Source organism: Amblyomma mixtum, chromosome 10 (assembly GCF_055824585.1).
Source record: "Amblyomma mixtum isolate Tamu chromosome 10, ASM5582458v1, whole genome shotgun sequence".
In the NCBI taxonomy this organism is placed as follows: Eukaryota; Metazoa; Arthropoda; class Arachnida; order Ixodida; family Ixodidae; genus Amblyomma; species Amblyomma mixtum.
The window spans coordinates 138,112,533-138,184,621 of NC_143021.1; the positions used below are offsets into that span (position 1 = coordinate 138,112,533).

The 72,089-nt window shown below is 45.6% G+C and overlaps 1 protein-coding gene and 1 pseudogene across 1 annotated transcript; one reads left to right on the top strand and one right to left on the bottom strand.

The window, feature by feature from the left end:
* Positions 1–17,564: 17,564 nt before the first annotated feature.
* On the bottom strand, positions 17,565–48,612 carry LOC149327070 (uncharacterized). Its single transcript, XM_089565027.1, has 3 exons — positions 48,449–48,612; positions 31,908–32,228; positions 17,565–20,908 (listed from the first exon to the last, which is right to left on the bottom strand). Exons 1-3 carry the CDS (start codon positions 48,522–48,524, stop codon positions 20,613–20,615), a joined length of 693 nt encoding a protein of 230 aa, XP_089421153.1. The 5' UTR covers positions 48,525–48,612; the 3' UTR covers positions 17,565–20,612.
* A 15,344-nt stretch (positions 48,613–63,956) lies between these two features.
* The window catches only part of LOC149327071 (uncharacterized), a 16,640-nt pseudogene continuing 8,507 nt past the window's right edge, over positions 63,957–72,089 (top strand).

The following is a 72,089-nucleotide window of genomic DNA, read 5'->3' on the forward strand; positions in this document are numbered from 1 at the left end:
CCACCAGAAGCTGGCCACTATTCGGACAAATGCCCACTCTCTGTTGCGCTTCACTTACCATGCTGGCCTGCAGAGCGTAGCGATAACTGGCTGCGTGATATCTCGGTGCTGCACGATGCAAAGGCTTTGCGCGAAGCGCCAGAAGCAGTGGCGACGTCGCTTCCAAAAACCGGGCTGGGACCACGCGATTGAGGTGTATTGATTATTTCTCCTTGCTTTCATTCATCCTTGGTCAACCCTCTTCTTTTATTCTTTCTTTCTCTTTTTTTTCTTCTGTTTTTTCTCTTTTTTTCCTTTTTTTCCTCAGTTTTGTGTCTGAAGCTGTTGTGACTTATATCCTGAAAGAGGCCAGACGACTGGGAGCCAATTATCATGCCGTTTGCTGCCTAGCCAGACCTCCGCTGTAATCTGAACGTGCAGATAGAAAAGCACAATCGAAAGTTTTGTATTTGCATGAATTTGTAATGGTCAGCCCTGTAAAATACTTTCTTTGAGTACAAATGTTTGCACGTCCCTGTCACTCGATCAGTTACCATAATAAGTGAAGGACGACCAATCTCTAAGGGGAAGTTGAAATGCTCATCTTGCGGTTTAAATTTATTGTTTATTAAGATGTCTGTACGTTTTTAAGATGTCTGCATGTGGCTCTGTACTGCTGCGGGGCAAGTACGGGCCTAATGACATAATGTGACCGTTGGCTTCGCTTGAGTGACGTCGAATGTGTGTAGAACTCATTGACAGATTACTTCCTTAAGCGACGCCACCTGAGGCTACACTGGCGATTGCAGGTGTCGGCGCCGTTCTTGGCGGGCCACTTTATCTATAACCTCCCTCAAGTTGCCGCTGCTTGCAAGTGTCGTTTCCGGATAAATCACTCAGACTTGGGCTGAGCGGTTATATTGGCGGGCTCGGGCGCGGGTGTCTTTTGTAGGGTGGACGCTTCAGAAATGAAGTCTTCAATAAATTTCGGAGGGGTGTTATTGAGGGCAACCAGCATTTGCTTCTTGATTCCCTGCATTATTATCCTTACTTTCCTGTCCCCCGTCATTTCAGGGTCCGCGCACTGGAAGAGGCGTTTCATTGCCTGGGCGTACATTGTGAAAAAGTCATTGGGCTGTTGGATGCGCGAGTCTAACAACTGCTCGGCCCTCCCCTTGCGTATGGCACTCATGAAATACTTCAGTATCTCGCTCTTGAATATATGCCAGACGGTCACGGATGTCTCGTGTTTTTCGTACGATGGTTTAGCAGAGCCGTCGAAGGCAAATCAAACATACTGGAGCTCCATGTAATCCTCCCACATAATGAATGTTGCCGTGCACTCGAATCTTTCGAGCCATTCTTCAGGCTCTTCACAAAGGGTTCCATTGCAGGTTAACAAAACCCGGGCCTGCTGCAAGATTACTAGTCAGCGCCGTTGGCGGGCTGATGCCGACGTCGCTGCTTCTTTGCACTGCAAAGTACGCTCCGGCAGAGTGGAGAACTCAGGTAGCTCCCCTTGCTGACGTCGCCTGGCTCTGTGAACTTGTGACAGGTTCTCCAGTGAGAGGAAGAGCGTTAGCGTCATTGCTTGTACTAGGTGTCCGGTACATGGAATGCTACCCAGGGCTCTCGCCAGATGTCACGTAGCGGTGACGAGAGTCCGCCATTAAGAAAGACATCAAAATCGCCTTCCAAAAGGAACTGTTTATTGGGCGGACTTGCGCCAATAAAGAACTAAATAACTAGGCGGCGGCGTAGCAGAACAGACAATTTATGCACAACTGAAAATACACAATAAACACGGGTACAACGAAGGCACCCATGTCTCCTAAAACAAGTGTTAAATACCATGCTAGCAGCGCAATAAGGGACATGCTTTAATATCCGCGTACAGAGATCTTAAAAAACATTAAATTTAAACCACTAGCTATGAATTTCGACTTCCCCTTAGATACTGGTTATCCTTCACTCATTACGGTAACTGATCGAGTGGCAGGGACGTGCAAACATTTGTACTCAACGAAAGTATTTTATAGGGCTGACCGTTACAAATTAATGTAAATACAAAAATTTCGATTGTGCTTTTTAATCTGCACATTCAGATTACAGCGGAGCTCTGGCTACACAGCAAACGGCATGATGATTGGCGCCCAGTCCTTTGGTCTCTTTCAGGGTATACAAGTCAGAACAGCTTCAGAACCAAGCGTGAGGAAAAAAAAGAAAAAAAAGAGGAAAAGCAGCAGAAAAAAAAGAGGAAGAAAGAAGAAAACGAGAGGGGTGACTAAGGATGAAAGAAAGCAAGGAAAAATTAACCAGTACACCTCTATCGCGCGGTCCCAGCCCTGTTTTTGGAAGCGACGTCGCGACTGCTTCTGGCGCTTCGCGCAAGGCCTGTGAATCCTGCAGTACCGCAATATCCCGCCGCCAGTTATCGCTACGCTCTGCAGGACAGAATGGTAAGTGAAGCGCAACAGAGACTGGGCAGTTGCCCGAAGCGTGGCCAGCTTCTCGTGGGATTTCTACTACACTACAACACATGACTGTACTCAAGTGCTCGCCAGGAACATAGAAGCGCTCCAATCTGCTACCACTAAGCCTGCCCTGCCGAATGCAGCCAGGCGAGTCTGCATAGAATTGACATCACGTGTCATGAGTCTAAACTGCAAGAATAATGCGCTCAAAGTCAACAGTGTTCGTCGCTAATAGATGTACCTTGACGAGAGAGCGCGTATCTTTGTTGAGATCAAGAAGCCTATGATCTGCGATGCCCAAGAGTGGGGGATTTCGCTCAAGGAACGGCGAAAGTTAGGCGAAGAATTTGTTAGTCTGGGAGTGGTCCACAAGCCTGCATACATTGTTGGCACGCACAGCCATTGTCATGAGTTTAGAGCATGAGGGCTCACTTCGAGCGCATTAAGTGGGGCTCATTTAGCTCTAGTGGAAGTCCTACTCAATAGGGGGCGAACGACCAAACATCTTTCCTCAGGTAGGAGAGTTTGATCACTAAGTATGCACTAGTAGCCACACGGTGTGCCTCAACAGCAAACCACTTGTGCTCCAGAACAGAAAATCTGTTATTAAGCTCGCAGACTTCACAATAGATGCAAAAATTACATTCCTGCCTATGGTATTGGGGCAAAGTGAACCTCCTCATGATGCCTGTCGGGGCTGTAAAAACCGTTAACCTTCGTCGTTAGTATGTTGAGCAGGATAAAATAGAACAGAAGAGAGGTAGCCACCTTCATCACGAGGGGCTTAAAAACACGTGTCCTTATCGGAGAATTCACACCTAGTGGTGCCCTGCTCAGGTGAGTCATCGCGAGGGCTTTTCTGAGCTGCCTGTAGCGTGTGACTCCTCGGTGTTGCTGAGCAACAATCGGTCCAGTGGTGCCGATGGCCAATAGAGAGCGGAGCCAAATGGGGTGGCACGGCCGCGAGGCAGGTGTCGTCGGACATACTGCCCGGTGAGTGCCGGGAGGAAACCTAACCACTTTTCACCAGATCTCTCCACGTAGCTTGGGAAGATGACGAGCTTGCCGGAATCGATGCTCCATGTTGCGCAGCCGCAGCCTCGCGTGCGTTGGAACCCGGCTAGCGCGGGAGGATGACAAGCTGTCTGCATTTGCTTGCGGCTCTAGTTTACCATTGAGGCTAGGTGGGGATCTTGTCGCCGAGGTGCTTATCCGGGTTCGCCGGCAACAAGGCTGCTCGCTTTTCCTGCCATTGCTCTTTGTGTTTGGTTGATAGTGGCTGCTAGAGGATTAGAATTGACTCCTGCTTTTTCCACGGTACTCAATTGATCTGGTCAGAGGGAAATAGGCGCCTCGGCACTTTCCCGAGCTGGTGCCCTGCGAACTTCACAGCCGCCGTTAGGCTCGTTAGCGGTCGTCATTTAATCAGGAGTCATGCGCAGCGTCCGTGCCGCTGCAACGTACGGCATGGACTGGTTGCAGTCAACAGCAGCATGCAGTGCAGCGCAGTGCTGGAACGCCGCTCCGCAGGACTCAGGTGCATGCCAGAAGACGGCGCAGCACTTGCACCTTGATCTCTTGCACGCCGCCGCTAAGTGTCCTACCAGGTTGGACTTCGCACTCGCTAACTTCGTACAGCGCTACCATAAAATAATTTTGTGACCTTGAATTGCCGGGAACCCAGGTACCAGACTGAGCATTTCCAGCCAGACAACACGCCTGCCTGTGAACTCACTCGAGTTGCCCGCGAACTGGACATCCTAGAGGACTCGGGGTTTCCCAATACTGCAAGCAGGACATCGCCGGGCATGTAGGAGCGCAGTCGGTAACCTGATGAATACAACAGGCGAGCCCAAACTGTCCCGACACACACGTGTCCACGCACAGCTTGAGATGTGTCCGAGTGGTTTGTTGGACGGTGGAAAGCTCGAGTGCCTATGGCTGGTCGGTCCCAGGACCCGACGGCGGACAACGCGGGCCCAGGGAGAGCTAGCTGAGAGGCAGAGAGCAACTGGGTGGTGGCAAGGAATACCAGCCAGCGTGATCAGCGGTCGTCGAACTTGCGATTCTCAGCAGTGCTCAATTTAAAAGTTGCAAAGGAACCTGCGAGATAAGGTACAAAATCAACTACAACAACGTGGAACAATGCGAAAGCAGTCTCTCGTGGCTGCAATCACGCGAGAGAAGTCTGGTCACTTCCCTCGTCAAAAATAAAATTTAAAGCGTAGTGCCGGCAGCTTTGGATTTAAAAAAAAATAGTGCAAAGTTTCGTGGTAATATGTCGAACCCTTATTCCTGAGCGTCGTCAGATTCACAGCTATTCGAGGATTCCGACGGCCAGTCTGAAATTAAGGTTTTAACCTATGCAGACGACATCACCTTCTGCTGTTCAGATCAAAAATGTGTGCTGGAAACTTCCGCATACACCTGCACCATTCGGTAAAGACTTTGGCGCGGCTCTAAGTTTGCATAATCCAAAGAGAGTTGTTCGGGTTAATTGGGTTCAAAAGCTAACCTTTTTGGTGTAACTATCTGCGACTAAGATTGCGTATAGCATTTCCAGGTTCACTTCCTCTATTCAGGCCGGAATAATGAGTCTAATTGAGAATCACGGATTCTCTCTGTCAGCTCCCAATTTTTACCATGGCACACATTTTTACCATATTCGTGGTTACGAATCTCGTCTGTGTATAGGAAGTAATGCATTTTGCCAGAAAGGAGGTAGAACCGCAGCACAGTCTTTTCGCGACCTTTTTTTGGCGCTCTCAGTTTTAGCCTCTGCGTCAAGGAGTTTGTTCCCTCGTCTAGAGTCTGGAGTAGCTCACCTTGTTCACTTGTTAATTGGCAAGCTTGTCTCACGGCTTCTCTTTTTTCAAATCTTCAGTGACCTCTTTCAGGTTACTCTGGTTAGAAGGCGACTGAGCTGTCGTCCACCTTATCTGTTTCCGACGATTGGTAACGGCCATGAGAGAGCTTGCAGGGTTCTCTTAAGGAGGTGGTTCAAACATTTGATTGCGTCACTGAACGCTTTTCGCATGAATACTTTTCGGCCTGTCAAGAAAGCTGCTTTAAAAGGCACCAAGGCACCACTTACCATTATCCGTGCGCGTACATCGGCCGCCTTACCTTGGGTTTATGTGCTGTATGGTATTCAAGCGAGTTCAGCGGATGTATATTAAATCTGCTGCAAAAAGTTCTTGTTTAAACATTACACTTCAAGTCTCCCTTTGAAAGCCTATTTTCGCTCGAAGGGCACTTTTGTGCCCTAAAGAATGAACGGTCGGTTCTGCGACAAACAAGATACGACTGGTCATTGTTTTGCGTGGCTCCGCGATGCAGTGCTTTTCAGGGACATATTTCAAACAACAATGAATTTTTTTGTTTGCTCCGCTCTAACCATTCCAAGAGCTTATTTTATCGTCCAAGATGGCTTTTGTGTTTCTTGCAGCTGGAAATATAACGGTGTGCATGAATATGAAAGTGCAACGGCGTTAATTAAGAGGGAAAAACAGGGAGTTTGAGTAACCGGTGGGTAAGGCGGAAGAATGCGCTTAGTGATTTTGAGAGGATGAAATGACATGAAAAAGCCTCGGAATAGTTTATTTTGATGTCAACGGTAGAGGTCTTTCTCCGGTAGTCACCATATTTTTGCTTATATTAACAAAATCTATGACACGTTCACTCTTAATAAATTGAAATGCTATGTAAGAGAAGATGAACAGTCGAAACCATACATTAAGGCTATCTTTGAATAAACTTGAATTAAGTATCTAGACATGGTTAGAATCTAAAGTAATCTGATCGGAATGTGTGTAGCGGAAACGTTTGATAGGTTGGACTTAGTTAGGGTATTGCTTCAGGTCAGAGAAAAGAAACCATCAGTAATGCCTCTTATCACCCATGGAAGAGTTTTTGTAGCTTACACCAAGTTGAGCAAAACCTGCAGGAATGCTTATCACCATAACCAGTTTTTGTCTCCTCAAATCACGTCACCTCCTTTTGGCACGCAAATAAGAGGCCCCAGTTTTCTGACGTGATTTTCTAGCGTACATAGAATGACTTGTCTATAAAATAAACACGCATTGAAAGAGCTGCGGAGAGTATACTATGCCTGTAAATTATTCTGCAATATTTATTTTATTTAATTCTGCTAATTCCAAAAGGGACGCTCTTGCCAAAAATGGACCTGGCTTGTCTTCCACCCTGCCAGTTGTCCGTAGGTGGCCTCCTCACGCACAGGCATTCGTGACGGAAGCACCGACCGCCTTCGTAACCATCGTGAAAGCAGATGTCATAAAACGTCGAAGGAATACATCGATAAGCGACGGTAGTGACGACGAAGGTGACCGCAAGAAGAATAAGAGGGGTCTTGATGATCATCTTCTCAGGACGGTTGGGTGGCAGCTCTATTAAAGGAAAATATGTTACAAGATTAACGCCTCGAAGCCCTCACATCGCTTCTGAAACCGAAACACTGGAATCAAAACAAATCAAATTTTTTTTTTACAACTGGTTGGATCCCATTGTTTCATATCCAAAAATCCACAGGCCACAAGGGCATTTCGAAGCGGTGATAGTTAAGAATTCTAATAAAGCTGAGATCTGGGCGAGTTGGTATGAATTCATACTGGTTAACAGCGCAAAAAAGGCGGGACAACGACAAGACAAGCGCTGACTATCAACTGGTTTATTGAAGGACGGAAAGGTATATATACGAAAACATAACACAAAGAAGTAAGAAGAAAGAGCTAAAAGGGTCGTGAAAATCAAAAAACTATGTCACATGGGAAGTGATGTATGCTAATTCCTTCTTGTTAAGTGTCACGGAAGGATTGCTGATGTATTCGTCACCTTGCCTGTCGATGTAACGCGCTTCCATTATTTCGCGCGTGAGCTTATCTTTATGGCGGAACAGAACTTCGGTTTTCTTGTACTCAGGTGCGCACTTGCACTTTTTGCAGCGGAACTTTGTGGGCGGAAGCGCACCATTTTGTTCCGATTTCCTTTCTTGCTCCCTTTCTTGTTGGCATTTGCACTTTTCCCAATGAGCGGCAACGCGGCTAAGAGGGTCACTTTTTCTTGTGTTTTCATGCTCCTTGAGCCTTTTGTTTAATCATCTTCCGGTCTGCCCGACGTAAACATCACCGCAAGAGAAGGGAATTTGGTACAACACGTTTTCTGCACATGGTACAGAGGGTGAAACATGGCGTACCTGGCAGCCTTTCTTCTTTCCCTCCTTTGCCTGTGCAACTTGCTTGCACATGGAGCTCAGTTTGTGGGGAGCAGAAAACACGACATCGACATCATATCTGCCGGCAACCTTCTTGAGACCGTGTGACAAACCGTGCGTGTAAGGAACCACCGTTGGTCTTTTTACCTTCTTGCCTTCATTGGGTTGGCCATTTTTTACAAATTTTATCAGCTTTTCGGAAGCCCTGGAATTATTTCATCCGGATAACCATTTGCGCGTGACTTGCAGACCTGCATTGTGATGCTATCTGCAGTCTTCTCATGGCACGACTTTTTGAGAGCGGATTTCAGGCACGATACCGCTATACCTTGTTTTATAAGTTTGGAGTGACACGATGAAAAATTCAACAATGGTTTTTCAGACCTCAGGAAATAATACCAGCATACATGTCCACGTTCAATAAATAAAGCCAAATCCAAAAAACTGAAGCTGATTGCCGCTTGGATCCTCGGTTGTAAACTTGAGGCCGCGTCCGTATTCACTTAAGACCTTCAAGACATCAGCGAGCTTTCTTGGCAAACAGCCTTCATGAGCAATAACCAGGAAGTCATCTACGTACCTAAATATACGAGTGACCATGCCTTTTGACGCTTTGCTAATATCAAAGTCAACATTGCCAAGAAAGATATTGGCCAAGATTGGAGCAACCCTTGATCCTATGCAAACACCTGCCGCTTGCACGAAGGATTTCCCTTGCCAATCAATCCCAGTCGCGGACAGGTAAAACGAAAGAATTTCTAAGAAGCATACATGTATATATACCTTTCCGTCCTTCAATAAACCAGTTGATAGTCAGCGCTTGTCTTGTCGTTGTGCCGCCTTTTTGCGCTGTTCACCAGTATGTAAGAATTCTAACCCTCTTAAGTACACACACACACACACACACACACACACACATACATACATACACACATACATACACACACACACACATACATACATACACACATACATACACACACACACACATACATACATACATACATACATACATACATACATACATACATACATACATACATACATACATACATACATACATACATACATACATACATACATACATACATACATACATACATACATACATACATACATACATACATACATACATACATACATACATACATACATACATACATACATACATACATACATACATACATACATACATACATACATACATACATACATACACACATACATACATACATACATACATACACACATACATACATACATACATACATACATACATACATACATACATACATACATACATACATACATACATACATACATACATACATACATACATACATACATAAATGGGGGTAAGGGCTTTTCAAGCTGTTCACACAGCTTTTCTCCTGTCCTCGCAGCATCTTTTTGTTTTGGAATAAATTTCAATTTCAATACATTCATACATACATATTTATTTTGTCATATTTACACATGGAAGAATGTGTGCCCGCGGAAGGGCAAGACAGGGCGCTTGTGAGCGGGCAACGACAATCATACAGAGTGCAGACTCAGAACAGAAAAAAGAACAAGGTGTGCAATCAATATTGGTTTGCAATGAATGCTTTTGACATACTCTTGTGTAAAGGAACTTGCAGGTTTTTCTTTGGAGTGTCAGCTCCAAGCCTTTGTTTCTCTTGTAACGATGATTTGTTACCCACTACATTCAGAACAGTATAATTTATATGAAATGTAGCGACAGCGGAAACTCATGTGTTTGATAAAATGGAGCGTCGAATTATATTGTTTTCCATTGTCTTGCACGCAGATTTTGCCCTAGTGCGAAAATGCCACTTATTTTTTCTGCATATCTGACCACATGCGCATAATCTTAAATTAAAACTGTTACACCGTCCCTGGGCAGTTAGTTTCAGTGATCTTGCGTTTTGATATACTTTCGAAACGCTTTGATAGTGTGTAAGAAATTTCGCTGACGCATGTATCAAAACTGACATTTGTTGAGTTTCTTCGTAAAAATAAGTTAGCTTTCCATAAGCCTGTATAAACATAATAGGTGGAAAATGGGAATTTTAAACTCAAAGACTAAATGGTGCCTCAAAGGCCGCTTGAGTCTATTATTTCAGATATTCATAGTGTCATTCACGAAGAGGGGCTATCACAGGCGTGGATACAAAGTGCAACAAAACTTCTAACATAAAAGCTGCACCCCACTTCTGTCATGCAGTGCTGGCCTCTTGTAAAAAACAAAAAACAGGCACGTAGGTAGGGCAGAACGCAAAGCACTGTGAAGCTTTTTTAAAGGTCGTTAAGTCAGTGTGGTGCGAAAAGCGAATTTGGTAGCATGTTTCATTGCAAATTATTTGTGGGAGAACAATAATAAGACGAGTTTTTCGCACAGTTACCGTTCAAATGAACAGGGTTTGATGATTCCATTGTTTTGTTTTTTTTTGCTGTTTGAATTGATAATAATTTTATTTGATTGATTTATATTTTGTGGTGAAAATTGTTGAAAATAAACTTAAACCTCTGAAATTTGGTTCTCGAAAGAACAGTTTGAAGATTAACACATTAATGCACACAGGTGGGGGAAGCACAATGTGGATATTAAATGAATGTAAACCATGCTCCTAGGCGCTAAGTTGCATCCAACTTAGGATTGCTGGAGAAGTGGACAGCTCGAAACCAATTTTTCTATACTACAGTTACCACTACGGAGTTATCACACTTTCATAAAGCACACACCTACTTTTCGATGATCCACTGTATATATCCCGTATGAGGTGCCACTGTGCATTGGAGGCTTTGGTACATAGATTATCGATGTTCGAATTACTGCGTAAGTAAGAGGTAAGCGTTCATTCCCAGTAGTTGTAGTTACTTCTGATCGTTAATAAAATGAAACTGATACACTTATTATAATCTGAAGCAGTTTTCTGCCTTAAAATGTTAGAAACCGGTTCATTGAGATCCCATTTGTGCCTGTAACCCTCACAGGATTTCTTTATTTTATGATTATCCTGAGTGGAATTTTTTTTAATGGTACAGTCATCGACATGGAGCCCTACTGGCACGCCTAAGCCTCCAGGAAAATCATTGACAAAAGCTAGAATAGGAGATAGATCAAAATGCTGCATTGGGGGAAACCCCAGAAGGCTTATTTGAAACTTAATTTATACGCCTGACTCTCAGCATCTTACACTGGATAGAAAAGATTCAATGAAAAGCACTTAATATGTTTTGATTTTTGTGGGGATCTCAATTTTACCAACAACTCAGGCCACAAAACTTTATCAAACTTTCTTCGCAAAATAAAAAATTACTGTGCCCGCCTGCGGGAGTTTATGCACAAGCATAGATGATCACGGCTTCCGTCAGGGGAGTCATTTTCAAAAACGTCATGCCAATTTGGAAAAATGATCACATATGCAGCAGGTTAACATGTGTTTCTAAAAGATATGTTCGAGTAACCTACAAAAAATAAGAGAAATGGATGCGTATTATCAAAGGTACAAGCGTGACAGTTTTGTGCCAAGTGCAAGTTTAGAAAACTTCAAAGCAACCGGAACACAACCACTGCTAACCCCTTGTCACACCATTTGCCCAATTGTGTACAAAGTTAATTAGCAGCTCTTTCTGAGAGTGTGGTCTACCATGTAGCTGAGTATTATTTTCCGAAGCATTCAGTCATGTAGCACTATGTGCTGCATATGCAATTACTAATAACATCAGTCTTTTTTGCAATTTCTAGCGCACTGTGTACCGTCCAATCATGAATTAACTTCCCCGACCGTTTTGATATTGTAACGTGGCGGCCAGGAGAACAATGAGGCGTGATGAACGATGGAGAAGAGATGATTTAATGGCCGCTGGCCTAGCGCGAGCGCTCCGTCGCGCACCACTGCCAGCTTCGTCTTCTTCGTAACAATACCCGGTGCCACCGAGCGACCGTCCCGATCGTAAACTGAGGAAGACATGGACAAAGGGATGCGTGATTCAGCGATGGCGTTCATTGCAGAAAAGAAGTTTCAAGGTGATGAAGTGCTGGCCGCCACGGTGGATGAGATGATCGAAAGATGAGTCCAGGTCCATGAAGCATCCGGGCCGGAGGGTGCCAGGAGCTGACGGCCGAGGTCCTTGGACGCACCCTACGGCAGGGGCAGGGGGGGCGGTGGCCTCATGTGTGGGCAGGGTCTTCGGTCGGTCGGGTCTTGGGTCGGTCGGGTCTTGAGTCGTCGTGTCTAGTGGTCCGGGCGGCGGACGGGGCTGGGGTGAGCGGCGAGGTCGGTTCAGGTCGGGCGGGCTGGGGCACGACCGTGCGGGGCGGACCAGGTACTCACGGCCGACGTCCACGGCAGGCGCAGGGCGCCGAAGCTCCTGGACCAGGATGGCGATGAAGGGACCCCAGCACCTCACACTACATGTAACGTGGCGGCCAGCCGATGAATGAGGCGTGATGAATGATGGAGACGAGACGATTTAATGGCCGCTGGCCTAACGCAAGCGCTCCGTACCGCGCCACTGCCAGCTTCACCTTCTTCGTAACAATATTTAGATAACGTGGCATTCCGATAGTGATATTTTCATTTTCACACACCTTGAACATGATTTGAACCGAGATAAAAATAATCAAAAAAGACGGAAAATATTCGCACACTTTTGAGAAACTTGCAAAAAAATTTGGAAATAAATTGTGCATATCTTTATCCTTATTCCGTACGGGACTGGACAATTATTTGCCCTGACATTTAATTGCAACGTTAGAACTTGTTCTGTTATTTCTGCATTCGTCATAGGTGCGCGATCTGGCGGCTGAAAACGCAGGCACTCGCCATCGTCGCAATTGAAAACACACGTAAAAATGAATTACTATTCACTGCCCACTCAAGGATTTCTTTTTCATTAGAGTATTCAAATTACTTTAATTATTTAAACAAAGCCAGAATTTATTCGGTTCCTCATTAACATAGTTAGGGACAGTGCACCTGTAAAAATTCTCACAGCTTCTTTGGATTTTCGGCTCTCGGTAGAGAAAACGTGTGGATATCTTTAGCTTAGGCCTTGGAGACTGTGGGAAACTTTTGCGTCTTTGTTTCAGTTGTCGGTTTGTTTGCTTTCTAATTATGTCACATATTACAAGGAATCTTTTTCTAATCATTTTGACGTCTTTAAGAGCAAACGTCTTTTTTGCCCGAGGTGTGAAATTAGCCAAGAAGTCGCATAATTTAGCAGTAATAGCTTTATATTCATACAAAAATATCAATTCATTTCACATATCTCCACTATATTCCATCTTTGAAATGGATTTTTCAGGCTGAAAACTCAAAACAGCCGACCTACAATATTTTTGACCGACATGTACAGACATATTTTACCAAATAACCGCAATATTATGGTTCAACAAGACTCTCTTGGCATCACAACTGCGCAAAAGCTCTTCTAGGCCGGGCGAAAAAAAAATTCAATATCGAAGATGTTGTACACACTTTAGTATTTTGATTGATACTGATGTTCTAAGCAAAGCAATTCACGAGGTTTATAAGTTTGCCGCTGCTGGCTGTGCCTATCTTGCCAGGAGAAAGTGACGTCCAATAAATTATTTCACGAGGAGCAAGAGGGGCAATCCAGTGCATTCCAGTGCATTCCAATTCAACCCGATTCCCTGAAGTGTAAAGGACACTCCAGCGTCTCCAGAGTCGAACATGCCATCCCTCTCACAAATACTTAGGCACCCAGGACGCTGTCTCCTGGCGTCAATTTGGAACGAACATTTACCCTCATCTCCACAAACTTCACCTCATATACCCAACACTACACTCTGACACACACCCATGGTTACAGGCCCACCCAACAGTCTTACACATTTCGTGGGATGCGGGGCGATACCGAACTACTTAGAGACGTAGTGTGCGCCATCTGAGTGGTGGGAGGTGATGCTGACCAGCGATCGTATCGAGGAACAAAGAGCCCTCATAAAACCGGCCCGTCTGACAGTTGAAGCCAGTGGAAGGCTGGAATGAGTACGCCATTCGCAATCATCAAGAAACGCTCTCCTGGCTTTGACCAATAAAATTTACCTACCTATCTTCATCATGCAACTTAGAACAAACTGCGCCACAGTTTCATTGAAACAACAAAGCGGAAAGCCAATCAAGTCGCTTCTCACAGTGAGCAGCGACCTTGTGAACTGGCGTCGCCGGCTGTCGGAGCGCCGCGGCAGGGCCGGAGGTTATGAAGCCGGTGGAACGGCAGAAGCAGGCGGCGGCCGGGGAAATTTGTGAGCTTCCTTAGGGGTTTATGCGGTTTGAACTAAAATTCTTCTCCTGGGAAGAACACTTTGCGGGCCAAGCCGGTCTGTAATGACCGCCTTCCAGAGCACAATGGCAATGTAAAAAATGAGAGCGAACGAGATGGACAGCTTGTAACACGCGTTGCAACACGTGCAAATGGCCTATTTCGCTCTTTGATAAATGTTTTTAGTCGTAAATGGTAAGAACAAGCAAACATGAAAATTATTGAAGCGGAAAATATAGCTAGCCAAGTAAGCGCTTTTGTCAAAATGGTATCCCAGTCTTTCAAAACAAAAGTTCGTTAGCTTCATTCCAGTTGATTACACAGGGGTAGTTTGGCGTCGCAGTAACCTAGCATGCTTTCAAATAGCTGTGCCTTTTCCCTGTCCACTTGTTGAAAATTAGCGCTGTGTGTCCTTCGCGTTCAACATTCTGTGTCTTCTGATACGACAAAGCTGGGAAGTATGAACCAAAAACCTAAATACATACCCTACACGGCTTTGGAGTTTATTCCTTGCGCACTTCTCACTCAGCGAAATATGGCAGCCCTCGCTTTACGCAGCGTTTTGTTACCTCAGATTTATGCCTCTCTATGTTTAGATACTGAAGCAGCGTCATTTGTGCGCAGTGTCCGGGATAATAATCACAGTTGCAGGCTTATTTTAACGTACCAAACATTTTCCACCAACTAACCCTGCAGAAGTAATTACAATGTTTATGCAGAAGTACTTGCTGCTGTGCTAGTTGGTTCTTCATAAAATTTTTGAATGGCGAAAAGGAACAAACACAGGAAGACACGGCGCTCTTTCTGTCTCCATATCTTCCCGTGTTTGTTCATTTGCGCCATTATATTTCCGGACTTTCATCACCTACATTGCCTGATATATATTTGTTTTTGATGTAGTTTAATGGATTCAGCATTTTTTCTAATGAATTGTGAAGTGTGAAGTGTTTGATGCTTTACTGCTGTCCTACTCTTCTGTTGCTTTCTGTTATTCTTAGTTTTAAGCGCCGCACGCGACTTCTCGCTACCCTGCCAGGCGCTGTCATACAAGCCCAATGAGGCTTCGGCAGGCCTGAATCTGTAAAGGTTCTTTGCAGTGCACAATAAACTGACTGATTGATTGCGGGATTGATTGATTGATTGATTCAAAAATTTTACGTTCATGCTTTTTCTCTCATGCCAAAATGTCCACGTGAGATGTCCAGTGATATGGGAAACAGCCAGATAGGTGCAAAGTAGTCGCTCATCTTAAAGAACCAATTAACCTACCGACTGGATGACCCAGTCATTCCTGAAATGTGACGACTTGCTACGCTCGAATACAAAACGTTTCTGGCCTACCACCGCCGAACCAGTGCAGATATTGTCTACAGGCTACCTGTATGGCAGCATCGTAGCTCTAGCACACTGCCCAAAGCTCACAGTGTCTACTAGTAAGAGTAAAAATAGGCTGTAATGTTCGCGCCGAACCTTGTCAAAGGACGGTGCTCGAAAAAGCCTAAACTTGAGGCGCCAGCTTCCCGCTCGGAGTGACATAGGCGGAGCCGCCACATTGGGCCTTTCTACAAGAGTATGCCCCCTAATGGATAAGCCATTTCAGGAAACGAAGATGTGATTCCTCTCGGCACATTACAAAGTGCTTCAAATTTGCGCATCTCCATTAGTATAACCTCCAACTCGCTAGCGGTGACAGATGTGGTTTGTTCTTCGTAGCTACTGGCCATGCCGTGACGCGCTCTGCAGGAAATTCTACCATAGGAAAGGTAATTTGGGTGCATAACTTCTCAGCATCGGCAGGCTGTAGCTGCATGATGAAGCGATCTCCGAGCACATCTTGCGCGTTTCCGGTGATACTAAGGGAGTAGCTTACATCAAACAGAAAAGAGTAAAGATGGAGTTATCTGTCCTCTAGAGCACTTCCTTTTATAGAAGACAGCTTACTCGCCTTTCACTCCTTTCCGTTTGCGGTGTACTACTGCACTCAGTATCACCTGAAACACGCATAATGTGCTCGGAGATCTCTTCATGAAAAAACTAGAGCCTGCCGATGCAGAGACGTTATGCAGGGAGTGCGCCAGAGAAGAGCTTACTGCCTTTTGAAGCGACAAGCTTTACTAGGCTTGTCAACACCGCGCTTCGCGTGAGCCACCCCTCGGCGCTGCCGCAGCGCGCGTTACCTCTCCACTTCTCCTCCTCGCCGCCGGATTACCCCTCGCCGCCGCCGTACCAAGAGGAGAAGGTTCTTTCGCAAGGCAAGGCGGCGGCGGCCATAAAAGAGGCCGCGCGCTACGGCGCGCTACTTCGCCACTTCTCCTCGCAACCGTTTCACCCCTCGGCGCTGCCGCGCGGTCGCCGCCGCCCTTCCAAGAGGACAAGATTCTTTTTCAAGGCACGGCGGCCATAAAAGAGGCCGCGCGCTACGACGCACGCTACGTCGCCACTTCTCCTCCTCGCCACCGTTGTACCCTTCGCCGCTGCAGCGCGGTCGCACCGCTGTCCCAAGAGGAGAAGGCTCTTTCGCAAGGCGTTGCGAGAACGCATGAGCGGCGGCGGCGGCCGCAGAAGAGGCGCAGGCATTCGCCACGGAAGGAGGAAAAGAAGACCCAGAAGTGATAGCGAGGGAGTTGGCTACTGCGCTGGCCTCCTCGCCACCGGTTGCCCTTTCGTTGCAGCCGCGTGTTTACCGCAGTTGCTACGCATGCGGAAGTAAGGCTAATAACGCGCTTGCCTACACCGTTATCATGGTGCTTCCAGTGCGTTGTGCGCGAACTGCGACAGCCATGACGTGAAACAAAGCATAACTGCGGCTTTTCGCTTGTATATCCAGGCTTAACCAGAGCTAAGCCCCTGCCAATTTTTTACTCGCCCATTGGCGTATTCTTGTTTAGAGTGTAGGGCTGCCTTCAGTCACTGAGATGTCCATAATAATGCAGTCTACCCATTGAAGGCTGTAACTGTCAAGCCCAAAGTATCACATGTGATGCAGACTCAACAAATGTGAGCAGCTTTCTCTTCTTAACCCCCCCCCCAAAAAAAAAAAAAAAAAAACGAATTTAGGGCCGTATCGCGCAAACCATATTTTCTACCAGAGGAGCTCAATGCATGGTGTGATGTTAGTGGCTTGAAGCCGTAACACATTTCATAAAGCTCTAGAGTACCATGCTCCCATTTCATAAAGAGACCTCCCCTTTATTAATTGAAATCTCTCTCGCGAAACGTGTCCGTCGCGGCCAGGTTCGAACTCGGGAACTCCGGCTAAGTAGCCAAGTGCCCTAACTAGTGAGCCACCGCGGCGGGTGAGATCAAATGCACGGCAAGAAATTTTGTTACATCCTCTACAACTGTCTTTTTTATTATTCTAAAGGCATTACCCGGCTCGTTGTGAGAAAATTCCGACGGAGTGATAATGCCGTGGTAGGCACGCATATCAAACATGTGGCAGTGACACCCCACACGAGTGTCGTCATCACCATCAATGCGTCTCTCCCCCTTCCGAGAAGGGCAAGTCGACTTCCGCGGTGAATGGAGGAAGGTTTAGGGACACCCTTCTCCTGCATGGGGTCACTATCACCTGACTCGGATAACAAAGTAGACCAGGCTTAAGATGCGAGCGGCTGGCCCCCTCCGCAGCATGCAATGGTCGAGATGGCACTGTCCCACCTGACTCGATATGGTACACATAATCAGCGGTGTGCATCCTCCGCGAGATAGACTTGGAAATACTGCGCGCCGCTGTCCTATTCATGTAAACGCGGTTAGAGATTGCACAAACGGGAAAGTCCGCGTCACCGCTTTCAGTTGGCCTTCAACTTTCGGAGAGTGAGGGGACTCTGCTATGGAGTCTTCATCGTGCAAGTTCATTCGCTCACGCCTACATCAAGCGAGACAGCAAAGCGTGGCCGGAGGCGGCAGTTCACTGTCGATGAAGTGCGGGAGCGTCGCGATGCAGCCAAACCTGCGAAAGGAGCTGCTGCAGCGAAGCAACTTTCACTAGCCATATCGCCCATAATTGCTCAGCGACAATCAGTGCTCACGAATTTACAAATCATAAGAATTGCTTACGTGGGCCCATAAACTTTATAAGAACCAAATTTTATTCAAAAGTAATGAGAGAAGAATTCCCCGACTATATTCGCAGCTATTTGTTACATGCAAGAAATTGTAATGAAGATTGTGAACATGTGCTACAAGATCCTCTTTCGCGATTGGTTTATGGTTCATAGGGTTAACAGCTCAAGAAGACTCTAACTATGAGACACACCGTAGTAGAACGCCCTGGATAATTTCGACCACCTGGGTTTTTTTTTCTACATCTGCGTCGTACAGTACATGGCACTCTAGCATTCTGTCCCCACAAAAATATGACCGTCACAGCCTTGACCGAACGCGTGCCTTTTGGGCAGGGAGCCGAGCGCCATAACCACTGAACCACCGCAGCGGGAGATCATCATTTCCCTTCCAAAAAAATTGTACTACTTGAGATCTGAAAATATTACAGATGTACCTTTTAATAAGCTAAGAAAGGAAGTAATTTTACTTCCGGAAATGTTCGGCGAGGATAGCAAAAAAAAGGCTAATAAAGCGTGAGATGTAACGCACCTGCCCCTGTTAATTCAAGGAGCACTTTCAATATATTTCATCATCAGTAGGAACAAGAATAGAAAAAAAAATTGTAGGAATGCAACCAATATCAGAAGAGAAACACTCAGCTCTGCCCGGACCCACTTCACACATAAATCAATGACAGAATATGAGGACTAACATCAGAAATCCAGAATACATTATAGGGAATGCAAAGTTAACAACTGAGCAGTACACGTTTCATGCATAAAAGCAAGCAGTAAACAAAAATCATTCCCAAAATATAAAAAATGAGTGAACACTCTACAAACCTCATGCATTTTTAAAATAAAACTTCAGGCTAATTTTAATACCTTATGAATTTATCACATCGAACATAATTACAAGTACCTTTATAACTTCATATGGGATTTACTCTTTACGATATGTAGTTGGGATCACCCAATTCTTTTTCGTACTTAAAATAGCATTTGTGCTTAGCTGTCATATCAACATTTCATATCCTTGAGCGGCAACATGTCCCATTATTCTTTAGATTTTGATTTGAGTGCCGAAAGCATGTCATGCAACAAAAACAGTTTTTTGGTGTCTATATAAGCAACATGTCCTCAATCATTCTACATAATACACACGATTCTTCGTTGTACAGCTATGGTGTATTCTATGTGCGGTGCGTTGTGTGACCGGAAATCAGGGAAAGCTGCTATTTCTACAGTTTCATATGTCCGCAATTTTTTTATTTGAGCTCTACGTGCACTATGAGTGTGCAACGTTGCAGAAAATCTTAACTGAAAAAATAAATGTGCAGCCTATAGCGCAACCAGAAAAAAATATAAGGGCGTTTTGCCGCCGAGTTAGAACTAGCTTTACAATCACGAAACTTCCCGCGTTTCTTGCACGCTTAGGACTGCCGTCATGTAGACAGCATTCTGACGATTGCTTTGCAAGCCAAACTCAGAACCGAGTGAAGAATAGTTCACCGACAGCTGTATTGTTCATATTTTATGAAGCATCTTGTGAAATGCCTGGAGTTTTTTTAACTCACATTGGGGCTAAAAGGCTTTCCATCTCTCATATTTCTTAGAAGGGCAGAAAAACAGTTCTTTTATGGTTCATCCTAAGAGTATTTAAAAATAATTCAGCAAAAGCAGAAGATGAATTTCCTGAAAAAAAATAGTAGGGATGGAATTTTTGTAATAAGCAAATTAGGTATTTCCTGCGAACAATTCGTGTATTTTCACGTGAAATGCATGCAAAAACGCTGTTCCCACGGCTCTACCCGCTTCCTTCTAAGTGAAGAAAAGTTTGCATTGTACTCTTGGGTATTTTATTCATGCATCGATTACAGATGCATGTAGAAATCGGTATTAGAGGCATGGACGCGAGTCATTAAAACTGCGCCTGCGGAGTCATTTGCTACAGCGAATAACGTGCACGCCATAAATCACTATGCAATCGTACAGAAAAAAAAGTTTAAGAAACGCTGGCAGTTTCCTCCTAAGACATACCACGACTTCAACTGGTCGCGCTCGCTTCCTGCTTTTGGAGGCTTGCGCAGACCTACGCGACACTCAGTATTTTACATTTCGGATAACAATTTATAAATATTGGACCTCCAACTGGCGGCACCTAATGCAATTTTAGTGCTCCAAGGGTACACTCAGTATATGCGTATCCCTTCGAAGTAAATTAGATAGGGATTGCAGCGAACATCTTTTCAAGACGGCGAAGATCCCAGAGCGCTGTATGTGACTAATGGAAATGCCTTCTTTGCGCTTGCTGGAATTCGAAATTTGGAGTGTAACAAAAACTTAAATTTCAGCACTTTTGAACAGCGGGTAGCGCTACATCATAAGGAAACGAGCATGCTCCGGTAGCTATGCAAGTGGCTGACTTTCTTTCAAATTGAGCGTGCTACTTTGATAATCATTCATCATATCAAAAAACTCGCTTTATTTCAAATTCAGCTTGTTATTTTGAAAATCACTCATCACATCAAAAAACAATATTCGGCATGGAGAGAAATAAAATCGCAAATTTTTAACGTACGAAAGTTAAAAATATTCCGGCAAACTCCACATGGAGAAACGGCCGTACAGTACGCCGGAAGAGACTTCCACCCGGTATTGCGTTGGGCTGGTGGTGTTGAATACCAGGAAGGGGCGGAACGTTTTTTCGGCCCAGCAGCAGCGATCGCTGTCTGTCGAAGCACATGATTCGCAGACCTTCACCCAGTAACCAGCGAAGCACTTTGAGGTGGATTCTGGAGGTCCTTTCCAATCGAGCCTCACAGACGATGCCCTCTTAACGGTCCTGATGGTCGCAGTGATACTCGAAGGTGGCTCTGGGACTGCAGGAAACATAGACGGAAGAGTTTAAATGACCAACGCAGCAGAAACATTAATAACTGTGCTGTAGACACTAGAGTAGGGGACACATAAGGATTGAGGAAAAGTCAAACATCTAAGCCATCGGTTGGGAAACACAATACTGCAGATTGGCCAGCACCGACATCATCGTGAGAAGATATCACGGCGACATCTCGCAAGGCACCCTGCGCTCACTTCACAGCTGTGTTCTTATCTGGGTGGCCACACTGGGGGCTGATTATACGACGGAATATATTACCTACCTGAAGCTACGTAAACGACGCTGTTCTGCAAAGGTAAGGAGCTAATTTACTCCATATGAGATGCCTGTTACTATCTTTCATTTCACGGAAGCTAAGTGCTGCATTTCTTTTTTATATCTGACACTCTACTCTCAGTTTCAGTTTGTTATTTTCATTACGATAGGTAGCACAAAGTACAGAATGTTGCAGCAGGAGGTCTGAATGCTTTTGTGTACAGGAGAATGCTTTGTTACTACTTTCTAACAAATAAATGTAATCACAAATATTTTCCGCTGACAGGCGGACCTCATGTTAGTAAATGCACAAAAAATCTCTTAGTTGTCTGGGTGCTGCTATAATAAAACAGCAAAAGGGGAGTAAGCGTTATCATAAAAGTGTGTAACGAAAGAAGAAATGTTCTAGCAATATAGTAGCTTTGGGAAAACAAGGAATGAAAATGAAAGGTTTAACTTCAAATATTATAGAGAAGAAACGGACAACCGGGATCTGAACAATAAAAAATTGCTGAAAAAAAACAAATCTAAGCGTTTCAAGTTGTTTTCAACACGTTATTTTTCAGGAAGTCACAGAATAATGGTGAATTTCCGCCTCAGCACTTGGCCGTATTGGACACCTTCCCCCGTCGACCACGTGTAGCTGTCGCTGAGCACGCGTCTCACTTCCAGCGATCAGTTCCAGCGAAACGCGTGTCACGCGCTTCGTGCAAAAGTCCATTTTCATTGGGCGTGCCTCCGGTCCCGTATCGCCTTAGTACGGCTTGTGCTGCCCCGTGTTGGGGTTGAAGTAGTTGAAATGTAGTCGAGGTATAACTCTTACAACTGGTTTACTCATGGGCCCGGCCCAGTAAGAACAGAATAATGAAGGCAGGAAAGATGGAAAGGTTACTTATTAATGTGATAAAAAATAAATTTTCGTCTCCTCAAAATCACAAGGCTTCTTTACAAAGGAAAGCCCTGACTGGCCAAGAGGGCTGAGGCGTCATCAAAATCGGAGGGCCCGAATTTTCTATTACCGCCATTTAATGTGACACAAATTTAGGCTAACCGTAAACTCTATTTCTCCTTTATTCGCCAACTAGTCTCCCCAACCTCGCCCTAAAACTCTCGATAGTTCTTACGAATACACCACTATTCCCTAAAATTCCAACTAATACCGCTAATTAATCTTATGGGGTGGGTTTACTTCCAAAATATTTTGGGTCGTCTATAAAACGTGGTGGTAGATCGACTTCCAAGCGACACATCGAGAACAGCGCAAATTTCACGAAGGATGCAGAAAGGGACGATAAAGACGCTGACTAACAAGACGAGACACGTGCGCCGACAACTAAGTTGTAAGTGGGCGCCTGTGTCTCATCTTCCCTCTCTGCGTCCTTCGTGAAGTTTGCACTGTTCTCATTGGGCTGGACAGCCCACCAGTTCATGATGTGTTCTTTATTTCCAAACAAGATTCCATTTTGTTTAGGGTTTTTGTTAAGGCCCCCAAGATTTCCTCAAAAAAGAGGTGCGAGAGTTTGCACCTATAGTCTTTGAGGTTCGCTATTTCAGCTGCTTTGCGTAACCAAACTTTATTGGGTTTTATTTGCCTTGACAAAGTAACTATCAAAAATAAAGAAAATTTTTGATGATTTAATAGTGAATGAAGCGTTTGTTTGATTGTCTGCAGGTATTTGTGAACAAGAGTCACTTCTTCGGCCTTAGCTTTGCACTCATTTGTGCTTAAATGTGACTGATGTGTCTGTTTCGATTGAACTGGATCATTCTGTATTTGGCATACAGATCATTCTGTATTTGGCGCCTAGTCTTGATAGTCTGGCCTTCTATGAAGCTCTAGATACCGTACTTGCTATCTTATCTAAAGAAAATAAGTTTGCAGTTATTATGATGACATAAACATGCATTTAGTGGACCAATGCTCACAGCAACTAGTACATCAGCTGCTTTAAGGGCTATGGAGTTTAATCATTAATAGATCTTTAAACTCGATGCACTTCAATCTTGTTTTGCTCTCTCATTGGTCATGCATCACTCAAGCTTCTCTATCCTCCATCGGCTTTTATTATTAGGGCGGATGTCACTAATCATTATCCAGTAGCTGATAACTTTTCAAAGTAGCCTTCGCGCCATAACAAATTTTTGATTGTTGACACTTCCTTCATGCAATAGCTTCTCTCGTCTGGTCGAATAAACCTTCGATAACTGACGCTTACATGGCATATAGTACTTTCTCATCCATAATTAATAAGTGCTTGGATTCCTGTACATCAACCGTTATATTCCGCAAGAACTATTCCCCTTCTAACAACCCATGGCTTACGAAATGTCTTCTTACGAGTCTTCGGAAGAAGGGAAATTTACAAAGGAAAACTAAAGGAGAACTGTTTAACACTCGTCTACATGAACGTTGCAAAAAGCTGTGACAACACTTTTGAAAAATGCCAGGAAAAGTAATTACGAAAATCAATTCCTTACGTCCGGCTCGAATTCCAGTGATGAGTGGCGCTTCGTCAACTCTTTTCTCAACCGGAACTCAAACTCATCTATACTAACTGTCATTCACGACGGTATACCTATTCATTGCCCTGTAGACATTACTAATGCTTTCAGGGAATTCTTTTCCCGTCCCCCCTACAGCTCCTACTTCGACCTACCCTGACTGCCCCGCTTTCTCTGCGCATTCGTCCTCCATCGTCCTTACGTCACCTGCTGAGGCTAAAACCATGATATTAAATATGGAACCCTCGTCCACTGGTTTAGACAACATACGTGGAAATAATGTGAAAGCGATTGCAGATGACATTGTTGATGTCCTCATACCTATAATTAGCTTAATATTTGACTATGGCGTTTTTCCCCAAGAGCTAAAGAGAAGTTGTGCTAGTTTTCAAAAAAGGCGATGCAAATCTTATGAATAATTACTGGCGCATCTCTATCCATTCATATTTCAGTAAAATGATAGAGAAATTGATTCAATGAGGACTGTCTATTTGTATAGAAATATTTAACCTGCTGCATGCGAGACAATTGATATTCTGGCACGGTTTCTCCAATAACCTTGCCTTCACTTCATCGAAAAACGCTAAACTAGTAATGGATAAATATGACTACGTCGGTTCTCTCTTCGTTGATTTTACTAAAGCTTTGGACACAATTAAGCGTGATGTTCTTATTGCTGAACTTGCGTCTTATGGTATTAATAGGATTGCTTTAAAATTTTTCGTACTTTTTTTAAATTTTTCGTACTTCCCTTTTTAACTGTGAGCAAATATTCTGTATATTAGGTTTCTTTATTAGCAAAAAAAATTTACATGGATGTCCCACAAGGTTCCATTCTAGTTCTGCTTCTATTTCTAATCTGCATGAATTGTCGTCCTCTCTATCTCCTAACACCGATTGCAACGTTTATGCAGATGAGACCACTTTCATCTCTCCACATAATCCTTAGATATGTTAACATCCAAGCTCAATTATGATCTTATTGATATTGCTATTTGGTGTACTAAAAATCCTGCTAAATCCAAGTTCATAGTGTTTACCTTTAAAGCCTACAACAATTTCAACTTTTCTTTTAATCAACTTCTATCTCACATATCCATCGGATCGTTGTACATTTCTTGGTGCAGAAATTGAAGTTTACCACAAACACATTCAAGAATTTCGAAACAAAAAGTCACACAGGATCACAATTATTCTAAACGCACGACATTAATTTAGTTTACATACATTAATTCAAGTCTACTATACTTTCATTCATTATCATCGTATTATTGATTCTCTTGGGGTCAGACATGTCATCTTTCTGCCCTTCATTTTATGCAGAACCAAGCGGTATGGATATTTACTTAGTCAAATAAGGGTTCCTCCATTAGCTCTTTATACTCTCAGCTGAACGTCGTTCGTATTTAAGAAGTCATAAAAATTAACCTTGGCATATTTGCTTATCTTGTTTTAAAAAAAATTGGCAGAGGCTTAGCCTGGTTAAGCCCGGAAGGCTGCGAAAGCAAATTACAAGCAAGTTTAGCCACTACAGTAGTGAAAGGCGAAAGCCTGAGTTCTGCACGGAACGCCGATATCATCTCAAAGTGCTATTGAGGTGTCCACTAAACCACAGAGTTGGTAAGGCGCCTTTCCTTTCCTCCAAATCAACGCAATCTACAACGCTATTTCAGGGCGCATCAATGAATGCCGCAAATAGCTTAAAGTGCTATTGAGGTGTCCAGTAAACCACAGAGTTGGTAAGGCGCCTTTCCTTTCCTCCAAATCAACGCAGTCTACAACGCAATTTCAGAGCGCATCAATGAATGCCGGAATTAGCTTAAAGTGTTATTGAGGTGTCCACTAAACCACAGAGTTGGTAAGGCGCCTTTCCTTTCCTCCAAATCAACGCAGTCTACAACGCTATTTGAGAGCGCATCAATGAATGCCGGAATTAGCTTAAAGTGCTATTGAGATGTCCACTAAACCACAGAGTTGGTAAGGCGCCATTCCTTTCCTCCAAATCAACGCAGTCTACAACGCTATTTCAGAGCGCATCAATGAATGCCGGTATTAGCTTAAAGTGCTACTGAGGTGTCTAGTAAACCAGAGTTGGTAAGGTGTCTTTCCATGAACGCCACAACAGAGGTCAAGCTAAAGGTGAAACGTTGGTCCGCCGGGACGACGCTGAAGGCTCAAAACCTAGCGCAGTATTGGTTCAGCAATAAAAAATGAGAGGGCACTGAGGAAACCGCATTGGAGTAATGCGAAAGCATTGACGCCTCCGTGCCGCCTCTAATTGCTCCTCTTCGCCTCTAGTTGCTCCCCTTTATTAATTCATTTGCTTCACACTTAATTCATTTAACTCGGAATTGAATATAAAAATTTACACGTAATTCACAATTAGTTAACAATTGATTTACTCTAATTCTCTTTTAATTGATTGCAATCTGTCGTTAGGTCCCACTATACCCACATTAATCCACCTCACTTGATAATTAATTGACATTTATTCCCTGTAATGCACACTAATTCTCATTCATCTAGTACTGGCGTTTCTATAATTTGTTAATTATTGATTGGATTTCGAATAACTAAAAGCCCCTTTCGTTTCACCTCGGTATTTACATCGGACATTCAAATTTCGCGCCGTACATTGGCTCCCCGATGTTTAGGTCACGTGGACCAACCACGCGGTACATCACATGGTGTGTGACGTGATACTGTACTTCCGGCGGTTCAAATTTTGCGCCCCTCCTGGCCGACAACGGCCACTTATGGTCACTTTCTTGGTTCTGTTTTATTCCCTAATGATCCGATCGGCACCAAAATTTTTGCGCCGCGTTCTCACACCATCCTCCTTCGATTACAACACTTTTTAAACGATATCTCTTTATAGTTTCCCACAATCGCTGCGGACACAGTTTTGATGAAAGAAAGCTGCGTCATAGGCTAGTTATGCTTTCGCATTAATAAACGTAACATCCTATTGTACACACACATCCAAGAACTGATCAAACATGACCCCACTAAATTTGCATCCCACAATGATTTTGCGCTACCAAAAGTTCGAACCATGTAATTCAAACTGTCGGTTTTTGTTTAATAGGACTATGGAATTCATTGCCTTACAGTATAAAAACTGTGCCTCCTGTGTATTCACTTACATGTAAACTCTGTTCCTTCGTTAGTTACTCTTTATTATGAAGCTTTTTTATTCCGCATTATATCTATTTCTGATCGAAACTTCACTCTTTGTGCTCTTGTTTAATGAACTTTATAATGCTGTATTTTTAAATATCGCTAACAATTTTCTATTGATACTGTAACGTACTTGTTGACGAAGGGGGCTTTAATACCAAGTGCGAAGACAGACAAGACCACGCAAGCTGGGGCAGCAAAGGCGACAGATTCCACACGGCGCGAGCCCTACTTCGTCGTCGACAGCTATGCGCCACCTAGCAATGCTAGGTGGCAATATGCAGTGCTGCTCTATGGTGCTATTTGTTATTTTTGCATTTGGACATACAGATCCCGCTACAGTGTCAAACTCTGGAACCTCTTTCTGTAACCTTCTACATAAACATAGAATTTGCAATTACTTCTGAACAAATTTTCAAATTTCACTCTTTGTGATTAGCTTATTGACTTTAAATAGTATGACGGATAATTATGCATGCCTTAAAGAAAAACAGTGCACTCAGAAGTTAGCTAGAGTAATTATCGGTCAGCCAGTCACGCAAAAAAACACACAGTCAAGAATAACTATTATCATCAACCGCCTTCCCCGCGGCTCTATGTTTAGCGAAAAAAATGACGAAATATTATTAAACCAAATTATTAAACCAAATTAATTAAACCAAATATTAAACCAAATATTAAACCAAATTAAGAAAAAAAAGTATTATGACGAAGGTTTTCAAGGCCGAGCCAGGACAGAAAAAAAAAGAAATTGTGCTCTAGAGCACATTTGAATGCAGAGCTATGAATTTCATCTCGTAAGCTGTTCGTCAAAATTCAAGGTGTCACTTGAAAAGGCTGGAAGTACAAGCAAGCGAGAACTCCGTTTCCTAAATTACCCTGCCTGTGCAGATGGGGCGCTTCTATTTCTGAAGGTGTGACACACTGTCTGTTTAAACAATCATTCGTTGTTGCGTAAAGCATACTACATTTTTCTTACAAGGCAGCGTCTCCCGGTCGTGTTCTGTTCTGTTTTCGGCTCTTGTGCACCGCATAACTTTAGCTATTATGCATACTTGCCAGGGCGCCTTCCAAATAAAAATTCTGCTTTGATTCCACTCGGCTGAACCTGGTTACTTGGACCAGAAGGTCGGTTAGGCTTCGTTAGACATGGCACCGGAAACTTTCACAGAAAAGTTCTTCGATACTCGCCTAATTCGAACATCTGTAATTTACGCGCTCATAATAAAATTATTCATGAACGCCTAAGTACATAACTCGAAGGTAGGTTTGTAAGTCATCCGCTGGGAAATCGCCGTACATTGTTTGTTAGAGTTTCAGTGGGTGCCGCATGAGGGCGCTACGACTGCATGCCATGCACGGAGGAAATACACCGAAAACGCACTTCGCTACTCGATTAATTACGATATCTGCAATTGACAAGCTCATAGTTAAATTATTCATGCACGCTGCAGTAAATATCTCGAAGATACGATTCTTAGACCTCTTTGAATACACTAGACGCGCCTTGATTCACTTCGAACAGACAAACAGCAGTGGTGCGGTGACTCATCTCAGCCCCAAAAGTTCTACGTGTGGTTCGGTTCAAGGCGCCCAAAACCGTTTTGTTATGCCGAAATAGAATTTTTGTGTGTGCCGCCTAAATATATTGCCACGTATCATTGTATTGTTTGTTCGTTCACGCTCAAGGCTGCAGGAAAGGGCTGTTATCATTTTTGTTCGTGACGCGAGAAGCGACCGGACTTATCTCGATTGTTCACAGCCATGAACAGCTGCATCTACGTGTTTCTAGATTACTCTAGATGATCTCGACCTGTTATCTCGAAGTTTCCTTGCCGGCTTTAAATTGAACGATGCCGCGAGCAGCGGGCATTCGTAGTTCGACGATTGACGAGCACGCTTGTTGCTTACGCCGCCACTGAGTGATTCAGTTCTTTTGAGGGCGCAAGTCAGCCCAAATAAAGAGCTTCGTTTGAAAGTATTTCTGGTGTCTTCCTGACCGCTGGACTGCCGTCACTACAACGTGACATCTGGTGGAGGTGCTGGGTAGCCTTTCATGTTCCGGACACCCCCTACAAGCCGTGACGCCAGCCCTCTGAGTCATCAACCGCAGGACCTGAGTCCAGTCCACCGCGCTAGCCGAGGCCTGCAAGGGGACGCACCAGAGTTCGGGAATCTGCCGGACCCTACCCGGAAGCGAAAGCCAGCAGCAACGTCCACCATGAGCTTGCCCCAGACGACGACTCCAATCATTCTGCAGCAGCCCCGGGTGCCACCAACCTTCGACGCTTCGCCTGGCGCCGACCCCGAAGAATGGCTGGAGCAGTTCGACCGAGTGGCTGTCTTTAACAACTGGGACGATGCCATGAAATTTAGGTTCGTCTTCTTCGCCCTGGAGGGACCAGCAAGAGTCTGGTTTGAGAATGAGGAAGCCAGCCTCGCGAATTGGGCAACCTTCAAAGAGCAGCTTCTCAAGACTTTCACAAACGTCGAGAGAAAGGAGAGAGCCCAGCAGCTGCTACAGTCTCGCATACAACACCCAAACGAGACCGTTGCAGTGTACACTGAGGAGATGAAGCGTCTCTTCCGGCGTGCCGACTCGAACATGAAGGAAGAAGAAAAGGTCAAGCTGCTTATGCGAGGAGTTAAAGAACAACTCTTTGCCGGCCTCGTACGGAACCCACCGAAAACCGTGGCGGAATTCATAGAAGAGGCCTCCACGATGGAAAAAACACTTGACTCCCGAGCCCGCCAATATGAGCGCCACCAGCGCGTTTTTTCAGCAAACTGCCTGGACGCCGCTAACAACGATAACCTGCGGGAGGTTATACGCCAAGTAGTACGAGAAGAGCTCCGACGATTGCTGCCAAATGGAACGCAGCCGCAGGTTTCACCACTTACTGACGTAATCCGGGACGAAGTTCAACAGGCCTTGGGTGTGACGCCGACACCCACGCAGCCTCTGCAGCCCCCAGCCATGACTTACGCCGCAGCTGTGCGCCGTCCTGCACCTCGACGACGGGACCCAAGCCCCTATCGCCCACAGCCAGCTGCGTTCCACTCCATGCATTTAAGCGAAGTGCGCATTGCTGGAAGGAGCCGGTTCAAGTCGTCAAACGTTTTTCTCAGAGTCTTCGGTCCTGCTCAGGCCTGCAACACCTTTCTGGCCGGAAACATTTATTGCGCACTCCCGGTATCGCACTGCGCTAAACATCATAACCAGCGTTTTCACCGAATATTTCCGGGTTTTATTTGGGCATCCAGTGTCGAGCCGATGCAACGTGATAATCTTTTCAGGCCTGTCTGTGTAGGAGGATTGGGCTTAGTTCAGCTGTATGTGAGACAGTTAGTTGCCCGTTTCTTCTTTTTTAGTGATTGCTGCTATCCGAATATTAGAGCGTTCTTGCAGGTTCATTTCATATCCCTGTTTCCAAACTTAGCGGTTTTTTCAAATTTTACTGTGCTCCCCTCTTTACTCTAATTTATGGATGAAGTATGTGCTTCTGATGAATTTTTGGCAGTTCGATTTTCTAAAAAGAACTTATTTTGTGTTTTGCGTAAGAGACGGTAAAGGGGTTTGATAACGAAGCTCTTTCCGCAGCCATTCTATCAATCTGTGCATTTTGGCCAAAAGGGTCATGACGGGGTAACGCGAGTGTGCAAGATGCCGATCCCTCTTTGCACCAAAAAGTTTTTCTACAAATTACGCACCGAAATTCTACCTGTCAACACGTGGCTCTATAGCAAAAACATTTTTGTGTTTTTTTTTAACTGCAGTCTGTGCATTATATCGGAAACAATTGAACACTGCTTGATTACCTGCAAGCATCGGATTTATTTCGCAATGCTTTGCACAGAACGCTCAAGAAAGACTTTGTTTTAAAATCCTACAGTTTTGGTTACCTGCGGCTACTCAGCTTTATTGCGAACCATATGACGTTTTTCTTGATTGGACTTCATAGCCTGTGGAAAACGCGCAGGCTGAACCACAACGCTGAGCCTCTTGTCTCAGCCAGAAGACATTTCACTCGACTAATGCTCCCACTAAGGGAAATTTATGATAAATGAGACTTTCTGTCAGACTGCTTTCCGCTGTTGATGCGGTGTCTATGCCTGGCGCTCCTTTATTTTTGTTGCTTTCTGTCAAGCAAATGCAGTTCATTGAATAGCTGCGTGCGTTTAAATAATCTTTATATACCCGCTTTTTGTACATACATGATTTGTATAGTAAATATTGTGTTAGAACAAAAAAACGTCGTGGTGGACTGGAAGCGTCCTCGTCTGGCATGCAGGAGGCCAGCTTACGATTCCTCATTCTAAAACAGCGCAAACAAGACAAGGACGACGGAATGAAAGGTACAACACGACCGCTGACAGCGAACTTAGGTCCCAGTTCGAGCACACGGCGCACATCATGCGAAACGGTAACCCCACCTGTACAGTAGATGGCGCTAGGAGTCGTGCCTGTCTTCTTCAGTAGTAATGTTTGCAGGTGTGGCAAAACCTGTTGCCAGAGTGCCTGCCAACTCGTCCAGGCTTCTACTTTGGCATATTTCGATTCCTACGTACACCACAATTTTTGCTTTTTTTATTATCTGAGGCCCATTCTGGGCAATATCTGTAGCACATCACGGCCTTCAAAGTTTCTACGCAAAAAAGTGGAGCTTTTACTCCAAAAAAAGAACCAAAGCTACCATTGCGATAGCGACAAAGAACCACAGAGGCCTCCCTGGAGGGACGTTTCATAGCCAGTGTGCCGGCGCTTTTACGCCTTTGCAAATGGTACTTTTTGCTTGCGGTGCGCATACATGGAGGCCAAACGCGAAGCGCCTAAGGCTGATGCCCTGTGAAGCATTTACAGTCTCTATAGCTTGTGCTCTGAAAGAGAATTTTGTGGTGTAAGCGACAGCAGCGTAGGAGATTTCTCCCATCTTGGCGAAAAAATATCTCGGGAATGAGGGGCCATTCTACACAATCAGTTGTGGCTATGTTCGTTGATGCTTATCAAGAAAGTTCCATTCAAATTACATAAAATTCTTTACCTTTTCCTGGTATGTAAATGCCTTCAATGGAGACTCCTCTGGAAGCACTCCGCGCAGGCCCTTTGAGGAGCGTGTGCAGTGTGAACCTGGCTTTCGTGCAAGTATTAAAGTTGTTGCAAGTAACTTGTGTCTGATTGGCAGGAAGTAGGATACCATTGGCGCAGGAGCCCCACTGGTAATGTTTCGAGCCATACGTGCCGCTTTCTTCGTAATCCATTTCTATCCAATAAAAGTCGAAGTTCCCCTCCGGCCGCTTCCAGGCTACGGTAAAGCTGCGAGGCTCCACGTTTTGAAGGCGCAGGTAGGTTGCATCAGGAGGCCCTGGAAGATAATTTTAAAATGTTCAGTAACAGAGACACAGGCAGTATTTGAAGAACTGTGATCTCTTGTGGCTGTTTTGCAATACATCGCTTTTCTTTCTGTCAGCTTTGATTTCAGCTTTGACAATCAGCTTTCATTGTCAGCGCGTGAATCAACCAGAAACACTGATCGCAAGGCGGAGTTTTCGAACAGGCAACGCTGTTCTTAGGTGAACGTCGACATCTAGCAGTGAAAAAGTAGACAAGGTAACAAAAATGCGCGTGCTTTTCTCGCTTACAAAATATTGGCGTGCGAAAAGGGGGAGCAGTGTATGTGTGGACAACTATAACTAAATGGTTGATATGTGAGATGTTATGAGCTATGTCATATAAGTTCAACTTTGCCAAGTCTGCCGCATCACCACGAAACACTTAGCGTATCTGAGAAATTATTTATTGGAGATTACAGCTTTTGTTCTCAGGGTGATCAGTGCCAGTTATTTTACAATGAGCGTTCGCAGTTGATGCATTAACCTTGATTCGTGCACCTGCGCATAAATATGTAACGATTTTTTTGTGGCGTTGGCAAGTTGAGTGGCCCGGCGCAAAGCTAGGCGTCGGAGGTATGCAGCTTTGGCATACTCGCGTTGTTTAGCGATGAGGAAGGGGCATCTGGGGTCGAGGGAGAGGTGGGTGTTTACCTGGCAATGAACGCACCAGGGCTGGGAACATATATGAGCGGAAGGGTCGGTGGGTAGAGGAGCAGCATAGCGACGGCACTTGGCCGGAACGCTGTCCTGGAGGCATTGGTGGGCGCGGTGTCCAAGAGCGAGACAACGGGTGCAAGTGGGAGGCTTAGGTTTATGGGGATGGCACCGGAAGGCAACGCGTTTAAAATACACAAAGTGGGGGATGACGGTTCCAGCGAAAGTTGTAAGCACCGATTGAGGGGTGCCCATCATGCGAGCAGCAAAAATATCAGATTCGAATGATTTGATATCGTGCATGAGGTAATCAGGGGTGAAGTGGCCACCGACGTTATGGATTACGCCGAGGCATAAGATGGGAGGATTAGGGGCATATGTTTTGATGTTCATAGGCTTACCGTGAAGCTGAATATATGCGTGATAGAAAGTAGGAGGTGGGCGGTGAGAGGAGAATGAGTTTTAAAAACACAAGGCTTTGGGCTGGCCTGGCCTGAAGGGTGATCTCTGCACTGCTCTTGGAGAGTTGTGCAGCAGAGATGACTGCGGCGTGTACGTCCTAGAGAAGTAGCTTGGGGGTGAGGGTACCAGGGGGAAGCTGGATCGCAACTGTGATAAGCTTAGAGCGGGGTCGGGTGGTGGAGGCAGGCTTGCGGCTGGCACCGACGGTGCTCCAGCCGATTTCAGTGGTTGGAATGAGTTTGGTCGTCGACGGGGGACGCCGTAACGTGCATGCCTTCTTACGAGTCGTCAGCCTGAGCCGCAATCTACGACGCAGGTACCGAGCTACAGGACTTGCTGTCAGAGGGAAGTGTGGTCGGAGTTGGCGCGGCGGCACTGGCGGCGGCGACGAACGCAGCCGGCTACGATGCGTCTGTCGGCCCGAAGCTCATGGCGTCCCTTAAAGCGTGGAATTGGCTAGCAGTGGGCGCTGCGGCAGAGACGATCGCTGCCGACTACGCCGCGGCCGTCGATCCGGAGATCCCAGCGTCGCTGACAGCGTTGACAGCGACGAGAATGAACGCCGTAGTGTAGGCGGTGTTGAACGCAGCCGATTGAGACATGGCTGTCATCGTGGTTGGAGTAGGCCCCGCGGCGGCCGCGTCGGAAGAAGCTGAGGCCGGCGAGGCATCAATGGGTCTCGGCTTCAGGGGCTTGGTTAAGGCCGTTGTACGATCGTTTTTTGGGCGGATCCGCCAGCGAGCGGACCGCTCGCTTTCAGCCTCCGCCCGGGCGTGGGGCGGAATTGTGTTGTACGATCACTTTGCTGCTGGCGGACGAGACGGATGGTTCGAACGTTCCGAATGGCGCTCCCGGCAGTGCCGCCCGTATAATCGCGTGCGGCGGTACAGGCATGTGTTTGTAGCGAAACACGTAGATATCTTGCGGTAGCAATTACCCATATTAATTGCGGCGTATTCAAGACAATATCCGTTGCGTCAACGTTTCTTTTGCTGCGGGATTTTCGTCGGCTGTGAGTCGGGCTGGGACGGCACGGATCTCGGTTCAGATGGCCCCGACGGCCGCGAACCAATTCGCAACAAAACTTCGCAAGATCGAAGGCGAGTCTGCTCATCTGAAGCGATTTCGTCGGAAACGATAGGTGTTTAGACCATTTCTACCCAAGAGACTGAAAAACGCGTAACATCGCAATCGAGTACTCCTCGTTCGACGATACGTTCTCACAACGGCCCGTGATTTCTGCCCCAAAATAACAGAATGCTGCCTGCCCTGAAAGTTATGCTGCCCCGACGATTTCACAACGACCACGCGATTTTTACTGCCTATTCTCGATCGGGCCAGGCTGCAGTACAGGCTGCTAACAACCGTCCGTAATTACAATCGGTTTAATCACATTTTTTTAAATAGTTTAGTTTACATGCTTAAAATTTTTAGTCATTCATAATAGCACTGCAGTGTTTTTGCAATTCTGACAGAGAAAAAAAAAATTGCACTTGCGGCCCTCCCCAAGCATTTTGCAAAGTCACTGTAATATGTAAACGGTCTTCTCCATGCCTCCCTATACCGTTACTGAAAAAGACATGCTTCTTATTCAATATATAAGGTGTGTGTGTCTGAATTGCGCATGCATTTAACATTCACAATTTAGCACAACACTGCTGTCAAACACAAACTGGGCATGAGAAATTATGTTTCCAGCTAATTGGAACAGGTAAAGTCAGTAGTAATTAAAGCAGTTCGGCATTTCACAGAACAGTGACACTGCAACAATAGTGGCCCCGCCGCGGTGGCTCAGTGGTTACGGCGCTCGGCTCCTGACCCGAAAGACGCGGGTTCGATCCCGGCCGCGGCGGCTGAATTTCTTGAAGGCGAAATTCTAGACGCCCGTGTGCTGTGCGATGTCAGTGCACGTTAAAGAACCCCAGGTGGTCGAAATTTCAGAAGCCCTTCACTACGGCATCTCTCATAGCATCAGTCGCTTTGGGACGTTAAACCGCAATAAACAAACAATAAACAAACAAGCAACAATAGTGATTTATTTTTGTTATGTTTTTCAGGCCATTATTAAACCCAAAATAAAAATAGCACTATGTGGCTGCTAAAAGTGTACGGCTTTGTTCTCCACAGTGACAGCGGGCCATCAAGTTGTGGTTGAGCATTCCTTCCTGAGCTCATATTGCAGTTGCACAAGCCTGAATGCAGTGTTGAAAAAAAGTATGGGAAGTTCTCCTAAAGGCCATGTCATTGTTTCTATGTACAAAACAAGGTGGCAAAAAACTCTGTGCAACTCCAAAGCATTCTCAAATGTCGCTGTGAATGCAAAGCAGGGTGGGTGCCTTTGTATTGCGTAAAAGTCTGCAAGTACATGCCATTGTCATTAATATAAATATAATGAGATATCGGAGCCAGTAAACTGTATTACAGGTAGAGTACATTCAAGAAACAATTTGAAGGGTTTACATGGCCATGGTTCCTTGCTTAGGCTGAGAAAGTAGTAGTAGTAGTAGTAAAAGACTTTTAATCGACCATAATTTACAGGCCGAGCATTTCGACCGCCTGAGCGACCAGAAGCCGCTGTTCTTCCCCATCAGCGCCAAGCCAGTCGAGCCAGGTGGTGCTGGATAGAGAGGGTGGGGGGCAGGAACCCGACTGCTGAGCAGCCGGGCAATAGAAGAGGCAATGGGCCAGGTCCGCATAGATACAGGGGCAGTTGGGACAGGAAGGGTCCGATCGATAGCGATAGAGGAAGAGGCGGGACGGGGAGATAACTGCATTCATCTGAATGTGCCGAAGAAGGCGAGACTCCGGCACCGTGAGTGATGGATGAGGGGGAGGGTAAAGGCGTTTGTCGAGGCGGAGCTCAAGGTAGACCTCTTTTATGGTGCGGCGAAGGGTGAGTCTCCCACCGTCCTCCGAGGGCTTGGGCCAGGGGATCAACGGTGCCCGGAAAAGTGTGTCGCGGGCGAGCTGATGGGCCAGCTCATTGCCGTCAATCCCTGAATGCCCAGGGACCCAGCGGAGGAAAACGATGGAAGGCTGCAGTGCGGAGACCGCTCGTTCGACCTCCTGTTGGAGAGAAGGGGTCAGAGTGCGTTTCTGTATGTGGTGTATAGCGGCTTGTGAGTCCGAATAGACTGTGTACTCTTGGAGAGAGGGAAGGAGGGAAAATGACTGGAGGGAATGCGCAATGGCGAGGACCTCGAGGGACAATGCGTCTGGAGGGTGTAGATACGGCCCGCTGGTGTGGGTTCCAGGAGCAGGGAGGTGTGGATGGTACAGGGCGTAGCCGCAGGAACCTCGAGGAGCCACGAAGGAGGCATCCGTGTAAGCTACACCCTGGGTATCAAAGAGAGGGGAATGGTGCTGTGCGGCCGCATGACGACGTCCGGCGTGCAGGACGGGGGACATGTTGGTCGGGAGGGGAAGGATACGAAGATTGGGGGCGGGGGTGGGAATAGGAGAGGTAAACGGGGAGATTGGAATGGGCGAGATACCCGCTTGAGTCAATAACGACTGACCCTGACGGGTAAGGGAAAGCCGGGCAAGCTGCGAGTCACGATGGAGACTGAGAAGAGAACGAAGAGGATGGAAGAGGCCTGTGGCAAAGAGCTTAGTGGTAGAGGTAGTGATAGGGAGGTTGAGAGCTGCCTTGTAGAGGCCCACAAGGGCAGTCTCGAGAGCGTTAAGTTGAGTCTGAGTGAAGGAAGCGTAGGGTGCAAAGTACAAGACCTTGTTGAGGGCCAGCGCGTGGGCAACTCGGCACGCGTGAGCCTCGTGGAGACCTGAGCGTCGAGTGACCACGCGCCGCAGGAGGTGAGTTACAGAGTGGCAGGTGGTGACAGCGCGGTGAAGGGACTGCACATTCTTAGCCGCATGCAAAGGGAAGCCAAGAACTTTGCACTGTGTGACGACAGGAATGGGACAGCCAGAAAGGTGGAGAGAGACGAAGTGGTTGTGTGAGCGCTGGTAAGAGGAATGGTTGAGAAGGAGAAGCTCAGATTTCTCAGGAGCAGGAGAGAGACCAGCGGTGGTGAGAAAGGAGTCGATGAGATCTAGGCCACGTTGCAGGGTGTCCTGTACGTGACTGGGAGAGCCAGATGAACACCAGAGAGTGATGTCATCGGCGTAAAATATATGAAGCAGGTCGGGAATTTCAGCTAGCTGGGAGGCGAGAGGGGCCATAGCGAGATTGAAAAGGGTTGGAGAGAGAACAGCACCTTGAGGAGTGCCACGGGTGAGGTGGTGTGGGTTAGACAAGTGGGTATTTACTCGAAAGCGAGCCACACGTTTAGAGAGGAATGAGCGGATATAGGAGTACACGCGGGAGCCACAATCCAAAGAGGCGAGTTGAGAAAGGATGTGATCGTGGCAAACACCGTCAAAGGCCTTGCGAACATCGACGGTCACAAGTGCGTAAATTTGAGTAGGTGTAGGGGACAGGAACGTTTGCTGGAGAATCAGAAACATGGCCTGTGCACAGACGCGGCGTCGGAAGCCAATGAGAGAATGGGGGAAGAACTCCCGTGCATCAAGAAAATCAGAGAGGCGAGTCAGAGCCATTCTCTCAAGGGTCTTACCAACGCACGACGTCAGGGAGATTGGGCGGAGGTTAGAGAGAGAGGGAGGTTTGCCCGGTTTTGGAATCATGGAAATAAGGGAGGATGTCCAGGAGCTCGGCAAGCAGCCGCTCTCCCAGGCCTCATTGTAGGTTTGAAGGAGGAAATATTTGTCGCAGTCAGGAAGGTTGCGAAGTGTGGTGTATGTAATGGCATCCTCACCGGGAGCCGAGCGTGTAGAATTAGCAGCGAGAGTAGATTCGAGCTCCCGGAGAGTGAAGCATTGGTCCAGATCGGGGTTAGGTCCACCCGAGTACACCGGGTAGGAGGGTGCCAGAGGGGGCGGGAGTTAGAGAGAGGCGAGTTGATCAAAAACTTCGGAGGGAGTCCCCTGAGGGAGGGCTTTAGCTATAGTGGGAGCAAGGGCAGGCTTAGTGCCAAGGAGGGATTTAAAGAGAGACCATGCGGATCGCAAATGCAATGCAGAATCAAGGCCATCACAAAGAGCACTCCAACGAGAGTGCTCGAGGGAGGCGCAGTGGGCGACGATCTCGGCCCGCAAAGCAGTGATCCGGGTGGAAAGTTGGGCATTGTGTGGTTGGGAGCGAAAGGAGCGTTGAAGACGTTTACGGCGACGCCATAAACGGAGAAGGTGAGGATCTGGGTCTTGGATTGGGTAACGAGAGCGAACGCGACGGCTACTGCACGTGAGCGCTGCAGAGATGCTCGACGTCCAGTCGTCGTAGGATTGAAAGGAGTCGGAGGCGAGATTAGTGCGAAAAGCATGCCAGTCAGTGTGAATAATCGGATGACAGCGAGGGATGTGGGAGAGAGAGGTGGTGATATGGATGAGAAAGTGGTCACTTAGAAGAGTTTCGGCTGTCACCTGCCAGTGAAGGGAAAGTGAACCCCGAGAGAAAGTGAGGTCGGGTGTCGTAGGGCGTTGTGAGGCATTGCCCGCTCGAGTAGGAGAGCCAGGAGTATTAAGAAGGGTGAGGTGGCATTCCTGGGCCAGACAATGGAGGAGGCGGCCGGGTTTGAGGGTTTGTGGGTAGCCCCAGAGTGTGTGAGGAGCATTAAAGTCACCACCAAAGAGGAGATGGGAGGTAGAAGAAAGAGAGTGAAGGAATTTGCCCAGAGCAGAGAACAAAGAGGAAGTGACAGGGGGGTTGTAAAAAGACAAAAGTACGAGTGAGTTGCGGGAAGAAGGGTGGTAATAAACCACACGAACTAAATATTTAAGGAGGGTGGAGGGGATGTCAATTTGCTCCACGAGCACGTCACTGCGTACATAAATAGACGCAAGTGGTGTGGCCGTAGTGGCATGGTAGGCGCGGTAGCCTGGGATATTCCGGGCCGTCCGGGTCTCCTGGAGAAGGAGAAAGTGAGGTTGGGAGGGGCGGGTGAGGAGATACTGGTGGAGGGGGGTCTTATTGTGGCAAAGATTTCGGCAGTTCCACTGCACAATCTCGAGGTCCTCGCCAAACGCCATTATGATAGTGGAGAGGAACGCGATGGTACGCGTTACTTCTTTTTTGCCGGGGGCAGTGACTCATGGACGGATTGGAGCATAGATTCGAAGGATTCCAATTGCTTTGATTGTGCTTGGAGGGTGGTAAGGATCTGGAGAACCGAAGTTTGTAGCTGAACCAAGCGAGTGTGATGTGCCTGTGTGGTGGTTTCTACAAGGTCAGCCAAAGGGGCTACCTCGGCGCTGGAGGAAGGAGTGGTGAACGAGGCAAGGTGCTCATTTAGCTTGCTAAGCTGGGAGGTAAGAGAGGAGGTGGTTGTCTGGAGGGTTTGAGTCAAGGCATGTATCTGCTGTTGTAGATCGTGGGAAATGCGCTGCTGCTCTCGCTGCTGGCGTTCCAGCATTGCGAGCCGGAGGTCGAAGGAGCGGCTCTCGTCAGTCAAGGATGGAGAGGGTGGTGTAGTGGAAGAGAGGGACGCTGGCACCGAGGATCCTTTAACTATGGCCGCGTAGGAGCCTGGTGGTGACGTGATCGGAGATGATGGAGATTCATGATTAGAGGAGGAGGAGGACGAGGCGGGGGAGGAGGAAGGGGTGGTGGGTTGAGTGGCCCGGCGCAAAGCTAGGCGTCGGAGGTATGCAGCTTTAGCACACTCGCGTTGCTTAGCAAGGATGAAGGGGCAAGTGGGGTCGAGGGAGGGGTGGGTGTTCACCTGGCAATGAACGCACCAGGGCTGGGCACACACATGAGCGGAAGGGTCAGCGGGTAGAGGAGCAGCACAGCGACGGCGCTTGGCCGGAACGCTGTGCTGGGGGCATTGGTGGGCGCGATGGCCTAGAGTGAGACAACGGGTGCAGGTGGGAGGCTTAAGTTTATGAGGACGGCACCGGAAGGCAACGCGTTTGAAATAAACAAAGTGGGGGATGACGGTACCAGCGAACGTTATGAGCACTGATTGAGTGGATCCCATCATGCGAGCCGCGAGAATATCTCTTTTGAAAGATTCCAGGTCATGCATGAGGCCATCAGGAGTGAAGTGGCCCCCGACGTAATGGATGACGCCGAGGCATGAGATGGGAGGATGGGGGGTGTAAGTTTTGATGGTGACAGGCTTACCATGAAGCTGAAGATGCCTGACAGAGAGTAGGAGGTGGGCGGTGAGAGGAGAATGAGTCTTTATAAACACAAGGCTTTGGGCTGGCCTGGCCTGAAGGGTGATGTCGGCACTGGTCTTCGAGGAAAGTTACGCAGCGGAGGCGACTGCGGCGAGTACGTCGTAGAGAGGTAGCTTGGGGGTGAGGGTTCCAGGGGGAAGCTGGATGGCAACTGTGATGAGCTCGGCGCGGGGTCGGGCTGCGGTGGCAGGCTTATGGTTGGCACCGATGGTGGTCCAGCCGATTTCCTGGGAAGGAGTGTCGTCTGCCGGGGACGTCGTAAGGTCCATGTCTGAGTCCTCAGCCGGACTCTCAGTGTGCGACGCGGGTGCCGGGCTGGAAGTCTTGGTGTCAGTGGGACCTTTGGCTGGAGTAGGTGCAGCGGCTCCAGCAGCGGCGACGAACGCAGCCGGCTGCGATGCGTCTATGGCCCCGAAGCTCTTGGCGTCCCTTAGAGCGTGGAGTTGGCTAGGTGTGGACGCTGCGCCGACGACGAACGCTGCCGGCTGCGCCGCGGCCGTCGATCCGGTGCTCCCAGCGTCGCTCAAGGCGTGCAGTGCGGCAGGAATGTGCTCGGTTGCGTGGGCGGCGTTGAACGTACCCGTTTGAGAGACAGCTGTCGACATGGTTGGAACAGGCCCCGCGGTGGCGGCATCAGTGGGTCTGGGCTGCAGGGGCTTGGTTAGACGCTGCATTGCGGCGGTGGAGGCGCGGCGCATTAGGTTTAGCGAGGCGCCGCGCCACTTCACAGTTTTGGAGACGCTTGGAGGGCCAGTTCGGCAGCGGGCCGTGATGCCGATGGTTTCCACGTGCTTCGGGGGCCTTCCTGAAGGGATGGAGTGTAAATCCAGGGGCGGGCGAGGCCCTGGACCAGGCCAGGGGCGGGTTAAAGCAGAGCGCGGTAGGCAGCCAGCTAACCAGGGCGGCGCCACCTAGCGGAAATCAGGCTGAGAAACAATACTTGAATAGTCAGGGAAACAGGGTACGATAACCATATTATCTGGTTATCTTTCTTTCTGTCTATCGTTTTATTTGTTGCTTCGAGCAAACACTAACATCTCAAGCAGAATTTGTAAAATTGGATTTCCAGTAAGGGAGATATGATGTCGTGCAATAAAATGAAACTGCAAATAAGCCGTTTAAATATCTGACGGGTATATATGCATATGTTATCTGATACAGCCTTAAAGGATTGTCTAAAGTTATTTTCACTGATCGGTAAAATGTAGAATGGCTGAATGTAACGATGACCAGTTCCCAAAGTAGCAAGCAAAAGTGAGCATTGCTAACTGTTAACTGATGTTCATACCACTTAACATATGCTGAATTTTAGAATGTATTCGTTGCTGACTATCAACATCTTCAGCAAAATATACTTACATCATTACCAGTCTGCTTTCAAAGAAAGAAATTATCTGAGGCATTGACAGCCAACAGAAATTTGGAAAAGAGCAATATGAAGTTAGGCCGAAGAAAAACAGAGAAGCAGTGTTGCCTTATGTCGTTTCTGGCATCTGTATACTGCAACTTGAAGTTGATGGCTTCTGTGTTTAAGATGAGCCAGCAGTTTTGTTAACACTATCCTGAATATATAAAAGTCCTATGCATGAGTATGCATTTGCAGCATTCTCACTCAGCCATGTTATGAAGTCGATGTCTTGCTTAGCTGAACAGACGATAAAAGAGAAGCGCCAAGGAAAGTCGGACGCAGATAGGCACAGTAATGCATGCTTAGCTTTTTAGTGCACAAGTTTAGCTGGCTAGACCTAGCTTGTGCAGCGTGTAAGTTAGCCTAAGTACAACTGTATACCGTCCGACAAAACTATTCTGTAAATATGCCGTGATATTACTTGAAACAGATTGTGAGGAAAGTTCTTGTGCATAAGATAGCATTGTATTGGTTTGCTAATCTGAGCAAGCGGCTAAACATTTCATTAGAACAACTTATTTCTACATTTATTATATCTAAACAGTACTAAATGACAATACTTGAGTGGTGAGCTAACATGACACGCCAAATAGGAACTTGATGAGTTTGTAATTTACTAATAAGAATTAATTAACCATTAGCATCCAAGTACAGCCATACCGCTGCAAAGGAAAGCTTTGTAGGTTTCCTTTGTAGCCTTATGGCTTCACTTGAGTTAACGCTAATGAGTAATTACTCCCTTATCACAAATCTTCACTTTGGAGGATTTACCTAATTCAGTGGATGAACATCATCATTTACTGCATGGATTTCTGCAGTGACTAGCTCAAAGGTCAAGAGGTTAGTAAGCCCTGTGAGTTGGAAGGCCATTCGAGCCTTTTGTGGCAAAAACAAAAAAGAATCTTGAAATGGAGTGGCATGAGCTAACTGAGGCACAACACTGCTTGGGCGACTAGTGCAGAAGGAACCATGAGTCGGAACAGATTAGTTGGTTACATGACAATAAACAGTTAAAAAAACTGCAGTTTCTGCACGACATGCAGAAATTTGAAGATTCACCTTTATTGCTATTACACTGGAGCTTCAAAAATAGAGAATAAAACAAGCGGCTCAGGTCTGAACTCATTGCAGGATTGTAGTTAAGTTAGATTTGTGCCATGTGCCATTAGAATACCCAAGTTAATGCCACACAGGGGATCTGAACGCAAGTAACTTGGAAGACGGTGATACTAAGGACACGTCGTGTTGTAAACATCATAGGTTGTTGATGAGTGTATGAGGATTATTTGGTGAGTATTTGAACCAGTATACAGTGAATATACCTTTATCGGAAGGCCTCATAAGTTGGCAAAATGTAATGGTGACAATAAAAAAATTACTGCATTCTTAGTAACATTGGCAAACAGGCCAATCCAGAGCACGTAAAATGTTGTTTAGAGAACTGAAATGCTGGTCTTGATTGCAATATGGCAGACGCCATATAGCTGTGAGTGAAGGCACGTGACAAAACACTGAAGGGGCGGTAATAATGCAAGTAATAAAAAGCTGAGGCCTAAAGGAGTGCCCTGGAGGACGTCCGAGATTGCAGGAAAAGGCAAGATACATAAGAATTGGCAAGGGAAATCTGCCGACGACTGGGTGTTTAAGCTTGGACCCAGTTAGAGCTATTGAATGCAAGTTAAAGCACGAGAAAACAAGCCTTACATAAATAAGGGCTTTTTTAAAGCAAATCAAAAAAGCATCATAGGGGGATGTTGCTGACAAGGTGCATGTCGTGGAGAACAAGAGAAGGTTGGCTATTGCAGAAATGTTTTCTAAAAGCTTGCCAATTTGGATGAAGCAACCTAATTGGCCAATAGGTCTAGCAGATGCAAGAGTATGAAATGTGTTTGGTGATTTGAAGCACATGCCAATGCCACAAATAGGATGATCAAGGAGAAGAAACACAGAGGGACCAAGCTATGATAAGGCAGGAAGCTGCATGCACAGCATGCACTAGAAATGCCTACGCAACCTTCTCCCCTCCCCCCTTGTTTCTTTCTGTAAATTTCACAGAACTTGATCATAGAGAACTGTCGGATGCACCGGAGGCAAGTTGGCATGTCGAAACTGTGCTAAGGGACGACGACAGAGCAAGAATTGCTACCCTGTGCAGTGGTGTTGTTCCCGTCGTCTTTGTTCCTAGCATAGCTTTACCAGTTGCACGGGGCTTATTTTGCATTCTGCAAGTAATCATGTCTGCAGCAAGTAGTCACGGGCAAATGAAGGTAGCAGATAGACATATGCAAGTGCATCGACGACATTTTCTCAAGGCTTCAAAATGTCTTGTTAAACAAAGTGCTGTGGCTGACCCAGGAAGTGCGGCTGAACAACTGCTTAACACCAATAAAGCCCATTTCGCAAGCAACTCTGCAACAATAGCATTGTGAACACATCCAGTTTCGTACTGCTGATCTCCTGAATGAAAGGGACCGCGAGCAAAATCAACAACAGACACTGTCATTGCCCATCAGGTGCTTCAAGACCACTGAATTTTTCTTATTGCAGTGGAAACCAACATCCCACTTCAACTTAATACTGCCAGGCATTTGTCAATATTGACTTAACACTGCTAAGCAAAAAAAGAAAAAAGCAATGGCAAAGGTTTTGTCAAAAATTTTTTTTTCGTCTTTCATCAAGACTCGTTATGCCCAACTTGCTCGGTGGACAGTTTTGATCGCATAAACTGCTGCCACACATTTTTTTCCTGCGATATATCAATTGAAATGTTCATGAAAAACAGACTTATGAGTTGGCACATATTAGAGATTTGTACACTGTCAACCAGCCGTGATTTAAATGCGGCAGTGATTCTTGTTTGTGATCGCATAGTACCATGTTGTCACAACCTGAACCGAAAAGGCTGGAGGAAGTGTTCAGTCACCCATTCATCACGCCGATTTATTTATTGCAGGCAAATGTGCGCACAGCCGTCAGGAAATAAAAAGAAATGACGCTCCCGAAGATACATTTGCACTGCACCGATGTTTTCACACAGGTTACACAGTTCCTCCGGTGAGTCGTAACCCGAGCACCGATCGTCACAAAATGTATTGAATGGAGCACCAAGGCGCAGATGGATGGCGACTTCGCTGTTGTCGCCGCAGAAAACAGTCCGACGGCTATGCAGCCAAGCTCGTGTCACGTCGCACACAGGGCAATTCTCAAGCACAGTGCCAGCACAATTCGCGATCGAAAAGGTAATGAATGCGTAGCGGAAACGACGTCATGTGCACGCTTCGGTCGCGATCACTGCAATCATCGCAACGAATGCGACTAGCTGCACAACGCCGCGTTCATTTCAGCATTTGGAAAGCACGGCGTGCGTAGTGAGTTCTCGCAGGTGCACATTTCACTGCCTTGAAGTAAAAGCACTCGCTCCGATCGCAATCACTTTCACTACGCGGACACTAGTCACAGTGCTAGGCAACTCATGCACGCACAGAAGTTCACCGTGAGCAGCTGTTAATCGCCGCTGTGCGTGACGATCCTCGCTGGAATTGGGGACGCTTGCAACAACCACAAACAGCTCCGTATAAACACTTCGTGACACCGCCAACGCGTAGGACTTGCGTAGGTTTGAAGAGGCGCTCTGTCAACTCCATCAGCGTCGATGATCACAGAATATCGACGCACAGAATTCAACTCGGGAAACTGTCGCTCGCCGCTGCTGCACGCGGAGAAGTTCACAGTCGCTCTGAACACTCGTGTTATCAACATGTGGCCAATATAACATGCTTCGCGGCATAGCTGCCACCAGCTACGCCTCGATCCCCAGTTCAGTCGACCGACGGCCATCTTGCACTGGCAGAAGCGGAGGCAGACGTCACGTAAAAAGCAGCCGATCGCTGCAATCCGGTCGCCAGGCGGATCCGCTCATCCGCCCGAAAGTTGAAGTTGACCAAATTTCCTTCCGCCCGCCGGACGGGGCGGATGCCTATTGTCTGGTCGGGCGGTCCGCCAGTCCGCCTGCCTGGCGGATCCGCTCAAAAGCGATCGTACAACAGCCCTCAGACGCTGCACGCCAGAGGTGCAGGCGTGGCGCGCTATGGTTAGCGAGGCGCCGTGTCGCTTCTGAGTTTTGGAGGCGCTTGGAGGGCCAGCACGATTGCGGGCCGTGATGCCAATGGTGCCCACGTGTTGCGGAAGCTTTCCTGACGCGATGGAGAGCAAATCGAGGGGCGGGCAAGGCCCTGGACCAGGCCAGGGGCAGGTCAAAACAGAGCACGATAGGCAGCCAGCTAACGAGGGCGGCGCCACCTAGCGGACCTCCAAAACACGCATATGATAGTACATACACAGCTTGTGAGGGTACCTTTTACAGAATATAGTTCTTTACCGGCCTTAAAAGACAGCAGTGCTGCTTTTCATTCTAAGACCTGTCTCTGTGAAGAAAAGTTTTTCTCTATGGTGCTGTCTCCAATCGGGCTTTAAGGGTGCACTGGTTGACAAATATACCCCAGCAGCTGATCACTGGTCCTTTAAGGGCAATAACTAAACCTGCGTAAGCGGTACTTAGGTAGCTAACTGTCCTTCACGACACTGTACAGCTTATGAATTGGCATTTAGTTCGCCAAGCCAATAATTGAAAATTAGCTTACTAAGTGCATAACTTTTCAGACAAAAAAAAAACGCCTCAGACTGGGCCACACGAACTACAATAGAACTCTGTTGGTTTCCTGGAGGTAGGAAACCCTTGTCAGGACTCCTGTCCTGCGTACTATACACGAAACATGTGCACGATCAATCATAAAAAAACGGCGTTCTGTCAAGGTTCGAAATTGAAGTTTAACTGTCATGGGTGTTACGTGACACGCGAACATGTCCTGATGATTACACCACATGTGTTGTGCATTGCTTGAAGGCGAATATGTCGTTCAAAAGTAAACAACATATGCACCTTGAAGTACAGAACATTTGACGTCATGACCGAGTACCTATATTGCTTATAGACTGCACAGAGATCTGACCAAGGTCGTCGATATAATCGACGTCACTATCGTAATATTACGCCTTCGGCTAAGACAAAGGTCGCTCTAGATTTGTAGAAAAAACGCGGCACGTGGTGAGTGAGAGAGAGAAGAAATGCAACTACGAAAAATGAAGGGATAAATTTATTCATCTAAATGATTTACTGTGCCCAGATGAGGAAAGAGGACCAGGATTCGGAGAAAGCATTGTGGGCAGCTTTTCTATGACAACTTCTCTTTGACTCTGGTCGCCGTTCGTGACACCGAATGTCAAGCTTCAACGTCAGGGCAACATCAAGTTCATTTGTAGCCTGGCCACTTCCACAACGATCGCTCGGCAACTCTCTAAGTTAAAGTTGGCTATACTTCACAAATAAACATTCCGACAAGTACTAATGCTTGGGGTAACCATTGCACAGATAGGTGTATTGCTTTTGCAGGAAGTGATATCAGATTGTGCCTCAATTAATCCCAGAGAATTTTCTATTCAAGACGGGTGTTTCAATGTATCTGATGTGAATGCTTCATCAGATAATGCTTGAGCTTCCTTCTTAACACGAAGTGGTTAAAAAATGATTGCAGCTTCTTTGGGAGATTGAACATGATAACCGCAATAAGTACGCTTTCAACACATGAAAACTGATTGTTAATCCGCAAAGTATTTTCTTGCACTTTAAATAACCTCGCGTTTTTAATCGCGAAGTGTGTCTTTAGAAATTTGGATTTATTTGCGTATCACTACGGTAATATTCGGCATGAAAAGGAGGACGGATGGAGAATATAATGTGCTCAAGTAAATCATCTGCGGAGAAGGCGAGGAGCCGTATTGGCTGGCGAGGCTGCGTCGATTTATACGCTCTTGAGCGGGCTAGCTTAAGTCTTTGAGAGCGTACGAAAAGAAGTTTTCCTCATATACACTGGCTGTTACGGAGAACTTCGCCTTGGGTACCAGGGCCTTAAAAGAATTCCGGCATAGATATAGCATAATTTAGCTGTTTATTTATTTTTGTCTTCTCTCCATGTTTGACAAAACGCGCGCTGTTTCAAGTTATATTGCACGCTACGTTTTGCATCACCTCGGATGCTACTCCTGACCACAGGCTCATTTCACACACTCCTGATATGCTCGAGCCTGCGCCAGGCACCGACTAGAGTTTGAGTCTCATTTCGCACCCAAGAGGGCTGCTGATTTTACAAAATATATATAACCGCCACTGTTTCAGCTGGAGGTTTCTCCTGAAATCAAAATATATTACTCCGTGCTTTTGGTGGTTCTTTTAATTCCTGCGATTTCAGGAGCGGACGGGAGCTCATTATTGTTCTGTGTCCTTTCTTTCAATCAAGATGAGTTCCTTGTGAACCGCGCTTCATATTTTGTTTTCTTTCAGAAGAGCTGAAATGATTTGAGCCAGAGGCGGCGTCTAACTCTAAACAAAATAAGTGCTACCCAGCTCACCATGTCGAAGCCCCGAAGTCGACGGAGATGGTCCGGTAAAGGCAACGCAGGCAAGAAGAAGAATCTTCCATGCCATTATTGGCGTCGAACGACGAATGTCCGTCTTCTGCTGTTCTTTCGTTCCTGTTTCTTCGTATTGCAAGACTGCCAGCAAAGTCACCGGTGCGATTGTGTCGGCATGCTCGAACTGCGATAGTGGCCTGCTTTATCATGAGTCGGCACCGATAAGAGCCTCTTGCTGTAGTATCTGTCTGCATCGTGAACGGGAAGAGGTATTTTCTGACAAATATTTCCAGTGTACTTGAGAAAAACCGAAGGTACTGCGCACTTCAGACATATGCGCAATGACCTTATATTGGTGAAAAGCGATTGGGATACGATAGCAGCAGACCTTGCTTGCAGACCTAATTTAAATGCAGCATCATATTCAGATTTCAATGCAGCATTATATTCAGAGTGGCAGATAAAGTTCCTCGTGCTGACTGTGCGGAAATGTTTTCGTAAAATGAGTTTGCGAAATGTGTTCGAGTGTCAGTAGTGTTGATTTAAAGGCGGACTGCGCATCAAGACCCAGTTTTTTTAATGCTGGTCGCATCGCATCTCAGGTACGTATAGTCTACACAGTTTCCCATCCCGCCGTGAGAACAGTTCTTTGCCTTCTTCAGTCCACTTATGTGTATTCTACCTGAACCTAGTTATAATCTCTTACACAGGCCGTATTCAATCCGTAGCGAGGTGCTGTAAGTTGTGAGGGGCAGGAGGGGTAGGGCAGGTAATGACCACAGATACGGATCACAATAGTTAAATAACTAGAAGAATAAGAGTGGAAGATAGTGCATAAAGCTGTTTAAAAGTATCCGTCAAGATTGAAGTCTACAGGAGCTGTGTCTTACCGGTACTCACGTATGGGGCAGAAACGTGTAGAATAACGAAATGGGTACAGCTTAAGTTAAGGGCAATGGAGCGAGCTATTACAAGCAAACTAATCGGTGTAACGTTAAGAGACAGGAAGTCGGCTGAGGGACCAAACGCGGGTCAGTGATATCCTGTCGAAATGGGCTTGGGCAGGGCATGTAGTGCGGAGTCGATATTACCACTGGTCCTTAAGAGTAATGGACAGGATTGCACGAGAAATGAAGCGTAGTACGGGGCGGCAGAAAGTAAGGTGGCCGTAAGAGACCAGTACCTTAGCGAGGACCCCTAGGGTGGCTGCGGCTGGCGCAGGACAGGGTAAATAGGAAAGATATGGCAGATATCGTTGCCCTCCAGTGGGTTTAGTCCGGTTGTTGGTGAGGGTTGTTATAGAGGCTGAATTTCCCAGCTGGAACTGTACGCGCCAGTGATTTAGACCCTGCCTGTCATGTATCTTGTACGCAGATAGAGCGAAATGTACTTTGAAAAGAAAAGCAAATATAGACACTCAAGAATTTATTCACGGAACAAATAAAAGCTTGTATTTAATGTGCTGTGCTTTCAACTAGGTACTTTTGATGCAATTTAACATGCGAAGTTTGCAGTTAAAGTTATGTGCAAATCAACATTCAAGTTTTATTTTTATTGACAAAAAAGTGCTGCCGTGGAATGTAATATTTTTGCGCAAACAAATGTCGCCATCTTAACTTATTGCGTGAAACCTTGACCGTGATTTCCTTGTACAGATAACCGAGCTTTTGAACCAGTACATTACTGTATGTTATTATTAACTCTTCCTGCTGAGATTTGAAGCGTTTTTCGTTGATATTCTGAATGCAAAATGCGCTGACGTTGACTTAAGCCGGAGGTTACTAGGTCAGAAATCTAGCGAGTTTGAATATCATGACTAATCGCTTGTATGAGTTTTGAATAAAGAGGTAAAAGAAGTAAATAGAAGAAGAGGAGGAAGCTCTTATGAGAAGAAGAAGAAGACAGTATTTCCGCTGCTATCTTTACTGAGGGAGAAGAAGAACAAGAAACATTTCTGGAACTGAATACCTTCTAGTCTTCTGACAAGTAATGGTTCTGCCAACATGCCGTCCATTGCATTGGTCGTAGCTGAACCTGGTAGCATTCAAAGGTGGAGTATGTTTTGGTATAGAGGGTTTAACATTCCAAAGCGGATCAGGCTATGAGGGGCGTCTTAGTGAAGGATTCATTCCGCAAGTCCAACTATCAGGAGTTCTTTAGCGTGCACTGACATCGCACAGTGCGAATGTGGGGTGAACCTACAAATGCTTACAACATTTGAAACCGTGAAGATAGCGTATAATGCTACTCAATTAGAACTCGTTGCTGGCCTGATGAGTTCATGGTTTTTGGTCATCAGAAAGCGCAACCCAAAACGGACAAGGGAAAGGTGGACAAGATTGCTTCATGAGAGGCGCCGACAAGGTTTTTTTTATTGTTGCTGTATCCAATGCGCACAAAAAGAAGCGAATTTTTGATTGTGGTAACGTACCAATTAAATTTTCTACCTTCTTCCAACACTAAATTGAAAGCATGTGGTGTGCCAAGAGGAATCGCAGAAAAAAGATCTTTAGATTTGCTCACCATCAAACCTCATATTTCTAATAGAATATTCGCCTGCAGAAGAAAGCATCTTCTAAAAACACAGCCGACGTAGGAGTCAAAGACTGCAGATTGCTCCACAGAACCGTCTCAGTACTGAACCAGTGTCGGAAAACTAATAAGCTGTACTGGTTGCAATGCATGGCGGCCGTATGTGCCCATGCCAAACTGGCACTGATGAATATGTGAAGGGTGCACGACCCTCAGCCGTAATCAGTACGGCGAATTTTGAATGAGTTACTGTGTATGCTCAGTGCGCAACACTGCATAAGCAAAGAGAAGAACATGTTGCCTTATTTTTCTACATGCAACAGCTGTATCATTTGAGGATCGAGGTCTTCATATGTAAAAGCAACTAGCATGTGCGAGAATGTGAAACTTTTTCTTTGACTGTTTTACGTTTGTGTTCTAATACATCCTCTGTTCACGGTTTATGCTATAATTAACTTTTTCTCCCGGTAGAGAGGTACTCTAGAAAACACAAGCATTCTGTCTAATGAACGCATAAATGGTTTGCGGGCAATTAAATGATTATCATTTATTCCATGATCTAACATTTACACACCAAGCATAGATTTCTGAAGCTATCTAGCACACATTGGTGTTAAGAATATGTCATTGTAAATAATGTCTTCGATTTGTTATTTCGAGATATATGAAATGATACTAGCACATTCTAGAATCATTTTAGTAACATTCGTAATGGAAGATTTGATTTCTATTTCCAATTTCTTCGCCACAGAGATGCAGGGAATGAAAGACCGATTGTTCTTATTTGGTCGCCAGGTTTTTGTACTCGAGAATAAACAACCACCAGCTAAAACAGCAAGTACCAAGGACAACTGGACAACACTGGTAATCTCGTTAAAAAGAGGAAACTTTTAAGCTAAGCCTAAAGGGCATGACGTCTTAGTGTATTGGGGTAATTTCCATGTAGGCAGAAGGTCATTCTCTATTTTATACTTTCATAGATCCCTGAGAGTCCTCATACAATTCCTAGTGCAATGGTGCAGCAGTTAAGCGATGCTCCACTGCCCGGGGATGGCAGGCGCAAAGCGGTATGCTTTGTGTGGCCCATGTTGCTTTTCCCGAGCGACCAATCATCAGTGGGCAGTTTGCTTACTACCCGAGGGGCATGCTGTCATGGCCTTGCGAGGTCACGTGACCTAGATGGCCAACCTGCCTCTCCGTCTGTGCAACATCACATGCTCGTGATGTTGCACACACGACTATACCCAGCTTTACCTAGCAGAGTGAAGCTATCGCTTCAATATATACAACGAACAATAACGGAGCTAAAACCCACCTGTGTGGGAAACCAGAAAATATTCCTAACGAAGGGGACGAGCACACATCCACATGCGCGATCTGCATGTGACTGTGGAGATAGGCTTCTGTCACTTTCAGAATAGTGTCACTAATTGTTGGTAATTTACTGCTTGAAACTTCGTAGAAAGTTTTAGGGTAGTCTCGTTAAGTCACATCGACTTGCCCTAGGGCATGTACAGCAAAAGTAAATATGATTACTTTCCATGAGTTCAATCACAGTAGAGAGGACTTTTCGGATGATTTGCTGGTGCTGAAAAAAACACCCAGCTGTCTTAAAAAACACGGCAAAGTGCTTTCTTACGATACCCTCTAGAGCTCACAGCAGACACTAGTCAGAGAAACTGGGCGATAGGTGTTTGCCTGCGATCATTTACCGCATTTAAAAACAGGTGTTACGACAGCGCTATGCCAATCTTGTGGAAATGAATGTATGTGCCATTACTTCGAAAATATTACATTTATGCAAAATGCTAACCACCACGCCTATCATTTCATGAATTGCGATGGTATTTCAACTCGACTGCCAGCCTTCTTTTAATCAAAAGTACCAGTTGTTAAACACGCCAGTCCAAGTGACTATCAGATCTATGATCCGTCACTAGAATGTAGGAAGACAGTCGTTAGTGCAACCTTTCCTACTAGGTTTGAAAAATAGACTCAAAGAGATAGTCGAATTGATTTGGTCTCTTTGTTTTTGCGCCAATTTTACACTGTTAACTTCGATCAACTGTGTGGCTTTCTTGTCACTGAGCAACAATAAAACCTGTTCGGCGACATGTTAATAAGGTCACATAATATTACGTTTGCAAACCTTTCTCTTGATTTCTTTAAAGACGTCTTTAATGATCTTCGTAATTTTGATACCTGTTCCTGGCTACCTGGAATCTCACGTAACCGCTTTATTCTGCCTTTAGATTGTGTGATAGAAAGAATTATCTGAAGATTTGCGCGGTTTTATGTTCTCTAATCGAGTGCGGACAAATCTACCAGAAAAATCTTATAAGATACTGCAAGTGCCGCCACAGATTGCCAACCGATTCGCAAGCGCAGGCTTGTGAAACAACGGAAATGCTGGCCTCCGTTCCTCTTCTTTAACTTGAATATGTATAAACAGTTGAGCGCGGCTAGTTACACTAAGACATCTCCACAGAAGCCATCTTATGAATCAATAACCCATTTTAGGCAACGACTGAATAGTCACCTAGTATGTGTGAAATAAACAACGAATTCAACTCAAACCTAGGTTCAGGTGTAATCCTCGTCTTTTTTAGCGATTTGCTCGAGATGGTGTGAGAACATTCTTTGTAGCAGTATTTCACGAATAGAAATTTCTACCCAGGTAGCAAACTGTACAAGTAATTATTTGGCAGATTAAAATCTTCGATCATTTTTTTGTATTGCACTGTGCCCAAAATCAGTGCATCAGAGAATACTCAGTTCGTCTAATAACTAAGGTGATAAATCCAGTGTCACTGCTACAACAAGATGTATAGCATTCTTTTAAGTAATTATGCACCACCCTGTACACGGGAGATCATATTCAATCGTTACGGGAGCAAATAGTGTCTCTATGCCGTCTAAACATTTGGTGGTTTGGGGGCGCTATACAGTGAAATGGCAGACCGTTGCTCTGCCTTGTTTTGCAGAGAATATACTTTGAGCACATGACTACTTTCCGTCAGCAATACACATTCTTAGTTACTTTATAAGCAATAATGCGAGCATTAAATCACGATAATCTTATTTATGTTTGTACTGAATTACACATCTCGGTAGCTCAAAAGCAAACTCCCGCAGCGCTTGGGGTCCAAGACATAAAATATGTCACCCACTTTGATGTTTTCGTCACTGCACAAGACCTTCTCGCTCTTTTTTTTTTTCAGCGGAAGCATTTGCCCATTACTTTTTTGTACGCTAACGCATACATTACATACATATTGCTGATACTGACAGATTTTTCACAGATTTTTATGCGCAGTTTCATTACCTGCTGTTGTCGCTGTCGTCACAATATTTTATTATATGTGTCTCATCTTTGCTTGTTCTTTTCACGAAAGCAGTGAATTTTTTATACGGTTTCTGACTTCAACTCGGAGCTTTTCCCGAAACAATTAACCTATGATAGCCACCTTCAAGCCAAGTTCTGACTCATCGCTTTCCTCTAAAATACTAAAAACCAACAGATTGTTGCGCCGCCTTTGGTTTTCTTGGGCGACCAATTTCTCGGCCTGCTGCCCGAGTGTGGTTTCGATATACTGACTTTTCTCTGTTCGTTTTCTCCATCATCCAAATAAATTCAGCGGCTCGATCAGTCTATGCATTTAGTTGAATCATGTGCTCGTTTATACCAGTTAGCCAACGACGAGACACTGTTTGATTGCTTATAATTGTCGGCACCAGCTGAGTAATTTTAGGTTCTCGATTTAATAATGTCTCCTCACATCGAGTGCCGCAAAAGCCGCGATAAAACGGCAAGAAGATTAGAAATATATTGTTGATTTTGTAAAAAACATATTGATGCATGGTGACCAAATTTCAAAAGCAATAGCAATAGCAATAGCTATGCTGTACACAGGTCGGATGCCCTTGTCTATACTTCGGAAGTCGTCGCAACACCCAGAAAATTCTCGGCTCTATCTCTGGCCATTATAAGCATCTCTTCTGAGGCGGTGTAGCGTGACTAGTGTATCAGAGGTTTTTCTCTCCTAGCACGAAGTCAAATCGGGTATATCGGCTCTGAAGGGCCTGATATCTTCTGGTCGGATAACTTCAACATCTAGTTGTACAAAAAAAATGGCGCTTTCACTGATGCCCGTCTTGTTCGAGGTTTTCATAGTAGTTTATTATGCAGGCTTTTTACCCCCCCTCCTCACCCAACTTTTTATGGCTGGCATGCAGTGCTCATTCCGAAAAGCACAGACAATAACCGGATGAGGACTAGTGAAGGCTACCGTTCCATATCACTCTGTTACATGTTCTACAAAATATTAGCGAAAATCTGTCTTCTCCGTTTGCAGCTGGTGGCACTGGACACATAGGTTCACATCAACCATATGCATCAAGCAAGATGTCAAGTTGATCGGCAATGAAGAGTTTAAGAAACCGATTCCACTTAAGTCGTCTGTGCAGCAGAGTGGCCTAACGTCGTCTCTATTATTCGCATTATGTTGTTACGGAGGGGTGACTGTGGTACGGCAGTCAGGGAGACAGAAATGGACATCCAAAACAAACCTGTTTGGGCGGTTCTGAGCCCACAAACACCTGAATGACTCGGCAACGGCGTATCAGCGAGCATGCTTGGCGGTCATCGAACAGAATGCCTGCCATTCTCGGCGACTCTCAATTTAAAGCTGGCAAGGAACCGAAGAGATAAGGCGGCAAAGCAGCCAAAAATCTGCAAAAGTCTGGAAGCAGTCACTCGTGGTTGTGATAACACTGGTCGCAACTCTCGTCACAACCAAACTGATAAAGCCAGGTGCCGGCGTCTTTGAGCGTGAACAAAAAGCGCATTCGTGACATAACACCGCTCTCACAGAAGCAGCGGCTCGATTCTGTACAGCAGAAAAGAAGGGACTGCAAAAAGAAACAGTAAGGAGCAAAAAATAAACAGTGAGAATGTAAACACAAACTGCTCCCCCCCCCCCTCCCCCCCCTCTAGCACTAAGACCATGGGAGTGCGGACGCCGCATAGACGCAGGCTGAGAGGCATTGTTCCCTGGCGGCGTCTTCAGCCGGCCGGACAATGTAGGGCTCTAGCTTAGGGTCCGGGCTTCGCATTAGGGTCTCACAGGTTTCTTTATTTTCAATATAATATGCCTTCCTTGCAGAATGGGGAAATTCCCAAATCGCGTCGTTAAAGAACCCTTTTTACCTGCAGCTTATACGCCTCTCTGATCTAACGATCGGTAAAACATGGTTTACCAAGACCGGGTTTGAGAATGTGTAAGCTTGGAGCTCCTCTGGCAGGGGTGCTAGTCTTCTCTGCAATCGGTACTGTACTGTCATCTCCACATATTTTTCGTGCGCTCGCCGCTCCCTCGGTGGAGCAGCCCTGTGCCCGGTGGTATAGGCCTCGAGCCATGGGCCGCCTCGTTTCCAGGGGCGGCAGCGTGCGCGGGTGTCCATATTAAAATTATTCTCCTGTTTATTTTCCTTAGGAAACGGATCTTCGCCGCCATAGGTGAGACGCCACCCCACCCGAAATTTTGAATCACAGTATGGCTGTTTACTCCGCCGTGGTGACTCAGTGGTTAAGGCGCTCTTCTACGGAGCCGGGGTACCCGGGTTCGAACCCGTCCGCGGGGGTCGCGTTTCAATGGACGCGAAACGCCAGAGGCGCCCGTGTGCTGTGCAATGTCGGTGCACGTTAAAGATCCCCAGATGGTCGAAATTATTAATGCGAAAGCACTACTAAGCTATGAAGGCATGTCTGTGTCTGCAAAGCGTGTCGGCAGCAGTTACGAAGAACTATAAAAAATATTGTATAAAAAGTGGCTGTAATCGAAGGCGGATGATGTGTGGATGCGGGGCAAAATGTTTACCACCGCACGCATCATTAGTTATTTAATTAGAGCCAAAAAAACGACAGAAAGTGGGCGGGGTTGGGGCGGAGCGGCGCGCAACTTCAATTGCCGGAAGTGTCGTGCCACATGAAGAGTCCACGTGAACTACACTTGATTGGTCCACGTAACTGCAAAGGTGGGCGCGGTCAACGCGTGGCGCGAAATGTGAACGACCGAAATGAATACCTAGGTTAAACGATGGGAGTTTTGTAGCTAATCGAAATCTAATCAATAATTACAAATTTAGAAACGCCAGTAGTAAAAGAAGGTGAATTAAGGTGCATTGGAGTTAATCAAGGTGATTTAATTATAAATTTAGGTGGATTAATGTGGGCATAGTGCGACTTAATGACACATTGGAAGTTACAAAGGTTAGAAATAATCAATACTGAATTAAGTGTGAAATAAATGAATCCATTCCGAATTACATAAAATAAGTGTAAGAAATGCTCTAATTGTTGATTAATGGTGTGAAAATTTTGAATTAAACGAAATAGGTATGTATGAACTGCATTTTTTTTAAATTAAATGTCAATTAATTCTACAGTAAGGTGCATTAATGTGGTTTCAGGTGCATTATGTTATTTGATTGTCAGACGCAATGTCACACTTGATATAGAGGCAAAGAGGAGCAACTAGAGGCGTCGAGGAGGCGTCAGTGCTTTCGGAATACGCCAGTGCGGTTTCCGCCATTTCTTCCGGCGTTTTTCCGGAGACCTTCACTACGGCACCTCTTTCTCTCATTCTTGTTTCACTCCAACCTTTTTCCCTTCTCTTACGGCGCGGTTCAAGCGTCCACCGTGATTTGACACACATACTCCGCCATTTCCTTTTCTTAAAAAAAAAAGCAGTTTACCCATTTACCAATATGTGGTGTTGCTTATAAGATATATCGCGTCTGTCTCAACGCAGGCCAGTGCTACAGCAGCCTTTTCTGTCGTCTCCGAAGAGCTGCTACCTGGAGTGGCAGCCGCAATGGCGTTTCCGTGGCAATCTTCCGCGGCATCTACTGCGCGACATCTCCCTCAGGTTTTTCCTCGAAGCGGATCTGAAATCCTTATGCTCTCTTTTCTTTCGTAGATTGGTTGTGTTCCGGTGCATATTCTTTCTGGGGGGGGGGGGGGGTGAACCTTTAGGCATTTCGTAACCCCACCTCTAGTCTCATTTATTATGAATGCAGAGTAGGGTGCGTGTAAACCCGAGGTACCCAGCTGTTCATTCGTCGAGTGAAGCCTACTGAATTTCATGTCCACTTGTCATTTCCGACGACGAAGAAGAGCAACGTCTGAATATACCACTTGTGTTTTGCACATTGCACGAGCTTAACTTTGCGCTGGACAAAACAAGCGACGGAAAGAAGCCATCAAAAACACGGAGGCGAGTACCAACGCTACCAACGGAAAACCAAAAGATTCCGCTGTGACGTCACAACGCTGAAGCTACATAACCCGCCACCGACTGCCAGAGGCCCTCACTTGGCGTTGGCGACGACGAAGAAGAGCTGCGTCTGAATATATATGTTGCTTTTGCAGGTTAGTGTAACAACTTTCTTTCTAAAGCCAAGATAAAAGAAGAGCTAAAGCAAGAGGTTGCTCATTTAAAGGGAAACAGCAGGAAATAAAACCTGCACGCTTTTCACTTGAAAGGGTCGTACGAAGTGATATACGAGAGCTTCAGAAAGGTTGCACTAACGACTGTCTGCCTACACTCTCGTGACGGATAAGAGATCTGCTCTTCACTTAGACTGGCGTGTTTAACAACTGCTACTTTTGATTGCAAGAAGGCTGGCAGTCCAGTTGAAACACCATCGCAATTCGTGAAATGGTAGGCATGGGGGTATTATTTTGCAGAAATGTAATATTTTCGAAGTCATGGCACACTCATTCATTTCCACAAGATTGGCATAGCGCTATCCCAACACCTGTTTTTAAATGCGGTAAACAATCGCTGGCAAAACCCACCGTCCAGATTCTCTGACTAGTGTCTGCTTTCAGCTCTAGAGGATATCGTAAGAAAGCACTTTCTCATATTTTTACAACTGTTTTTTTTTCCAGTACCATCAAAGCATCCGAAAAGTCCTGTCTACTGTGGAGGAACTAATAAAAAGTAAACATGTTTACTTTTGCTGTAGATGCCCTAGTGCAAGTCGATGTTGCTTAAAGAGACTACCCTAAAAGCTTTCTACGAAGTTTCAAGTAGTAAATTACCAACAATTTGTGGCACTGTTCTGAAACTGACTCCAGCCTATCTCCGCTGTCACATGCAGATCACGCATGTGGATGTGTGCTCGTCCTCTTTGTTAGAAGTATTTTCTTGTTTTCCAAACCGATGTGTTATAGCACCGTTATTGTTAACTCTGCTAGCTTTACTCTGCTAGGTAAAGCCGGGTATCACCGTGTGTGCAACATCACGAGCATGTCGGGCAGCTGGTGCCAAGAGAGAAACCCAGGTTGGCCACCTAGGTCACGTGACATCGCAAGGCCATCACAACCTGACCCTCGGACAGTGAGCAAACTGCCCACTCTGGTAGCTGACCACTAAATTAATGATTTTTCGCTCGGAGAAGCAACATGCTCCGTACCAATCATACCGCTATGCGCCTGCCATCCCAAAGCAGTGGCGCATCGCTTAGCCGCTGTATCATTGCGCTAGGAAGAGTATGAGGAATCTCAAGGATCTAGAAAGCATCAAATAGAGAATGACCGTCTGCATGCATGGGAATTACCCCAATACGCAATGACGTCATGCCCTTAAGGCGAAGGGCATGACGTCATTGCGTCCCTCTTTTTAATGAGATTACCAATGTTGTCCAGTTGTCCTTGGTACTTTCGGTTTTAGCTGAGGACTGTTTATACTGGAGTACTATGATGACCAAATCAGAACAGTCGGTCCTTCATTCCTTGCATCTGTGGGGCGAAGAAAGTGGAAATGAAAAATAAATATATAAATTGACTATTACGAATGTTACTAAAGATAAGAATGTACTGGTAACTTTTGATAAAATTATAAATAACACATCAAACGCATAATTTCATTGAAATATTCTTATTATCAATAAGTGCTCTATAGCTTAAGAAATGTAGACTTTCTGTTTAAATGCTAGAGAATGAAAGGAATGATGCCAAGTTAATGGCCTGCAAACCATTTATGCGTTCTGCCGGGGCAAAATTAATTATAGCATAAACTACGTACACAGCATGTATTAGACCACAAATGTAAAACAGTCACAAAAAAGTTTCACATCCTCGCACATGCTAGCTGCTTCTGCATATGAAGACCTCACTCCTCAAATTATACAGCTGCTGCGTGTAGAAATATAAGGAAACATGTTCTTCTCTTTTCTTATGCAATGTTGCGCATTGAATAATCTTCATTTACCACAGACTGCTTCAAAACATTCTTCACTGGTGAGCTACCTGCGAAAGAGATAAAGCTGCTGTTTTTTGAGGATACACAGTAAGTAATTCAAAATTTGCCGTACTGATCACGGCTGAGTGTCGTGCAGCCTTGAATCTTTATCGGTGCGAGTTTGGCATGCGCACATACGGCGGCCATTCATTGGAACTAGTATAGCTCATTAGTTTTCCGGCACTGCTTTAATACTGCGCCGCTTCTGTGGAGCTATCTGTAGTCTTTCACTCCTAGGTCGGCCTTGCTTTTTAGGAGATGTTTTTTTGGCAGGCAGATATGCTATTAGAAATGTGAGGTTGGATGGTGAGCAAATTTAATGAACTTTTTTGTGCGACTCCTCTTGGAACATGAAATGTTTTCAACTAACTGTAGGAAGAGCAAAGAAAATTTTATTTATTTATTTATTTGAACATACTGCTAGCCTCACATTTGAGGCCGTCGCAGGAGTGGGACATCACATACACTAAAATAACACAGGTCAAGTAAGTGTAAACACAAAGGCGATCGTAGTCCAACAATGCAATATGCAATATACAAAAGGTAAAAGAAAATAGCAAAACAGGAACAGGTAGCATATTTGAGGACTTCGGCATGGGAAAGAAAAAAAAAACTAAACAAGAAAAAAACACAGTAACAAAAATGCAGGAAAGTTTTTAGGGAGCAAAAAATGAAACAATAGCTGCTGAAAAATCATACTGTCATGAAAAACGAGCAATAAGGTTAAAACAAAATAATAAGCGAGAGTCAGATAAGAAAGTCGGGATGTCATCGTCAGCAAGGAAAAAAAGGGTGGAAGAGTACAGCGCACCAGCATCGTAGTCGTTATTGCAAAACAAAGCGTGATATGTTGGCGATGAAATCTTTGAGTGATGTGCAGTTGACAGCATCGCAAGGCAGACAATTCCACTCACGGATTGCTTCTGGGAAGAAAGAGTACCTGAATATATCGTTGTGAAATCTGTACTCGGTTAAGTGCTTTTGGTGTTTTGTTCTGGTACTGCGCGTGTTTGACTTTATTAAGTACTTACTCGTATCGATTTTCATACCGCTACGTTTACAGAATTAGAAATTCGCTTCTTTTTATGCGCAGTAGATGCAGCGACAATAAAAAGAAACAGCTTGTCGGCAACCCTCATCAAGCAATCCTGTCCACGTTTCTAGTGTCCGTTTTCAGTTGCGCCCTCATGTGACCAAAATCTATGAACCCACCAGGCCAGCAACAAGTTCTACTTGAGTTGTATTATGCACTATCTTCAGGGTTTCAAATGTCGTCGTAAGCATTTGCAGCTTCCCCACACATTTCCACTGTGCGATGTCAGTGCACGCTCAAGAACTCCAGGTGGTCGGACTTTCCAGAAGCCTTCACTACAGCGTCCCTCATAGCCTGATTTGCTTTAGGATATTAAACCCACTAAACCAAATCAAATTCCACCATTGAATTCTACCGGCTTCAGCCTCGACGAAAGCAATCGAAGACACTTTGCCACTACTATTACTTGCCAGAAGACAAAGAGGTATTCATTTTCAGAAATGTTCTTCTCCCCATGAAATGTTTCTTGTTTGTTTTCTCCCTCAGTAAACATAGCAGCAGAAATACTGTCATGAGAGCTTCCTCCTCTTCCTCTATTTAGTTCTTTTTCCTCTTTATTCAAAAGCCATACAAGCGATTAGCCATGATATTCCGACTCTATAGATTCCGGCTCCCTCCACCAAAAACCAACGTAAGAGCTTTTTTCATCATCATCATCATTTATCATCATTTATTTACCCTCAAGGGCCCTTGGCTTAGGGCATTACATAAGGGGGGGGGGGGGAATCGTCGTTTCATAATCAGCGGTCAGTAAAATCAACAAGAAATACAAAGTACAGGGTTCATGGTCAACATTAACATTATCAACATTATCAAAATATTAACATGAGAAAGACGCAGCAGCTCAAGAACAACTTGGAGAGAGATAACAAAAAAAACACACACACACACATGCACACACTCAAAAACACGACAAAATAACTCAGCCCTTGAAATGTGATGCCAATAACAGCCTTAATTTATTCCATGAATATCCATGAAAAACACTTCAAATCCCATCAGCAAAAGTTAATAAACACATACAGTAATGCACTGTTTCAAAACACCGCTTATCTGGACAAGGAAATGACCGTCAAAGATTTCGCGCAATAAGATGAAATGGCCACATATGTTGGCACAAAAATTTGAAATTCCATGGCAGCACTTTTTGTCGATAACAATAAAAATTCAATGGTAATTTGCACATTCCATTAACTGTGAAATTCGCATTTAAAAGTGCATTACAAACACCTAGTTGAAAGCACAGCACAATAAATAAAAGCTTCTTACTTGTTCCGCCAATAAATGAGCGAATGTCTATCTCTGCTTTTCTTTTCAAAGTACCAGAGACATGACAGGCATCGTCTAAATCGCTGCTGCGTGCAATTCCTGCTGCGAAATTCAGCCTCCATAATAATCCTCACCAGCAACCTGACTAAACCCACGGCAGGACAAACACCTCCCCCATGTCGCTCCAATTCACTTTGTCCTGCGCCAGCCGCGGCCACCCTGTCCCCGTCAACCTACTGATCTCATACGGCCACCCGGCTTTCTGCCGCCCCCTGCTACGCTTCATTTCTCTTGAAATCCAGTCCCTTATCCTTAAGGATCAGTGGTTATCTTGATCTTGCCCTCGGACTGCATGCCCTGCCCAAGCCCATTTCTTCCTTTTGATTTCGACTAGGATGTCATTGACCCGCGTTTGTTCCCTCACACACTCCGCCCGCTACATGTCTCTTAACGTTACACCTATCAGTTTGCTTTCCATAGCTCGCTGCGTTGTCCTTAACTTAAGCTGTACCCTTTTCGTTAGCCTCCACGTTTCTGCCCCATACGTGAGTACCGGTACGACACAGCTGTTGAAGACTTTAATATTGACGGATATTACAAACAGCTATTCATGATCTGCGAAAACCTGACATACGCGCTCTATCCTATTCTTATTCTTCTAGTTATTGCACTCTTGTGATCCGTATCTACGGTCATTACCGGCCCTAAATAGACATATTCCCTTACAACTTTCAACACCTCGCTACCAATTTAATACGGCCTGTGTAAAAGATTATAATAAGGTTCAGGTAGAATACACACACGTGGACAGAATTCCTGACCAAAATAAAGAAGACTTGTCACTGAGGGATCGAAAACTGTGTAGACTATTCTTACTTGAGATGTGATCCAACCGGCATTAACAAAAACTGAGTCTTGACGCGCAGTCAGCGTTTAAATCAACACTACTTACACTCGAACACATTTCGCAAACACTTTTTACGAAGAAAGTTTCGCACAGTTAGCACGAGGAACTTTATTTATCTGCCACTCTGAGTATGATGCTGCACTGAAATTCGGTCTACAAGCATGTTCTGCTGCGATCGTATCCCAATCACATTTCATCAATACGAGGTCATTGTGCATATGTCTGAAGTACGCAATACCCTCCTGTTTTTCTCAAGTACATTGTAAACATTCGTCAGAAAATCCCTCTTCCCGTTCACGATGCAGATACTACAGCAAGAGGCTGTTATAGGTGCCGACTCATGATAAAGGAGGCCACTATCGCAGTTCAAGCATGCCGACACGATCGCACCGGTGACTTTGCTGGCAGTCTTGCAAGACGAAGAAACAGGAACGAAATAACAGCCGAAGACAACCATTCGCCGTCCGACGCCAATAATGGCATCAAAGATTCTTGTACTTGCGTGCGTTGTCTTTACGGGACCATCTCCGTTGACTTCAGGGCTTCAACATGGTGAGCTGGGTAGCACTTATTTTGTCTAGAATTACGCGTTTCCTCAGGCTCAAATGAATTAATCTCTTGAAAAGAAAATACAAGATGCGGTTCACAAGGATTTCTTCTTGATTGAAAGAAAGGACATAGCATGATAATGAGCTCCCGTCCGCTCCTGAAATCCTGCGAAGTAAAAACCAAGAGAAGCACGGAAGCAAAATATTTTGATTTCAGGAGAAATCTCCAGCTGTAAACAGCGGCGGTTATACATCTTTTTTAATATCACCAGCCCTCTTGGGTGGGAAATCAGACTCAAATCTTAATTGGCGCCTAGCGCAGGCTCGAGCATATCATGTATATTAAAAGAGCATGTGGTGAAGAGTAGCATCCAAGGTGATTCGAAACGTAGCGTGCAATACAACTTGAAAAAGCGTGCGTTTTCTCAATCATGCAGAGAAGACAGAAATAAGTGAGCAGGTAAATCATTCTACATCAATGCCGGAATTCTTTCGACCCTGGTACCCAACGACAAGCTACCCGTAACACCCAGTTTATACAAGGAAAACTTCTTTTCGTAATGTTCTCAAAGTCTTAAGCTAGCCCGCTCAAGAGCATATAAATCAGTGCTGCTTCCAGCCTTGTCGGCCAATACGGCTCCTCACCTTCTCCGCAGATGATGTACTTAAGTAAATTAAATTCTCCAACCGCTCTTCTGCTCTCATGCCAAATATTGCAGTTGTGACACATGAAAAAATCCAGATTTCTAAAGACACACTTCATGATTAAAATCGCGAGGCGACTGAAACGGCAAGAAAATGCTTTGCGAGTTAACAATATGTTTTCATGCGTTGAAAGCGTACTCATTGCAGTTATCGTGTTCAATCTTCCAAAGAAGCTGCGATCATTTTTTTAACCACTTAGTGTTCAGAAGGAAGCACAAGCATTATCTGAACAGGCATTCACGCCAGATGCATTCAAACACCGTTCTTGCAAAGAAAATTTTCAGGGACTAATGCGAGCACCAGTCTGATATCGCTTCCTGCTAAATCAATACCCCAATCTGTGCAATGGTTGCAGCATGCATTAGGACCTATCATAATGTTTAGTTGCGAAGTATAGTCAACTTTAACCGAGAGAGTTGCCGAACGATCATTGTGGAAGTGGCCAGGCCGCAAATGAACTTGACGTTGCCCTGACGTTGATACTTGGTGTACGTAGCCACGAACGGCGAGCAGAGTGAGTCAAAGGGAAGTAAGCATAGAAAAGCTGCCCACAATGCTTCCTCCGAATCCTGGTTCTCTTTCCTATACTGGGCGCAGTAAATCATTTTAATTAGTAAATTTATTCCTTCTAATCGAAGTTGCGTTTCTTCTCTCCACTCGCTCACTCACCACGTGCCGCGTTTATTCCCCAAACCCAGTTCGACGTTTGTCTTAGCCGAAGGCGTATTATTACAGCAGTGACCTCGAATATATCGACGGCCGTGGTCAGATGTGCGTGCAGTCTCTAAGCAACATACGTACTTCGTCATGACGTCAAATGTGCCGTACTTCAAGGTGATTGCTTTTGGACGTCATATTCGCCGTCATGCAATGCACAACATATGTGGAGCAATCATCATGACATGATGCTCACGTGTAACGTGACACCGATGACAGTAAAACATCATTTTCTAACCTTGACAGAACGCCGTTTTTTATGCTTGATCGTGTAGGCGTTTCGTGTATACCTAATGTGCCACCTAAAGCAGACAAGCGTTAGACAGGACACCTAAAGCAGACAAGTGCCCTAGCCCCATGAAACCGAGTTCTATTGCAGGTCGTGTGGCCTAGTCTGCGGCGTTTTTTTGGTCGGAAAAGTCATGCACTTAATATGAAACTTTTTCAAGTATTGCGTCCTAAAGGGCAGCTAGCTACGTTTCCAGGAAAGAACAACTTACGCAGCTTTATTTATTGACTTTAAAAGACTAGTAGTGACCAGCTGCTGGGATATATCCGTCACCCAGTGCACACATAAAACCATATTGGAGACAGCACCTTCCAGATAAACTTTTCTCCTCCGAGACATGCGTTGGGATGAAAATGCAGCACTGCTGTCTTTTGAGGCCGGTAAAGAACTGTATTCTCTAAATGGCACCTTCACAGTCAAAAGCTGTGCTTGTACTTTCATATGCGTGTTTTTACGCCCGGCACTGCTCGGAACCCACCACGACGTCGAAACAACGAAATGGCACAGCATTAGTTTGCTCTAACGTGAAACAGAGGAAACGCATGGAAAAGAGGCAATAACTCATTCTTGATAAATTTTTTTTTCGGCCGTTGTTGAACCTTAGTTGCTAAAACAATCCTTCGCATCCGTGGTGAAAGCATACAGCGTGAGCGCAGCCCATGTTAAACACACAGGTTTGAACGGCGTAAAGTCTCATCGAAGGGTAGTATAGAGATTGTTTGCATTCTCTACAGAACAATGTAAACGGAAGTACAAGCTAACCGTCTATTCAGCACATAACTATCGGTTAATTTTTTAAATGTTAAGAATATTGGCAATTTTCAATACTTCAGCCGGCACTGTTACGGCTCCACTAATACATCGGAACTCTTGCGCTAACTCACTGCTTCCGTTTTAGAGTGCTGACAGTTACTTCGAAGGTACCCAGTGAGAAGTGTTGTCGGTAACGCGTTACAAGTAACGGCGCTACCGGTAACGCGTTACGTTTTCGGTAACTTCGTAACGTACTCGTTACCATTTTGGAACTGTAACGGGTAACGTACTTGCGTTAACATTTTTCGGTAACGTGAGGTGTCACGTTACTAGTTACTTTTTATTTTAATTGTCCCCCTCCGCCTCTTTTTTAAAAAAAGTAAACGCCGAAAATCATATTGCAAATAAACTAAATCTACCGGTGTTCTCGACGACCCTTGTTGCGGCTCGCATGCATGCGAAAAAACACCTGCCCTTGACAACGCACTCAGCTAAAAAAAAAAGCACAAACACGCAGTCACACACTCGTCTTCACCCCGAAACCACTCACACACACACAAGTCTCTAAAGAGTGGACACGCGCCGAGCCACGAATGGACCATTTGCAGAAATTCATAAGTCAGTTGCTGCGTAAGCTTGTTTTCCAAACAAAAGGTCTCGTTCCCAGGCCACACTCGCGCATTCTTGGTGGAGGCAGTTCCCTCTTCTGAGTAAACTCAGGAATGTCGCCACTTTACGTCAAGACGGCCCCAAGAGAGCCGTCGAAAGAGTACAATGGTACCGCATAGGAAAGGGGATTGCAGCCAACCGGCTTTTTCTATCTGCAACTGCGGCTACGTTTCTAGTTATTGAGTTCCTAAGCGAGTGAAGAACACCTTGACGTAAACACTCGTATTTTTGCGATAATTATGCAGGTTCAATTAAAAAAAATATTCTTTACGTGCGCAAATATATTTTCTCTGGAACTATGACATTTAAGCATTTCTTTATTGCTACACAATTTCCGCGTAATTTCGTAAGCAGAAGCACACCAGAATCACTGTAAATTTGTTGAGTTCAGGTATGTTTTCTTAGTGAAGTTGGAATTATATGAATTATGAGTTTGATAAAATTGTTGTCTTGAGTTCTTACAGCGAATACGCACTGATTGAAATTTATGGTCATAGAGTAACGGCAAAGTAACGTGCGATACTTTTTTTTTGAGTAACGGTAACGGTAACGCGTTACCTTTTTTTTGTAGGTAACGTAGGGCGGTAACGCGTTCCTTTTTATTTTAGTGCAACGAGTAACGTATTTAGTTACTTTTTTTTCGGTAACGCCTACAACACTGCCAGTAAGGCATGTGACATTTGACTATTAAAATACCGGTCGTGACGAACGCCAGCAAAGAGGGAACGTACTTCTGCTTGAAATGGTGAGGGGCGGCGGTCACAAGACAGTGACAGACTGTCCACGGCCGCCTGGACACCCCACCCGTCTTTGAAACAGGCGGCTATATCGGCTCACGAGACACTCATTATAGCTCACTCTAGGAAGCGCCATGTTTGAACGGCCTTAGTAGAAAAACCGTGGCCACTCACCCGACGGGAACGGCTGCTGTCTATTGGTGGCACACCGTTCACATTGCAGCTCTGCGCCTTTCATATGTTAGTAAACAGCGTCCTTCACCAGTGAGCACGCACTATAAGACATATTGTTTTCGAGGCTTTGCTGGCTGCTTATAACACTGACATGTTCACAAGGCTTTCGAGGCGCGTTTATATTCCCTTGGCGGCGTCCTAAGACACCGTGTCCAACACGACGGCTACTATGCGTGTATGCACTGTTTTTCTGTAAGTAACCAAGCACCGGGGTTGGTCCATCCGTTTGGAACGCAGCAATTATGGTGCAAAATTAAGTTCGAATTCAGAGTACGGTATGAAGAACCCTTCTCTTCACATTATAGAGGTGTTTTTTTTAGTGGTACAGTAAGCACTACACTATACAGCTGGTAAGCAAATCCCGCTGCCTTGGAAATTCAGGGAAATTTATGTAAATGTGCAAGAGATGAAGAGAATGCGCACGGGCTTGTGAACTCGCTCCTAGCCTGCAACTGTCCCCTCCTAGTGATAATAGAACCGAGCGAACCGAAAACCAGAGAGATAGATTGAACAGACTTGTGTCGCCCCGCTGTGGCGAAATAGCGACAATGGCGGCCTGAAGAGACAGATACTAAGTGCAGCGATTGCTCAAAAACCGACCGCTTTTCCATCGACAGCTCCCAAGGCAAAGGTTAGCGGCTAACGCGGGTACTACTTCTCTATAAAAACTCCTCAATCACGTGACCATACGCTTTCAGCAGCTATGGCTTTGGTTAAAAAACGCACCGGTTTTTTTAAAACGGCGCTGTAGTCTCGTTTTTTGTGCGTGTATAACCGGACTGTTCTGGAAAAGAGGACGAAATTAGTTACTCGAGAAAGAGGTGCCGTAGTTCAGAGTCCCTGAACAATTTCAACTACATGGTGATCAATGACCAACAAACCATCCCTTGGACGCCATGATTTCGCATTCATCGAAACGAGGCCGCAGCTTCATCGGGCTCAGCAGTCGAGCGCCCCAACTTCTTCGTGATCAGGTAGGGCGCATGGTCGCAGCAACAACACGGCGACAAACTTTTTGGAACACAGCTCATGACGCCATACTGAAATAAGTGCATGGCGCGACATCTTGCGCGCCTGCGTAGCAATAGACCAGGCTGCAGTGGTAAATCCACAGGCAGCTGTGTATCACAACATCCCCTCACTCGCGCAGCGGGAGAGATATCTGTGTAGTTGCTCCTAGCTATTGTGTTCTGCGTTGTTTGTTGTTTTACTTGTGTACATTACTAGATTTATTTCATACTTCGTTATTACATGTATTTCATTTCAAGTGCCTCTGCCGTATTTTCGTGCTTGATTCCCCCCCCCCCCCCCTTTTTGTGTAATACCCTCGCGAGAGGGCCCTTAGGGGTATTGTAAATAAATAAATAAAGCTTCCGGCTGCGAAGGCGACGCATAGGGAGAAAATAACCACATGTGCTCTGGTTCGAAGAAAGGGCGAATGCAGTTCGTACGTGGACAGCAAACGCACCGCACCACAGGATGCTTAGTTCCATTCTAACGTACTTCTTCCACATAAAAAATAGTTATAACTTTGCCAAATTCAAGAAAAAATTGTTACCCATTCATGCGAAGGTGCAACAATCAAGGCCAATGCTTCAAATGCGAACGCCCATTGTAAAATAAGTGGTTCTTATTATTCTGATAACAAAAGCTATGATCCCGAATAAATAATTCTCAGCTTTGCTTAATGGCTCCTTGTGAGGCGGCACACTTGGAAAAGTTGAACTTACATGACATACCTCATAAAATATCACATATCCACCATTTAGTTATAGTTGGTCACACCAACAATGCTCCCTCCATTTGGCCAGGCGGAACGTTTTGTAATCCAGAAAAGCACGCGCAATTTTTGATATACTGTCCTCTTTTTCACTCAGATGTCGGCGTCTACCTATGTACAGCCTCCCTGATTTTTAATAATATAGCGCGAGCGTCGACCGAACTGCTGGTCAGCGCCTTATAACGGCGATAAGCGTGCAACAAGGCGAGAGTTCGCGCACGCGCACGAAGGCAGAGTGTCGTCTGCTACGCTGTTCCGAGCACGAGGGCACACGCCCTGCCACAATATCAGTTCGCTAGATCCCGCCAAGCCGTAGAGCGCATGCGCATGATTAATATGTGAGACTGCATGAGGCATGATTTCTTTCCCTCTTTTTTTTTTGCCTACTACGGGAGGCCAGCCTGGCGATGCAAAGTTACGATAAGAAAAATAAAAGGAAAGAAAGTATCACATATTAATCATGCGCATGCGCTCTACGACGTGGCGGAATTTAGCGCACTGATATTGTGGCAGGGCGTGTGTCCTCGTGCTCGGAACAGCGTAGCAGACGACGCTCTGCCTTCGTGCGCGTGCGCGAACTCTTGCCTTGTTGCACGCTTATCGCCGTTATAAGGCGCTGACCAGCAGTTTGGTCGACGCTCGCGCTATATTATTAAAAATCAGGGAGGCTGTACACCGCGGCCTCTTGGCGAACTCTGTCTTGCCATCAGTGTTTCTGGTCGTTTCACGCGCTGACAAAAAGAAACGTCATATATTGCAGAACAGTCACAAAAGATCATGATTTTTAAAACACTGCCTGCGTCTTTGTTCACGAAGTATTAATATTCTCCCCCAGGGCCTCCTGATGCAACCTACCTGAGCCTTGAAGAAGTGGCGCCTCAAAACTTTACCGTAGCCTGGGAGCGGCCGGAAGGGATCTTCGATTTTTATTGGATAGAAATGGTTCCCGAAGAAAGCGACACGGATGGCTTGGAACATTACCACCATGGCTCCTGTGCCAATGGTACCCTACTTCCTGCCAACCAGACACAAGTTAGTTGCAACAAATTTAATGTCTGCACGAAAGTCACCTTCACACTGCACACGCTCCTCAAAGGGCCTCCGGAGAGTTCGTCCAGAGGGGTCTCCATTGAAGGCTTTTACATACTAGGAAAAGGTAATGAATTTTATGTAAATGTGAAGGAACAATCGTGATAAGCATCAAAGAACATAGCGGCGACTGATCGTGTAGACTGGGCCCGCATTTCCAAAACAAGTTACCGTCAGATGGAAGAGATGTACTTTTACCGTCACTTGCTGTTGCAGATGGCATGCTATAAAGAGCAATTAGTTCACCGGGCGGCAGCCTGAGGCGCTTTGCGTTTGGCCTCCATGTATGCGCGTCGCAAACCAAAACGATAGTTTGCAAAGACTTAAAAGCGCCGGCACACAGGCTAAGGAGAAACGCCTGGCCCGGGAAGCTTGTGCGGTCTTTTGTTGCGAGAGCAACACTCCGATAGTCAAAGCGAGACCACGGCTTGCCGCCGTAGGTACGCTGACCTTGAGCCGCCGTTGCCGCGCCTAGAAGATGACGCGCCGTTGCCCAGCAACGCGACAACGCTCGCTCCGCCCCCTCATCGTCGCCTAGCAGCGCTATAGAGGGCGCTAGCTCCTATCTCTCTCTGTGTTGCTTTCGCATTCGTTTAGGTCAACTAGAGTTAAACCACAGTCAATTTTTTCTCGTTATGGGAATGGTAGCGTCGGTTTTTTTTAGCGACAGCTGCACATTTCGCGTACAAACCTTGAATGTTGTGTTAAAGCGCAGATGTTACCTATAAGGGGCCTCAATTATTAGAAACTGAAAAAATGGTGCTGTAGGTAACAATCGAACCCACGCACTCCGTCGTGCGAGACGGGCTCGCTTCCACTCCGCCACGATTTAGTTTTCCGGAAGTGGTAGTTACTACGTCAGGTTGTGTATGTACGGCAAGGGGATATATATATATACAGATTATTGTAGCGTGAGCTACATAGTCCACAGTGTCGCCGTTTTGCGTGCTCTCTTGCACGACCATACTGCGCATGCGCTAGGAGTGAGTGACGTCACTACGCACAGCT

Excerpts from the sequence above, each read along its gene's own strand:
- LOC149327070 (XM_089565027.1), bottom strand. The coding sequence starts at position 48,524 with ATGGCATGGAAGATTCTTCTTCTTGCCTGCGTTGCCTTTACCGGACCA. Across the intron at positions 32,229-48,448 it reads GACTTCGGGGCTTCGACATG|GGCCTCCTGATGCAACCTAC; the intron begins GTGAGCTGGGTA and ends ATTATCTTCCAG. Across the intron at positions 20,909-31,907 it reads CATTTACATACCAGGAAAAG|TCCCAGAGCCACCTTCGAGT; the intron begins GTAAAGAATTTT and ends TGTTTCCTGCAG.